The 72,089-nt window shown below is 39.7% G+C and overlaps 1 protein-coding gene across 2 annotated transcripts; it reads left to right on the forward strand.

The window, feature by feature from the left end:
- Positions 1-12,401: 12,401 nt before the first annotated feature.
- On the forward strand, positions 12,402-19,603 carry NOV (nephroblastoma overexpressed). 2 transcript variants are annotated; one of them, XM_023530791.1, is made up of 5 exons: positions 12,402-12,659; positions 12,795-13,020; positions 14,204-14,458; positions 15,646-15,860; positions 16,246-16,395. In XM_023530791.1, exons 1-5 carry the CDS (start codon positions 12,576-12,578, stop codon positions 16,339-16,341), a joined length of 876 nt encoding a protein of 291 aa, XP_023386559.1. In that variant the 5' UTR covers positions 12,402-12,575; the 3' UTR covers positions 16,342-16,395. The 2 variants fall into 2 exon arrangements, with proteins under 2 accessions (XP_023386559.1, XP_011358682.1); XM_011360380.2 differs by lacking the exon at positions 16,246-16,395 and adding an exon at positions 18,034-19,603 and having other exon boundaries at positions 12,414-12,659.
- Positions 19,604-72,089: the final 52,486 nt, after the last annotated feature.

The following is a 72,089-nucleotide window of genomic DNA, read 5'->3' on the forward strand; positions in this document are numbered from 1 at the left end:
ATAATGTTGATTAAATATATACATATGTAATATAATCATAGAAAATAAATTTTTTAAAATTCAATGAAACATTTACAAAAATTATGGTGACTTCTTTCAAATTCTAAAGAAACAAATGATCCCCAGGAAAATAAATTCTTCCAATACAAGTGAAATAAAGAGAGCTTTCAAATTCATTTTTACAAGCTAACATCAAATTCTAACAGAGACTACAAAAAAATATAAAATCATTTCATTTATGAATATGAACACACAAATCCTGAATGAAAACTAATAAATCAACTTAGCAATAAATACTAGAGCCAATATGTCCTTTTCTGAAACACAAGTGTGATTTAATATTAAGAATTCTATTCATATAAAATACAATATAAATAATTCAATGAAAAAAATCTACATAACATCTACATATCTACACAATAGAGTGACAAAATGTGTTCCTTGAAACTCGATAAACTGTACTGATTTTAAAAGTTTTCTTTAAAGCAACAGTTATTAGTACCCTTATTGATAAAATGCTAGAATTATCATAGAAGTCAGGAAGAAAACAAAGATATCTACTATTATCTCAACAATTAACATTATTTTGGAGTTGGTAGCAGTGCAATAAAACAAGAGAAATGATAAATAAAACATCTAAAAAATATCATACAAATTATTAGCATTCGTAGTTAGTATGATTGTCTGACTAAAGCTGCAAGATAATTAAATGTATGAATGAAATTGGACTGATGATAAATTGCAGTAAAATCATCGTGTACAATACATAACAAATCACATTTTAGACAATATCATCAAAGCAGTAGCCTCAACAAAATACTTTAGAACAAATTTAATAATCTAAAATAGTATTTGTGTAAGAAAAATATTAACTGCATAAAGGGGCTATTAAAAATTAAATAATATTGTGTTCTTGGTTAGAGAAAAAACAACTACAATAAAAGTAGTTAACATTTTTTGAGTGCTTCCCAAAAGCCAGAGTCTCCTAAATACTTATAAATATTACCTTATTTAATCCTCATAAAAATCCCTGAGGCAGTTCAATAATTATTTCCATTTTGAAAATGAGTAAACATTTCTTTTTCAAGTGCACACAAAACATTCACCAAGATAGATCACACTGGACAAATTCCTTGAGCCATAAAACAAACACCAATTTCAAAAGAATTGAAATATACAAAGTATATTCTGTGATGATAACAGAATTAACCAACAAATAAATAACAGAGTTGTCCCCAAACATTTCAAAATTAAATGGTACACTTCTAAATAACATTTAGGTCAAAGCAGGAGTCACAAGAAAAATTAGAAGATATTTTGAATTGAATAAAAATGATATTGCAACCTACCAAAATGTGTAGGATTTAGGTAAACCAGTGCATAGAGAAAAACATGTAACATTAAATGTTTATGTTAGAAACAAGAAAGTTCTTAAATAAAAAAATGTAATTTTCCTTAAGAAACTAGGAATTAATTGCAAATTAAACCCAAAGCAAGCAGATGGAATAATAAAGAGCAGAAATCAAAGAAATTGAAAAATAAATAGAGAAAAATCAATGAATCTAAAAGCTAGTTCTTTGAAATCACCAGTAAAATTGATAAACTTCTAGCCATAATAATTAATAAATAAATAGAAAAGGAACAAACTACCTATATCAGAAATGAAAGAAGAAGCATCACTACAGATCCTAGAGTCATTAAAAGGATAGTAAGGAAATACCATAAACTTTGTGCCTACAAATATAACAACTTAGTTGAAGTGGACAAATTTCTTGAGCTACACAAACTACCAAAACTCACTGAAGAAAAATGAATAACTTAAGTATTCTTACATCTAATTTTAAAAATTAAATTTGTAGTTTAAAAGCTTCCACAAAGAAAACTCCAAGGCCAGAAAGCTTTACTGGTGAATTTCACCAAACACTTACAAAAGAAATAATAAGAATTCTACACAAACTCATCCAGAAAATAGAGGAGGAGGAAACACCTCTCAAATCATTTTCTAAAGTCAGACTGTCATGATACCAAAACCATAAAAAATAAGTAAACTAGAAATAAGAAAAATAAGACCAATATTTCTTGTGAATACAGTTGTGAAAATCCTCAACAAATACTGGCAAATTAAATATGGCAAAATATAATATAACATAACTAGATGAGGTTTATCTCAAAATTCAAGGCTGATTCAACACTGGAAAATCACTATAACTCACCATATCACAAGAAGAAAAATTATATAATCACTTTAATAAGTTCAGAAACAAACAAAAAAGCCAACATATCTCTCCCAACAAAAATTATATAATCACTTTAATAAGTGCAGAAACAAAAAAGCCAACATATCTCTGCAGCTAAAAATTTTGTGCAGAATGCAAAAAGCAGCTACCTGAAGATTTTGAAAAGTAAAACATTTACATGATATTCAGGAAAAGGCAAAACTATAGGGACACAAAACGGATGAGAGATTGGAACATCAGAATCTGATTTTCAGAGACTAGGAGTGGAAGAGAGAGGCTTATTATAAAGGAGCATGATGGAATAATTCTATGTCTTCATTACAGTAATGATTATATAACTTTTGTCAAAAGGTGCAGAATTATGCCCTAAAAGGGGTAACGTTTACTGCATATAAATTATACCCCAATAGATCTGACTTTTAAAAATATTCAATAAAAGATTTATTATATGAAATCATGGTATAGACTTCTAGAAATGTAAAAAAATACCAAGATGAAAAATAAGCTTATAAGTACTTAACAATTGGATCATTAATCTAAGAGATCTCATGTTTAGCTTGAAAGTTTTCAAGGAAAATAAAACAGGGAAGATGAAAGAAATGAAATTATTATCAAGTAATACAAGAAAATATTCCTAAGTTGAAGGTACACCAAATTGCCCAAAGTACAACAAACATAACAATAGATAGATGATAGATGATAGGTAGATGAATAGATGATATAGATAGATGATAGATTATAGATAGATAGATAGATGATAGATAGATAGATAGATAGATAGATAGATAGATAGATAGATAGATAGATAGATAGAGATGATAGATAGATAGACAGATTGATAGATAGGTGATAGATGTTAGAAAGATAGAGCAAGCAAAGAAATCATTGCCTCATAAAATGTTAGAAATTGAAGGATTAAGACAAGTTTCCAAAAGCTTTGAGAGAGAAAAGATAATACATACAGAAGACTGGCAATCAAAATGTCACTGAATTTCTCAAGAGCAACACTAGAACCTGGAAGACAACAGAGAAATATCTTTAAAATGCAGACATAGCGTCTTATGCCCAGCAAATTACCAATCAAGAATAAAAGTAAAATAATGACTTGTAAGATTCATAGTCACATAAAGTTTACTTTGTATGCATTCTTTATAAGAAATGTTCTGTAAGAGATATTCTGGGAAAAGCGACACTATACAGAGCTTTAGCAAGGAAGAGAACTAAGAAAAAGTAATGCCTGGGATTTACAAAATAGAAGATCCAGTATAACAATATCATAAAGAAAAGTCTGGGTGTAGGGAGATCTCAGCAAAACTAATAAGCAGATTTGGAAAGTATCATTCCAATTTGTAATAACAGTTTGCTGTGCTCCAGGTAAGATGTAATCAAGAGGAAAAAAAAGGAAATCGGTAGTTTATCTGAAGTTCTTGGATGTGTTTTGAGGAATTTTATAATTTGATCATAAAATTTGAAGCTTAAGTGCCAATGAGCACAAAGAAAAAGAAACAAATTTAAAAAGATGAAGCAATTAGTAACTCCAGGAAAAAAACTATGTTTTATCAGAAAAGACATGTAATTGTAGTACATTGTCAATTGTAACTCATATTAACATAGTAAAATAGTGTAAATAGTATTTACTTGAACAGAAATTCTGATGGAAATGTAGAAAATTGGGAAAGAGAAAGTCTATGGGTGAGAAGGAAGCATAGAATATGTGTGATTATGATTTTAAAAAGCTAATTTCTCATCTTTCAAAGAAGAAAGTCAATGGATAAAATGCAAAATTGAAAAAGCAAAAAATAAAGGTATAAACTAGATATAGGGGTATAGCATTGAAAGGTATATTGGCAAATAAGATTTTTAAATGTTTGAATATAAAGAATAAAAAATAATGCTGAGGATGAGTAGGGCAGAAGACTATTTTTCCTTACAATTATATAGCACTTGACATTTTTAGACTAAGTATAATTTACTTCATAATTAAATTCAAAAAGTCATAACATTTTCCATTGAGAAATTTACATTCTCCAAAAAAAATCTAAATAACAGCCCGGATGAAAATGAAACACACAAAAGGAATGGTTATGAATTTGTTGACATTTTTAAAATATCCTATACATCAAAAATTGCCAAAATTAAATTCAAAGGTAAATGACAAACTAAAAAATTATTCAACATATATAGATAAGAAGTATTTGTCTATTTCAATATTAAACCTTCTTATGTAACTGGGCAGAACATCCCTACTCTGTGTAGTATTGAAGGGTTAGCAGAGGATGAAGGGGGCAACCTCTTAACAGAGCTAAAAAATCTCACCTCTATTAGCTGCAAGATTGATAATCAAGACAAAACCTTTTTTTTTTTTTCAATGAAGAAATATCGGAGCCTTAAGAGAATCCTGGAGATTCGGAAAGGGCTGGATGCTCATAAATGGGATTAGAGATAGGAAGACCTAGGAGCTTAGAGTCTCTGAGAATACCTCAGCAACTGAAGGAACGTCTCTTCCTTGTCTAATAAAGGTATTTTCTCTCCTTCTTAAAGGCATGCTTCCTCTTTCATCTCAGATGCTAACCTTGCCAGAGTGTCTAGTTCTCTTCCTGCCCCAACCCCCATTCTTCTGAGTCAGATCCCACCATATTTGGGGTGAGAAGTCAAATCCAGAAGAAAGAGGCATAAATTTACAATTAGTAAAATAATTGCCAAGCTTTGGGCAAAAATATGGGATCGTATTTATGAGAACGAATGCTGATGGTATCGAATTAAGGAGGAAGAAAGCATCATTTTACATCAGGCTGAATTAATGGTTATGGTTGAATTTACCAGAGATTCTGAACTCAATATTATAGCTTAGGCAGCTGGGAGAGAGTAATGAATACCTGGAGTCAGGGCTGGGCTGCACCAAACTAGTTCAAACTTCTTCGTACAAAACAAAAGGGAAGAAATTCTAAGACGGAGAACACAGGAATGCAGGAATGAACAGACCATGTGCTAGCATTCACTGACTCTTATCCAAGGAGACACTTGTCTATCACTAAATTAAAACATTGATTTAGGGGGTCGTGACAAACCTTTTTAAAATGAAAGAGAAAGTAACAGCAAATATCTAAATACAAGACATATAATAAAGACGTTTGTTTTGTGAAACTTTGGTTCCAGTTATACAGTTATATGTGTGTCTCATATCTATTTATATACATGGGGGCTCTGGTATGTGTATATGTAAACACGCATTTAAACATAAACTTGTTCATGATGTAAAATTTTGATATTTCTTACTGAACATCATGATCAAAAACATTTGAGAGCCACTGTTCTAGTTGGTCTGCAGTTGGCCTGGTACATACAGGCCAGCACCAGCAAGAAGGGAATTCTTCTGAAAGTTTAGCTCCACATTGGAGAGTCCTAAAAGACAATGGAAAAGAGAAATTTGATTAGTCACATCTTGTGATCCATTTAACCTGGGGGAAAGAAGACTTGAAGGAAGGAACTATACCAATCCATGGTTAGTGACCTGAAGAGGATAACATAGCCAGGTCTGGGTAACAAGAAAAAAAGTGGGTCCCAGTGTTGCTGAAGCTATTGATCCTAATCAATAAGAAGGGGAGAGGTCTGCTCCTGGGGAAAGAAGGGAAGGAAAGCGGGAAGAGAAAAATATGAATGACCCCTCCTCATATGACCATTCAGCAGTAAAACCTCATGAAAGGGAACCAGGTAGGTATAATCATTAAAAGCCTAGAGGGTTTGGGTCACCCTTTAACAAATCACCCCAACTATTGAAGGTATGGGCTTTCTGCAAATTGCCCAACCTTTATCCTACTATCATATACTGCTAGCAAAAGAGTAAATTCATATACACTTCTGAAAAGCAAATTGGAAATTTGTATCCACGCCCATAAATTACACAGAACTTTGCTTTTATAATTCTAATTCTAATCTAAAAGAAAGAATCACAATTATTTAAGGGATACCGTAAAGGGGGAAAAAAAGCCTGACTACTGATACCTGTTCCCACCAGCGAGGTCGTGAGTTTCTTCTGCTATGAATTTCACAGAATATCAGCATCCGATGAGGACTATCCATGACAAGACCACTTTATAACTATGCGTGACAGAAATAAAAATAAAATACTGTGTAACCACAAAAATGACCAAGCTCCCTCCTGGCTTACTTTACATGAGCAACTATCATTTATTCTCTGAAAACGATTTTATCTGTGCTTTTTTTCATCCCATCTCTACAGTAAAGATTATTAAGATGCCCATGGATGGGACTGCGTCTGCTTTCTGTCGGCACCCAATCCAGAACAGAACCCTCCTTCCTTATATTGTTTCAAGATCACCTAACCCAAGCCCAAATCTTATAATAAACCTCTTCTAACTTCTTTCTGAGGTGCCCCGTGGCTCCTCATGGTGTATGTTACATGCTAGGGCCATTTGAGATACAGAAAAGAGAAGTTAATTCATTGAAATGAATGCCTCAGGGTGGGTAGGGCTTAAGTCTCTCAGAACCCCATTGAGAAAGGATGCAGGGAAAGCCATGCGTCATCATCTTATTTATCATAACAACCATCCTAGAAAGGAAGGACATATTATTATTCCTATCTTACAGAAAGAGAAAGAAACTGAGGTAGTGACTGGTCAGGTAAATATTCTAAGATCTAAGGATTTGAACGCAGGAAGTCTGTTGGCAGAGACGTTTCACCACAAAAGCTATCTAGTCTCCACAAGGATGGGGAGCACGGCACAGGGAATGCAGTTAGCATTAATATGATGGTGAAGCGGAAGGTCAGAGAAGGGAGGGAGAAATTGGGGGAATCATTTTATGAACAATATAGATGTCTAACCAATGTACTATATACTTGAAACTAACTTAAATAAATAAATTTATTTTTTTAAATGCTATTACAAGCTACTTAGTTATCTGGTATCAAATCAAGCATAAATTCTTGAAGAATAATGTTCCAAATATAACCCTGATCATGCAATTCCTTGCTGATAGGTAGATAGGTAGGTAGATAGAGACAGATGGATAGATAGATACATTAGATAGAGAAACGGATAGATGATAGATGATAGATAGATAGATAGATAGATAGATAGATAGATAGATAGATAGATAGACAGACAGACAGACAGACAGACAGACAGATGATAGATAGATAATAGAGAGATAATTAGAAGCAAAATGTTACAGTTTGGCGTTTAGAATCTGAGAGTTGGTAGTTACAGCCCCTTTTTCCAACCTCATTTCCCATTCCCTTACTTTGTTCCAGATAAATTAAACCACTCTGTTTCTTGAATAAGTCTTGAATTTTCCCACCCATATGACCTTGTTCCACTGTCTCTATTCAGCCCACATCTCCAGGTTTCAAAATCCTATACGTGCTTAATCCAACTCAATGTTGTTTAGCCTTAAGGCAACATGGTTTCGTGCAAAGACAAACAATGAACATCTTTCCCTCCCCAGCAAAGAAATTCATGGCACCCTCTCTTATGCACCTGTGTTACCTTGCTTATGTTTATTTATAGGAATTATCCCATTCTGCCTTATGCAATGGTTATTTTGTACTTCATTTTCCTACTAGGCTATAAAATCCTTGAGGACAGAAAACATCTTATTTTTCTTTGATTCATGCCATGAAGTGCAAAATAGTTATCAATAAATGACTTGGCCATTACGAATATTTACATTGTCAAATGCAATGCAGTTCTGTGGTTATGCCTCTCCTAAAAGTCTAAGTTATTTGCTGTTGAGAATTCAGAAATTAGGTGGGAAAGGCTGTATAAGCTTTCTTAGGCTCTGAGGTGTCTCATTTGGAAATAGAGGTGCTCAAAAAGAATCCCAATTTTTTCTTTCTCCAGGAACAATCATTTGAAATTATTCGGGACCCAGTCTGCATTTAAGCGACATCACTTCCCTTGTCTCTGTTACACTAGCACGTACAGCCACCAGCACTCATGAGTTGGGTCCACCATCATCCAATATGGAGCACTCCTGAGAAGCTATTGGCTAGTCCGATGTCCAGTCCATATGCATGTACCTTTCTCTCTGATACCAGTTCCTGCTCTAAAGGATTCTGGTCGGTGAAGCTAGACTGGTTCTACTGCACTCAACTGTTACCAGCCATAGAGAATTCACATAAGAAGAACTCCTCAGGGCCACTTTCTTCAGCTGGATATTGGAATAGATAGTGCTGTTACCTGGTGGCTGGGAATGTGGAATGTATATAAGCTTCATAGATGCTATTGTAATTCAAAAAACTTTAAAAAAAAAAAAAGTTATTTGACTTCCAAAGAGCCCATTTCCCTATAAGAAAGTCATAGCAAAGGAGAAATTAACTTATTTTTTACATCTTTAGCTAATTTCTAGCTCAAATTTCCTTTTTACTTCATCTCCTAGATTTTTGTTTTCTTTAAAAAAGTACCAAAAATAAATTTTTAAAAGGTGGGCAATAGGAAGATGTTTCCAAAGTGGATAACACTAAACAATATATATTTAAAGTTTTAGCCCTTGTTACTGTTTCTTCTCTGCCCATCACTGTTTCTGAAAAAGCAAGAGGTCAAAGGATCCGTCAGAAAAACAAGAAGGTGTAATTGAAATTAGCCGTGTAACTGGATACCACGTAAGGTTGGCCTGCCTACCATATAATGGGAATTACCTTGTCTTCAACCAATTCCCTAGGGCCCCAGAAAAGGGACGTATGAAGGAAATTCAGAAAAGGGTAACAAAACTATTACGGAGCTATGAGACTGATTTACGAGACACATTATGAGAGCTAAGTACATGTGCCTTGGCTGAACAATAACCAAAGACGCAGAGAATGTCTCTGAGTTTACAGAGAACGTACGTAATCATGGAGGGGAGGAGAGGGATGGAGTTGTCTTACAGGTGATAACATCGTAGTCCCTGCTTTTTATTTGTTTCATTTTTAATGCGGGTCTCTGTGCTTTATATTTCTCTTGCTTGCTACAGAAGTAAGCGCCGATATATTTTTAAAATCTTTTCTATAATGAAAAAGATAAAACACTTGGAAACCTACATGAAAGCTGACTTTTATAAAATGTAGGAATTTCTCTCAATGTGTTCTGGGTAGGAGTATTGACTGAGAAGTATAAGAATATAAGTCGATTAACAGCCTATCTGAGACACAGAGGCAGAAATGAGTCTCTGGTACCACATCTGGGGTGAGGAAGAAATGAAAAGGAAAAAGTGAACCGATCAAAGTACTTGCATTTCACAACCCAGGGGAGCTGCCATCTTGGGTGGCAACCTAGCCCAGTCATTCGTGAGTAGTCTCTGAGAGGGTGTCCCCTGACTCCCAGAGACCTCGAATGACACACGGTTTATTCCAAACAGGAGAAGATCACCAGCCTGTATGCTCTCTTTAGACTCTTTGTACCAGGAAAGACAGAGAGAAGGTGCATGTCAGAGGCAGCTGGGTGCTGGCTGATAGGACCAGTTTAGCCTCTATTGCTGCTGAGAAACAAACAGCTTCCAATTCTTTCTTACCTCCTCTTATGCAGAGCAGTGACAAGTGACGAAACTTAACGTGAAGTGTGCAGTACCTCAGAAGGTCCAAGAACAACTGTCCATCTGTCCATCCCTGAAGTAGGTGCTGGGGGTGTCACGGAGAGTGTGACATGCTCCCTGTCCTTCAGCGCTTCCAGCCAGAGACGGAGACAGACATAGAACCAGACACATCATTATTCAGTGAGTCAAGAGATTTAAGACAAAAGCAATGGACACCAGGCCTCCAGAGAGAACAAAATCTATCCCAGTAAGAGAGGATATCCTGGAGGTATCAAAGCATGACCCACTAACAGAGCTACCATTAGGTGGCTTCACTTTCAATCTCCAATTGTTTTATCATGGAAATCGTTACCCAAGAGCATTTACAGCAGACGGAAGTGTATATAAGTATTGTTTTGCCCCATCAAGTTGCTCCCTTTTTAAAAAATAATTCCTTCTTTACTGGGGAACTATACTTCCTCCCCACCCCATCTATGCGGTGTAGCCAATCTCTGAACTTGTCTTGTCTTCTCACTTGTCTTGAGACTCCTTTCCTGGAATTTTCGAAATTGAGCCTAAGGGAGAGGGGCATTCCTTCTGTGGTGATAAGGCTGTACTCGAAGAGGTTGTGGAGAATTTAAGGATGATACTTCCTTTATCTAGAAGAAGCTGGTCTGTGATGGGACACACTAAAGCTGATCCACAGAGAAGCACTGAAGATAGATAGAAAAATGGAGTCCTGACACCACCAAACCCCTGGTCCTACTTGCCCCTGAGGCCTAGCAGCACCATTTCCATTCTGTTATTATGTGAAACACCTCAGCATCTTTCCAGGAAAGTCTTCTTGCTGACACTAGTTCTGGTTTGGTTTCTCCACTGGCAATCAAGAAGCTCACATTAACAGTGACTTCGGACATTTTTATCCTTATCTTGAAGTAACATTTCCCCTTTCCTGGCAGAGTCAGCCCAACCTCAGGGCTACCAATTTCTCCTTATTCTGTCTATTCATACTTTAAAAACTTGGTCGATATTCTTTCCTCCCCATTAGCTGTGTATCTACTTGTTTCAGATCTAGGTTTCCCAAAGCTGGCTCCCATTTCAAAGTACATTAAAATGCTGTCAAGAGCCCTCACCAGAGAATCCAACTGATTGGATCAAGGGCGGGGCCCAGGGATCTACATTTTAAAAAAAAAACGTACTGTGGTTGATTCTCATGGGCAGCCAGGTAAAAGCATCACTAGGCCAGATGACCCATGAAGCCCACCAACTTGAAGAATATACAAGTGTCCTGGACATGGCACAAATTAACCGCTGGCTCTCTTGTCAAGCTTTGAGCATGATCAGTCTGGCTTACCTCAAAGAAAGCAGAATTTCTGGAGACCTGGAAGCATGTAAAAGCAGTTCCAAGCCGCTCAGAGAACTATCCTGAAGGGGCTCGAAGGTGACTTCATCGTCAAGGGGGCAGGCATTGCAGGGGCAGGCCTGGCCCCTTACACAAGCTGCTTTTGATTTAACTTCATACTGGAGAGGTATGATGTAGAGGCAATTTGTTTCTTTTTAAGGTCTAGCGTTACATCACAAGCCTGTATAATTTTGCTTATAAAGTGCCTTTCCAACGTGGGTATCACCAAAGGAGCTGGCATAGTTACCCCAGGGGTAGCAACAAAGTTGAAGTACAGGGGAGAAGAATTTTTTTTTAAAATCCAACAAGTCACGTCACCTTCAGAGCAGTAAAACTGCTCTCCTTCTCATGAGAGATGACATAGCCATTTTTTGAAAGTTGATGCCAGGTGGAAGAGGGTTTGGTCTGCTAAATAAAACAAATACCTTTCTCATTCCCTTCCCTGATTCACTGAGGTTTTGACAGTGGCTGAGCGGAACCTACTTCATAAACCCTCGAAACCTCTTGTATTTTGAGATGTGCTGCTTTACATCAGCCACAATACAGCAGGTGTTTCAAGCTTTTTATCTACCAGAAAGAAAGTTTTTATTACCTCTGGCTCTAATAGTTTTATTTTACTATGTTTTACTTTCGTTTGCACGAAACCTGCAGAATTGGGAGGTTAAGAATCAGTGGGGCTTGGGATGATGAGAGTCAAAAGAACTTTTTCATTGGGCCAGCAGCATCCCCCATCCTCACTTTCAATTCTTTTATTTTCTGGGTTAATCCGCCCCCGCCCCCACTTTCTCTTTCTTCTTTCTTTCTTTCCTCCCTCCCTCCCTCCCCTCTCTCAACACATTCAAAGAGTGCCCTCAACGGTGACAAACTTGCATGTGCTTCCCTTATGACTAAACCCCTGGGCCTCTCGCCAACCCCCCACAGATGGCCCCAAACTTCAGGAGAGCCCCGCGTCTGCGGCCCCGCTGGGGACCGCCAGGGCGGAGATGTGTGGTGGGGAGTGGCCGCGTCTTAGTCCTGGGGGAAGGCAAAGCAGCTTCCAGGAGGAAACGGGCGTTTTCTTCCCACACGCTCCAGCGAGCCCTGGGTCCTGGCCTGGGGACTCCACCCAGCCCCTCCCGGAGCTCTGGGACAAGCCAGTCGCCACACACAGGCACTCGCAGGCCCCGGGGCCGCGCCCTAAGGAGAGCAGCACCCACGGCCAATTACCATGGCAACCCCGGGGTTCATTCCATTCCCCACCCAGCCGATCCCCCCTCCTCCCTGCACCGCAGCCAACCGGCTTGTGCGCGTCCCTGGAGCGAGCTATAAAACCTGCGCTGGTGGCGCTGGGAAGAGGAGGCGACCGCCAGACCTGGAGGGAGGCAAGCGGAGCCAATCCACAGCTAAGACAGTCTCGTTCTGTGAAAGCGGGACGGAAAAGCCTGAGCATGCAGAGTGTGCAGGGGATGAGTCTCTGTTTGCCCAAGCAGTGCCTTTGCCTGGCTGTCCTGCTCCTCCGACTCCTGGGACAGGTAAGTGGCGCACCGCTATGGTGCCCCTGGTTGCTTTGCCTTCCTGGGCGACCCCTGCTGGATCCCCGGGTCACTCCGCCTTCGATTGTCCCTGCTGAGGGGTTTCTTTTTCCTTCTCATTTCGCCCGCCCCCAGGTCTCTGCGACCGAGCCCTGTCCCACCCCGTGCCCGGCGCAGTGCCCCGAGACGCCGCCGACCTGCGCCCCCGGAGTGAGAGCGGTGCTGGATGACCGCTCGCGCTGCCTGGTGTGCGCCCGCCAGCGCGGCGACAGCTGCTCCGAGACGGAGCCCTGCGAGGAGGGCCGTGGCCTTTTCTGCGACCGCAGAGCGGACCCCAGCGCCCGAAGTGGCATCTGCATGGGTAATGCGGCCCCTCGGCCTCTTGACTGCTTGCTTCTCCCGCGGCTAGCGGCAGCTGCCACCTCCTGTCTCTCAGCTCTTCCTCCCCCTTCCCAAAAGGTGATGCGCAGATTACAGTAATGAGGATGCCGTAGGTGATGTTCCTGGAGCGCTTCCTGTGCGCCTGGCACGGTCTAGGGCGGGGTGCTTGGGGCTTGGGGGAGCGCCCGAAGCCAGAGAGGAAACCTTCCTGCGGAGGTGAGAAGCATTCATCACTTGCCTCCCTAGAGAAGAATCTAGATAGATGCGGAGCAGAGCAGAGTTAAGGGCCAGTGAAGTCATTTCCTTTGGACATTTCCAGGGGGACCCTTGGAGTGGATGGAAGCTTAGGCTCACTCACTGGCTCACAGTTCCCCCAACTGCAGCCCAGCAGGTTTGTTTTTACACCTGTAATTGTCCTATTTGAGCCAAAGCCGCCCCTGGTCTCCTGAGACAACTATGTAACCCCTGTCTGGGCTGTGAATAAAATAAAATGCAGGCAATCAGCCAGTCCAGGCTGGTGAAACTTAATTAATTGGGCATCAATTTCCCACGTGGTCTACCATTTAGTTGGAGGCCGTCCCTGCCTCCCTGGATTAGAGACTTGGAATAGCCTTTTACTTTCTTCTCAAAGCTAGTGATGATAATGGGTGTGTGTGTGTGTGTGTGTGTGCGTGTGCGTGTGCGTGTGCGTGTGCGTGTGTGTGTGTGTGTGTGTGTGTGTGTGTGTTGAAATATCAAGGAATCCTAATGCTCTTCCTAATCTGACCAGTTAACCTATTTGTAGAATGCATTTTTTTTTTCCTTTTCATTCTAAGCTGCTGGAGTAGGAGATTCTAAGGAGGTCCTTGCAAAATTGACTTTATTGTTGGGAACAACAGCTGTGGGACTTGGGGAGTGTCGCTTCTCAGTCCATCTCCTCTTTCCTCATCCGTGAGTGAGTTGGCAGGACTGGATGGTCTTGGAGGCTGCTTCCTACTCTAGGAGGCCTCGGCGAGGACATCTTTCTGCTGGAGATGGATAAAAAACCAGGTTGTCTCGACTAGACAAAGAATGACTTAGGGTTTGGAACATGTGCCACAAATCTCATGCAGCTTATCCAAAGCATTATGTTCTTGTTTTTTTCTCTCCCTTTCCCTCTCTGCCCTTCTTCCCCAATATTCTAGCGATAGAAGGAGATAACTGTGTGTTCGATGGGGTCATTTATCAAAGCGGAGAGACCTTCCAACCGAGCTGCAAATACCAGTGCACCTGCCAAGATGGGCAGATTGGCTGTGTGCCCCGCTGTGATGAAGACCTACTGCTGCCACAGCCTGACTGCCCCGCTCCACGAAAAGTTGAAGTGCCTGGAGAGTGCTGTGAAAAGTGGATCTGTGACTCAAATGAGACAGAGGCGTTAGGGGACCTGCACGCCCTGCCAGGTGAGGAACCCAGGATACATGAAAGCGATTACAGCACAAGATACAGACAGGCAGGAAGTGTGTGTGCTCTTTTGGATTTGCAATGAGAAACTGGCCTCAGCTTCCGGTCATCTGACCATGGATTCCAGATTGCCCACTGAGATCAGACCCATCACAGATCTGAGTCCTAGCCAAGGGACCGAAGTACCTGCACAGTTTCTCAAAAGTTCAGCAGTTCTTTTCAGCAATGGGACTGATTGTCTTATTGCCCAAATACTATTTATATTTTAGTGCATCCCACTTGACCCTTATTAACATTATAAAGATAAAAGTTTAAAAAAAAATCACTTTCTTTATGGATTCTGTACACCATCTGTATGGTCTCAAGACCAGCCTCCCTAAAGAATGCTACTACTCATCACTGGACAGGTGTCACTGAGAAATGTCATCTTTCTAGATGCTGTAGGAAGGGTCAAGTGACTCTTGAGGATCTGTGTTTTGCTTTTCTTTTTGTGTCACCTTATAAAGGAAATCATTTTGGGGGAAAAAAACTCAAGAACTAGCAGAGAATATTTTAGAAGCTGTTAATCAGCCAGATTATATACACTGGCACTATTCAGAGCTTTACAGATTCTCTGAGGTCAAAAATTATTAGCCATGCCTTACAGCTCGGAAAACTGCCACGTAGCAGAGGAGATGTGCCCCAAACCGTGATACTAAGTGTCGAGACGGAACTTTTTGTGATCAAAGTCCAGGTGCCTATATCCCATAACCCAATCAACCAGTTCCACCTTTCTGAGGCATGGTATCGCTTTCATCACTATTTTGACTTGGTTGGTCCTACTTACTCATCCAATCAGAATTTTATCATGATCCTTCTTCTGTATGAAATCACATATTGAAAACATTATCATTTATGCAATGGTCGTTGATGCTATGCTGTTCTACATCCTTAAAATTACTAAGCTTCTTAAAGACAGGTTCTCCTAAGCTTAAGGACAAGCCAGATAGTCATTCCACAGAGATTTCTTGAAAACCTACAATGTGCCAGGCATTGTGCATCTTGCTAGAGATTTATAAATACAGAGATCCAGCTCCATCCCCGAGAACACTTGGCTGAGACCCTCTTTCTAACGATGACAGGAAAGACCATTTGGTGATCCCCATGTTTTACTCAACATAACTATCTTTATTTATATATCTCATAGCTTACAGGACAGAAGCCACTCTAGGAGTTTCAGTCTCTGACTCAAGTAGCAACTGCATTGAACAGACCACGGAGTGGAGCGCGTGTTCCAAGAGCTGTGGCATGGGCTTGTCTACCAGAGTCACCAACAGGAATCCACAGTGCGAAATGGTGAAGCAGACTCGCCTCTGCATGGTGCGGCCCTGTGAACAAGAGCACAAGCAACCAGCAGAAAAGGTAGGAGCCTGGAAGAAGCCTCCATCACAGAGGATGTGGCCTGGCCTCTCTGGGGCCTGGGCTTTAGGAAGTCACTGTGACGCTAGTTGACTCGAGGTCAGTTCTACCTGAGAGTTAACCATAGGTTCCTGAAATGAGTGAATTTACCTTCCTTTTTTTTTCTCTCTCTCTCTCTTCAATGTATAACAATATCCCAATCAACTCACAGCAGGTCCACAGGTAAAGAGAAGTCAGACAATTATCAAAGCATCCCCAACTGAGAAGGGTATGGCAAATCTCACTCCATTTCCGGAAAGAACAAACAAACAAAAACTGGCTACTCACTTGTCAAGCGTAGTTGATTTCAGAGAGGTCATTTCTGACCTTAATCTCCTTTACCCCTTAGGGTCAATCTGTACCAAGCAACAGAGGAGGGATTACATTTGCCTTACTCACCCTCAGTCCCCAACATCCTACCTGGGATAAAGTGTGTGCTCGATAAAAAAATTGTCGATGAAGAAATGAATGAGTGTCTGGGAATTATTTTCAGCATTTTAAAAAGCCAAGTAGGACTAGTACATTTGCCAGGGTAAGGCGATATATGCCAAACAAAATAGCACATTTCTTTCCTTTTTTGCTGGTATTATATCAACTCAGTGTGTTAACGCTGAGTGTAAGACATGTGGATCAGAAGCTTGGATTTGTTCCTGATGACATCACAGGCCTTGTTACCAGAACCCTAGATAAACGCAATGCCCAAATTGAACTATTATATGGACTCTTGTACAAACCAAGGCCAACATCAAACCGTCTCTAGCAATGAAAGATTTACATATCTCTACACTGAGGCAATATAATCAAATGCGTAAGGAGGCGGCCAGCCTGGCTTTGAATCTCAGCTTCCCACATGAACTAGCTGTGGGATTTTGGGCAACTTTCTTAAACTCTAAACCCCAGTTCCTTCCCCCATATAATGGGGTCATTGACAGACAGTACGTATCTCAAAAGGTGTCAGGAGGTATATAGAATGAACTGGCAAAGTACTAAGTATAGATTACTCTTTTAACATCAGACATCATTACTCAAAAATTCTATTTATTGCTAAAATAAAAGAGCTTCTAGTGGTTGCATTCGTTATATGGCATCCTAACTTTATGTTTCTTTCACTAGTTTAGAAAGAACATCTAGGAGCACCTTGTCTCTAAAATTATATACACCTCCCTACACGTAGGGGAATTCTAACATATATGTAACATAGTGCAGGTGTAGGCCCACCCACAAAGCAGTCTGTCTGTCTGTCTGTCTCTCTCTCTCTCTCACATATACTCACATACTCACACACACAAACAGAGGGATACTGCTGACCTTATACTTTTTTGTGTGGGTTTTGGCAAGAATATACATTAAACAATAAATATGAAAAAAGAAGAAACAAGAAGCCCTTACATACCATCGAGGACACAGTAACTTCTTAAAATAAAGTTTTTCCGTGTCACGGAAATGGCATGGAATGGGCATTGCATCAGACAAGTTCGATTAATAGAGGTTTTCTGATCACTTTAGCCCTTTGAGACTCCATTTATTTATCTATAAAACTTGAGCCATTGTTCTTTATGTTAATAGTTGTTCCTTGTATGAGTGAACGTTGCTGGTAAGGTTAAGCAAGTTAATGTTTGAAAAATATTTGAAATATTAGTAAGATTGCAATGATGCCATTTATTTCCCTTCTCTTTATAACACCTAAGAATGTGTTTGGCTAAAAACAACACCCAATCCTGCTGCAGTGGCTTGAAGATATAGGTTTCTTTATTGTAGATAGACTTTCACCCTCGTATATTTCGCTGCGAGATCAAAAGATGGTTGTGCATGATTAGGCAAGGTCTTCACATTCCAGGCAAGAAGGAAAATGAAGGCAGAAAACAATAAAGAAGGGCAAAGGATTATCTAGAATCCTTTGGATAATGTATCACTAGCCAGAACTTTGTCAAAAGGCCATCCTAAGCTCCCAGACATTCTGGGGAAGCAAATGCCTTTAGCTGACCACATTGCCCGAACAAAACTGACGTTCTGTTAGCAAAGAAGAAAGAGCAATGGATATTGGGTAGGCCACTAGCAAGTTATTCTACACCCCTAAAATGGTCCCTTGGAGGAATGGTAGCCATCTCGTACCTCATCCCTCTTTCTTTTTTCTTAGAAAGGAAAAAAGTGTCTCCGCACCACGAAGTCACTCAAAGCCATCCACCTGCAGTTCAAGAACTGCACGAGCCTGCATGCCTACAAGCCCAGGTACTGCGGGGTCTGCAGCGATGGCCGATGCTGCACCCCACACAACACCAAAACCATCCAGGTGGAGTTCCAGTGCTCCCCAGGGCAGGTCATCAAGAAACCAGTGATGGTCATCGGGACCTGCACCTGTCACAACAACTGTCCTCATAACAACGAGGCCTTCCTCCAAGAGTTAAAGCCAAACACTGGCAGAGGGAACATGTAACCTGGGTCCGCAGAGAAGCATACCTACAGAGGCAAACTGTAGCTACTGCATGGCCTACCATCGAAAGAATATATGAGAAACTACGAGAATTATTATTTCACCCCTGAGTCCTATGTATTTTCTGTGGTCATATGAGGTCGGTTATATCTGTTTGTTTGTTTGTTTGTTTGTTTTTAATGAAAGATATGATTAACTGTAAACTTGGAATCAAGGTAAGCTCAGGATAGTGCTTAGGGATGACTTACTATTCTATAGTGTTTACTATAAATGAAAATTTCTATAAATTTAAGAAATCAAATATAGGTTTTGCTGTATAGATTATCACATTACACTCATCTTATTTTGTTATGTGCTAGTACCATTTCAAGAAAATGTCACTGTAATGAATGACACAGTGAAGTCCAGAATCATACTGACCATATCATCATACAAATAGTTCACCATATATTGAGGTTTGACTTCTGGGGTTTCTGTTGAGCTTTTTTTGAGTAGCTCAAGCTCTGATCTTCCAAGTCCAAGGTCTGTGGAAACATAGCTCTTCAACTTGAAACCTAGAGACTGTTAGTTCTTTGTTTAATTGTACACTAGGAAACAAGTTGTATCTACAGTAATGAAAGGTTTGTTAATCAAGTGGGCTGGTGTCATAAACTTGCTCCATTTCAGACAAACTGACTCCTTTCTAATGGAAAGAAGCCAAACAGAAAACTCCCCCTAATACAGAGATGATGATGAGCAGCCCCCACCAGCCCTCACACGTTTGTATGTGCTGGAGGCTGCTGAGGCTCGCTGGTTTTTTTGGGGTTTTTTTTTTGCTTTTTTAATTCAGAAGAAGCAGAGCATATCAGCGAAGATCCTCTCATCTCACTGATGAGTGAACCGTGGCCCAAAGCACCTGATTACAACCCTTGATGACTTTCAGATTTGCTGGTAGTGAAATTTTGAAAAAGAAGGACAAAACCAACATAGTGTGATGGCATACTGACACAGGTTTTATGGGGGTTTACAATTTATTATAGACCTACTCATAACTAATCCTCGGGCCCTAATTATGCACATTCACAAACGAGATATGTGTGTATACATACGTGCATCTAATTTGTCAGGCTATGAGGTAGGGTGCAAATGTAAATGTATACATTCTTCTAATGTCACCATATGTGTTCAACCTTTCTCCCTTAAAGTATTTATATAAATGTAAATTATGCATTTTTAAAAGATCTTTTTACTTTCTCTACTTGTCAGACATCACTAAATAAACACGATCTTATCCATGTTTGAGTCTACCATTACTTTGTGCTCACAAGTAGTTTACTGAAAAATATATATATAATTACAAGTTACAATTAAATCAGACACCAAGAACAGCACCCATTGAAAGCAAAGTGGATAATTACAACGAATCGGAAGACAAACAAAAGACAGCTCTTCCTGAGTCAGGTAGGCGGCCTCTACCACCAAGGCCTCAGATATTCTCCACACTGTTTACTCAACCCAACCTCTCGAGCCCTGATATTTTTTCTGGACAATCCGGTAGACACTTCTATATATTAAAAATTGAACTTCTTGGACCAAGCAAAGCGTGCCTCTCAGGCTGCCTTATCCAGTTAAAGGCTCTCCAGTCTCCCAATTACCCAGCGTAAAGCACCAGCATCGTTTTGATCAGCCTGCTCCTGCTACATGCTCAGAAAGGGATATTTCCAGTGGCGAGGCAGAGCACTGAGCACGGCTGTGCCTGAGCAGTGTGACCGTCAGAGTTAATAGAAGCTTTGTGGGAACATTCAAAAGTCCAACAATAAAGATTGGCTAGATGAATCCTAGTACAATCCATCATGATGAAGAACAAAGCAACCTTTAAAATGAAAATGTAAGAAAATAGTTACACCCAGAAAGGTATAGAACTATGAAAAGAGTGATTTGGTTTTTTTCCAAACTATCCGTTTACATGAATGAAAAGAACTAGGAGAGAACTTGCAACAAAATATTATCAGTGAGTACGTCAAGTTGGTCTTATTTTTTCCCATTTTTGTGATTTCTTTACTAACTTTATTTTGACTGAGAATATATTACCTTTATAACCAGAAGTGGGGAAAAAGGCTGAATTCAGATATCCCTTCAACACTTTTCCCCTCATACGTTTACTGATTCATGCTGAGCCAGCTGCTCCTTTCAGCATCCAAAACAGTTATTAGCTCACTCATTTCATTCATTCAAAAAATGCACACTGATTGCTCCTGTGTGCCTAGCATTGTGTTAGGTCCTGGAAAGACAGCTATGAAAAACACAAATGATAAACCATAAAATAAACGAGTTACCATTTCTTCCTGGAATTAACACTCTCTATTGGCAAAGACAGGCAAAAAGCAATAAACAAACAATCAAAGAAGATAAATATCAAATAGTGATAAATAAACTCTAAGAAGATCATTAAAGCAGAGCAATCTAATAGAAAATTTCTGGGTGGCTAATTGAGCTGGAGGTGGTCAAGGAAGTTCTTTCTGAAGAGCTAACATTTCATCTTAAAGCTGAAGAATCCAGATTAGGAAAAAGAATCTTCCAGGCAAAGGTAAGTGTGCAAAAAACAAACAAACAAACAAAAATCAGTGTCAGGAATAATCTTGGAACATCATTAAAGATTTGCGTGGCTGGAGCCATCCTTGAGGGGAGGTGAGAGGTAGTGCGATTTCAAGGGCTCAAACACGTAGGGCTTGGCTCTATATCATAGTTCTCACTTTATTTTACAACTGATTTTTTAAATAACATCACACTAAGCATCTTGAGACCAGAATCTTAGTCTTCCTTGTATCTGTTACCTGGCACACAGTACAACCTCACTATATACCTGTTGGATAAATGAATGAATAAGTGAATGGACCTTACATTGATAAAAGATAGAATGTTCTTTGAAATAAATGTTAGGCTTTTAAACTATTCATTTTCATGATCGCTATCACTATGATTTGCATTTTCACTTGGAAAGCAATCCCCTCTCTGTAACGTACATGAACATACACACGGATGCATGCATTCCTGAAATTGTAATGAAAGTCAGTTGAAAAAATATGACCTGATCTACAAATATTTGCTAAGTCCAGAACATTCTAGTAATATAGCAAGGAAAGCAACATTTACCAAGCAGGACTTTAGGGCTGCAGAAAGAGTGCAGGCTTGGGAGTTGTTCCAGCCTGGTTTTGAATACTGGGCCTCTTCTTTCCCAGCTCTGGGCTATCAGACATTTCACACACACCCTCTGAGCCTCAGTTTCCACTCCTGTAAGATGATATTATAATATTGATAGAGCAACCAACTGCCTTAGTTTGTCCTGGACTGAGAAGGTCCCTGGGACTCAGAAATTTCAGTTATAAAATCAGGACAGTCCTAGGCAAACCAGGATGAATTGGTCGCCCTAAGTATCAACCACATGTAGTTGTAAGATAATATGTGCCATTCATACGCAGTTGACTGTGCCAGGCACATAGTAGGTCTGCAAATAACAGCTATTAATATAGTAAGAAGTCCATCGAGCCAAGCACTGCCCCTTCTTCTGTACATGTCATGGCCAGAGGTGGACATGATTGACCTCGTATTTATAGGAAAAGGCAAAGAGTCTCAAAAACTCTAATGACCTATTAAGGACACAGTAAATGAAGGAGCCGGGATTCAAACTTAGGGTCTGCCTGAGCTCAGAGCCAAAGCTCTTTCCTTTTTACAGGGCTGCAGCTGTGGAGGCCAAGTATATTTTCAGCAACCAAAACAATTCCAACAGTTTTCATTTTTGTGCTATTTTCCCAAAGTATAAATGTTCTCTTTTAGAAACAGCATTGCAAAGTCGTGAGATTGTTGAGATCATTCTGTGAATGTGAAATTTTGAAAGCACTTACTTAATTGTGGTTTAGGGAGAAGGCATACTTCATTGAAAATTATTTGGGAATTTTTCTTTTTTTTTCACCAGACAAGGTTTCAATTCAACAATGTGGCAAGGACATCTTTAACTATGCAAGGAAATAATTCGCCACATACTTGTTCGTGTTTGATGAGATTCTCAATAAAGCTTTTGATGGAGATTTCTGGGATTAGATTTCTCCCCCAGCATTTCCTTGCAGGTACACATTGTCATACTTTTGAATGGGTTTCACTCCAAAATGCTCAATATCATAAGTCAAATCATCAAAAGAGTAAGTCCTTTGGATTGCGTGCTCTTAGGCTTAGTCTGAAGATTCATAATTGTTGGAACTGTATTCATGGTAACCACCTGCATGGTCCTCACCTACAGTGCGATGCTGTCTGGACCACGGAGGGATCACCAAGTTCAATTACCACCTCGATAGCACTGCTGGCACTTGCTGAACTCTGAATAATGAAGAATTCTCTGCAGCCATCCAGCTGAGGACTGTGAATTACTGTTACATTAAGCCATCTGTTCTGGGGATAATCTGGCATTGCAAAGTGTAAGAATAGCAACGCTGTATCATTCTTCCTAAGGATATATATCTATCTTTCTCCTTAGAACAAGAAAATGAAGGTCTGAATTTCAGCCCAGGGAGCTCAACAAAAGAATATATAATTCCATTCAAATGGCAGAGTTTCACAGAACAAACAGCCCATCAGTTCTATTGGAAGGAGCCTTGAAATAAATGTTTTATAACCCAAGAAGAGGATGTTGCTTGGACTTATATTTTATTAGTAAAATCTGAGAAGCCAGTTTTGCTTGTAGGATAGATTCTGAAGTCTGGAAGAGGCTTCAAAGTTCTTAGAGTGGGTTAGATGAGGGTCAAAGGCTCCAAGCTGACCTAGATTCATCTTGCTGAAGCAAGGCCACCCGCAAGATCCTTGGAGGACCTTGGCAGAGGAGAGCCTAGGAAACCTGAGTTCTATTTCCTCTGAAAGTTCAGCATTGAGGATATTCTCTGATACTTCGAAGAGTATCTCGGGCGCCATATAGGATCCTATCGAGTGTGCCCTGCCGTCTCCCCAAACTCCGTGTCCTTATCCAAGAATCTACTTTCAGTTCACCTAAGATGACTTCTTGACTGGCATCATTTTCACTCCCAACAGAACTGGCTTCTCCCCACTTTGTGCCCAGCTGCTCCTTGTCACATTTACCATCATAGCCACTAAAACACACAGCCACTATCTCAGCTTTTAGTTTTCATGTCTGTCTCCCACTAAACTCTGAGCTCTACAAGGGCAAGGATATTGTCTGATTTTCTCACCATTGCTCACCCTGCGTTTCTTGAGCATTGCTATCATATTTCTCCAAACATCTGAGCACAATGAACACATACAGCAGAAATCCAGCATTTCAGGCCAAAGTTTCCACGGCATGCCACACTTTTCTCTCAAAAAATTCGGGTAAATCTTGACGTCTCTTTAATATATCCATGTATTTTTTTAATAGAAAAGTAAAATCTAACATTTCTAATTGGCCGTAAGGAATATAGTCAATAATACGGTAATAACTATGTATAGTGCCAGGAGGGTGCCAGACTAATCAGGGGAATCACCTCGTAAATTATAATAAATAAATAAATAATTTCGAATTGGTTGACTTATTCATTTTTTCCCACCCAAATTTCAAGTAGAATCGATGCTCCAGAATGATTACAACATTTACACCGAAGCCTCTTGTATCTCCCTCCATTCTTCACACAGTCAAATGAGCAGTAATAATAACAATAATTCCGAATTTTATCTCGTTTTAGGTGCCATCGGTTGTCAGAAAGCAAAGCCATGTCCTAGTTGCTTGGCTTCTGGATTTCCGCGTCCACAAAATGAGGATGTCGAATTCAGCAACTTCATAGTGACACTTAGAGGATACTACCATGTGCCGCGCTCCTATAAATATCATCTTTATAATCTTATTTCTCCTGACAATGACCTTGTGAGACGAGTATCACTGCCCTGTTTTACAGAGGAGACTGAGAAGGATTCGAACCAGGGGTGGCTGGCTGTAGAGGTGGTTGCAGCGTCGCTTACCACCAGCCCCCAAGAGCTTGCTGGGCTCTTCCTCCTCCTCTTCTGTTATAATGAGCATTCTAAAGGCTGAACTCGTTTCAGTGGAAGCCCTTCTATTTTTTTGGATTAGAAAATAACCACTGTAGCTTTCAGATTTATTCTGGTCTCTCTAGGCACTGAGATGATGAAATAATCACGGCAGGTGTTAATTAAAACTCTATGTACACAACATCGTCTATACTGGCAGAGATGTGAAAAGGTCGACCAAGAAACCGGCTATTAAAACTATATCCCAGCAATCAATAAATCTGACTTGTTGTGGTTGTTGTTGTTGTGTTGTTTTGTTTCATTTGAGACCACTTGCTTTGTCAGGCTGCGCGAATAAGATATAAGGGCATCTATAAAAACAAAGCTTTGTAGACAGATTCATTGAATTGTTTGGATCATTTTTTGAAGTAGGTCATCTCACCGAAACAGCCTGTTTATAACCCGAGTTACTAACTAGTTAATGCCCACTCGATATGTTTAGAATAACTCATCCATTTCGTAGGGCCTCATTGACCTTTTTAAATCAGCCTGTACTATATATCCAAGAAAAAAGTATTAATTAGTTAATACTTTTACTCGATCGAAGCTTGAGATCGTCAAAGGTCTGTCTGCATCTTTGATAATATGATAAGAGTATCATATTAGGTGGGTCATCACAGATGAATTGTTACAGTGTTGAACAGAGATTCTTTAAAAGAGTCGACCTTCGTACCACGCGAGGAGGGTTAATGGAATACAGATTGCTCAACTTACAACAAAAGTAAAGTCCAAGTATTATTTTCTATGACCCTCCTTAACAACACAAAACCCTGCCTTTTTCCCCAAAACTTTGTATTGATTTACAAATTACTTTAATTCTATATAAGTTAACGGTGGATTTACAAAACTCTCAAATCTCATAAGTTACACACATCTTTTTTGTCCCCCACTGATTTTCTACTACTCTTTTAGTTCTTTGTCTTTCCCTTCTTTGATGAATAGCTTGAAATATCCAGAGAAGGTATTTTATTGTATTCTGGGGTGGGGGTGGGAGGGTGGGGAATAGCATTATTTGACTTGGGTGTTCCCTGAGCCCTATAGTCTCACTCTGAAAAATACAGCAACAGCCAAGACCCCCTGATTTTTGTGACGGGCCCTCATCCCCACCCTGGCTGGCTAGCTAGGTGTATATAGCATTTTGAACATGGGCAGTAAGCCCAGAGGCAAATGTGCTATTGTTGGTTATCTAGAGCTTTTACAGGCACTTGACCAAATTTTAAGTTACTCAAGATTTGTGTCTTCTACAGAATAAAAGCCTATTTACATGTCCTTGGCTATTTCAGATTCCCCTGCTGGTTACATGATTTGGTTTCAAAGGGTAGTTGATATATCACAACTCACAAGGAACCACTTAAAGGAATATGAAAAGAGCATTGCTTTGTTTCCAGGCTTTCATGTTTGCCTTCCTCTCTTCTCTCTCTCTAAATTCTCAATATTTTGCTTTCTTTTCTTCTCAAGATTTTTGGAAAGTGCAGTCACTTTCCACTTCATTGGTCCACTGGGATGACATTAAGTTGTAACATTTGCTCTGTGTGCCCACTGACGGCCTCTTTTCTAGGCTAAACGATCCAACTCCCCTTATCAAGTTCAGGAAACTATCTTTGGCATCACCTCTAAACTGAGGAGGTAGAAAGCAAACATAGGAGAAATCTCAGGGTAAGCACGAGAGCTTTATCCATCAATAATAGAGTTCACCGAGCAGCCTCGTGCTCAATTTGAAATTATTATAGCCATTATTATAGGTCATAGATAACATCTTATGGGCCTTGTTTAACTCTCCTCACTCCAAAAAATGTCAAACAATAATTCTGCACAAAATAAAGACTCAGTAAATATTGGTTAAAAAAAATAAAAGGATAAATTGATGAAAGAATAAAAGGATCATTAGACGGAGAGATTAGATGAGCAGATAAAAGTATTAATTGATGAGTGGATGAACAAACAAATAAGAACGGGCAGTTTATGACATTCCCTGACCCTTTAAATAAAACAATTTTACCCCCTGAAAATGGATGCTAGCAGTCTGGAAATTCCCATCAACAATTATCTCAGAAATTTGCCCACAGCTCACATGTGTCCACTCCTACTGCTCCTGGCTTCTTTCCCTGGTTCTCAGCATCCCTCCTTTCAGTTTTACGCCTCTGTTTGCATTGTTTCTATTGATTCTTGTCCTTAGCTTTAACTTGGCCCTATGCCCTCCAACCATGCTACCCATAAATTTGCCCTTTCCATCTTTTTGGCCAGCTAGGTTGGCCCACTGTCTCCTAACCTATCCATCAAAATACAGGAATTAGTTTACTTGAGCTGTTAGAATTAAAACCAGCACATTTTTAATTGATATTTTTTATTCCCTTTGTCCTTGCTTGAATAACGAAGGATTCTAATACCACTGTGGATTAAAGGTCCTTCTTTGCCACCAGGTCCCTGATTAAGGCCGCCGTGGCTTAAGGAAAGTAGCTCTCCCTTCAACTCTAGGGGAAAACATGTGTAAAAGTAATTTTCAAATTCTAAATTTCCATTTGGAATAAGTTACTATTAGGGGTCATTAGCTGTCCACACAATTCCAAGACATTTGAATATAAATTCAAATTTTTCATCATTCAGATGCTTGATATTTGAAAAAGCCTATTTGGCATTCCAGTCCCAACCCTGTAATTGATTAATGGAGCAATAAACAGGAAAAGTCAATGTTTGTCATCTTATAGACATTTTTCCTATAAAGCTTAAATACCTTAACTATGCTGCAAACAGAGAAGGAAATATTATAGCTAAGTTTTTACATTTTTGACCATATGCAAAAATTCACAAGCAATGTGAATTCACTTAGCAAAAGAATAAATGACCACTGGCAGACAAGACAATTATCTTGGTTTTGGATATGTTTTAGGCGGTTTGTAAAAATCATATCAAATGTTGTAGAATGTAATTCCTGTTATAAGTATTCTTTATGGTAGTAAGAAGGTGAAGTCTTCCATGGACAATGCCTTTCTCTATCCCGATTCAATGTAATCAAACAATATTTACTAAGCAACCAGTGTGTGTAAGGTTAGTTATTCTCATGAAGGTGATGTGAAAAACACCCCATTATTTTGATGTTTTGAATCCCCAAACTTAATTCCATGAAGACATGGTATACTATTAAGTGAGAATTAATGAACCTGACATTTACTGAGCACATAATGAAACTCAGATATAGCAAGATCCTCCTTTTCTATTGCAAAAGATATTTGTTGCTACCCCATGAAGGGTGTACTCAAAGAATTCAATTCTACTTTCTCTCCAACCTGGAAAGAACTTCTTTGCTATTATTACCAAATTCTGGGGCTCTGACCTGTGCCATCATCCCAATATTTATAACAGCTTCATTTGGAAATCTACAGTGCAGTAAAGGATAAAATAGAGGATATTTGCTGTCTCAATTTTATTACTACAAGTGTTCACAAGAAACCTGGGAGACTAATACTGTCTCTTCCCTGAGAACTATTTTACTTTCCTTCCTCATGCCAAATATCCACTGGACTGTGATGGGAACATATAAAGGGACAGGTACGGTAAATCTCAAAACAGCAGTATGGGGTAATAGGAGGAGAGGTAAACTTAGTCAAATTTTTGACCATATGCAAAAATGTTCAAGCAATGTGAGTCACTTTGTCCCACAAGTGAAGGAAATTTTTGAAGAAATGAATTCTCTACATTTTCCTAATATTCTTTTTTTTCTTTTTTCACACAACCTTCTTTCAAGTTCACCACTCTAATGTCTAATCCGGTCTCTCAGATAACTCTACCCCTTCCCAATAAAGTCCCTCCATCTCTACTTAACTTTTACAATCTCAAGTGCCTGAGGCATTAGCCTGAGGTTCGTGGAGGTTCTACTCAACTCAGTCCAGGATGACTTGTGAGGACTGGGCTGGATCAGAGTCCTGTGGATGAGGCAGAGAATGAATGTTCTGAGTTACATCTTCTGTCATCAAGAGGTTCAGATGATACCCTCATGAGCTTACCTAAAAAGGGTGGGTACCTCAGTGCAAAGACTGATTTTTCCACAAAAACAAAAAAAAAAAAAAAAAAACCAAAAACCACAGTCTATTTTGATATCATGAAAAATAATATGTTCTCCTTTCAGCTTGACTTTGACCTCGCCCTTTGTGGAAACAATGACCCTAGAATTATTGAGGGAGAAGCCTTTGACTCTTTCTTAGGTCTGGTTTATTCTCTGCCATCCTAAATGGGCAACTCCACCTCTAATTAGGTTAATTTCCATAACAAATATCTTCACACACATTATCTCATTCAATGCTAGTAACTACCCACTGAGATACTGACTCTCCTGCCCTTTTAACTCGTTCAGATCTCTTAGAGGCCTAGCACTCTCACATTTCAGTTAATTATTCTGGCATTTGAGAGAAAAACATACAACCTATATGCTCAAAAGAATAAGTCATAATAAGTTTATTTGAACCGTGAGTCATGTTTCCCACAAACTATTTAAACATTTAATTGCCTGACTTTTCCAAAGAATAGTAAAGCATCTTGTTGTTTTACGACCTTCAGCCTTGTCTAGGAATTCTTAAGTAGTACCCATTTAGAGAGCTTGAAGAAGACAATTTTCATTAAATGGATATCACCCCATCATCATAGACTAGGAGTATGCCTGTATCTCTGTATTGCAAGGCATAGCAAAATATGTTAAACAACAAACTCTTATAGACTTTATAAATCATGACCCATTTTTCAGATGACAGATCTAGTCAAGAAAAATGAGGAAATGAGGGTGACATTTTTGTTCTTTCTAAGTCATACTTCGTTCCAATTTATCCTCTATATCAGAGAAGGATAACTGATGCGATTTGAATGAGCTCATTTAAATATGTCAAAATCTTTTCATTAAGATTAATTAGAGTATGTCAGCTATACTGGTGGCAATGCCATTTTGTTTTAAACCTTCAAGAAGTAATATACCAAGTGAGAGGACAACTGCTTGATCTTTCGCATGACATGCATAAAATCAATATTCCAAGCTCCTTTGGGAGTTACAGCCCGGCTTGTTGCTTATGACTCTCATGATGACCTCAGGCAGCCCCTCCTGTCCAGTGGGGAAAATGGGATTACTCAGCCTTCAAGAAGGAGCTCGAAGACGAGGCAGTTCACAAGGACTGTGGACGGGCTGATGGTTTTCTAGAAGACAAATGTCAGATGTAGAAGTTTCCTAGATGCCATGCCATAATCAATCCCAGCTGCTCTAAATTCAGCGAGCCAAACTCAGTCATCGGAAAGGCGTTGGGAAGAGCAAAGCAGGGGCATGTCCAGAGACCATGCTGACTTGTTATCCGAGAGGTCACTATAGCAGGACTCCTAAATATTCCATGCAGAAAGGACCTCAGATTTTCCTTTGATCTTACAGGATCTTATCTTGTATCTCATTAGACAAAAGCTGTTCCTGTTGGCTGATGTTTCTGAATTTATTGATGTTTTAATTTCTGGATTTCTTAACTTTGTGAAAAATTGAGGTTCTACTTTGCAATTTGGACAATCTAAGATTTCCACCATTCCTCCTATGGGTGTTTTTTGAAATTCCAGCACTATTCAAACATTCTTTAAGAATAATCTGAGGAAGATATGGTTTACGGTTTACTTAGCACAATGTTTTCAGCTGAAGATAATTTTCCTCCCCACGGAACATTTGATAAGATGTGAAGACATTTTTAATTCTAACAACTATGGGGGCTATTACTGACATCTAGTGGGTAGAGGCCAGAGATGCTGCTAAATATCCTAAAAGGCACAGGACAACCCCCACAACAAGGAATTACGAGGCCCAAAAGTCAATAATGTCGCTGTTAAGAAGTTTTGCACTAACATAATGGCAAAAGCCTTGGTTTAATCAATGGCAAAAGCTCAAGTTTAACCACAGATTAAAAATTCCCTCATATCATGATGCAGGAGGCAAAGAAAAAAGCAGGCTAATTATTTCAATGTTGACTAATAAGAAATCTCTGGAAAGAAGTGTTGAAGAAACCACTTTTGTGACAAGATTAGGCAAGCCAAAAAATACATGTGGCCTTACAGTTGGCCATTAACATAATTTGGAACAGCAAATTCCAGGGATAACTCGGGAAAAAAAATTAATACTCAGATTTTCCCCTCGTGACATATTTTAGCTGATTTAAGGACCCCCAAGTCCCCAACGTGTTAATTTCCAGAAAACCTGAAGGAGTTAAGAGAAACATCAGCTGTGAGTTGCTCTTAAGCCATAGTTGAAAGGAGATCTTGAAACATATTTTTCATTCATTTTCTCTCTGTCTCTCTCCTATGTGGGAAACATGGCATGCACAATTGGCGCCTATATTATCCTTTGGCCAATACTTTATCCCAGTTGCCTTAGCAACTGTCAATATTTGTCTGGTACATCGCAGCCCCAATTGGCTGATGTCTGGTTCAGCATCTACTGGTAAAGTTTAGGGAAGAGAGACACCTAGTGGCCTAAATTAACTGAGCACTGAAAACCTGCTGCTGCTGCATTTTATTTTCACTTGAAAAACGTTTATTAATTTTAAATCCTATCCTCTTTCAAAGATCAACAATCCCCACAATTACAGTTATAAAAGCAGAAAAGAACAGGTATTGGAATACTCACTTCACTTTTCTGTAAAGTAAGCCAACGTTCTGTAAATTTATCAAACGGTAAATATTTTAGGCTTTGTGGGCCATATGGTCTCTGTTGCAACTACTCAACTCTGCCATTATAGCATGAAAGCAGCATTAGGCTATGTATAAACAAGTGAGTATAGCTGTATTACAATAAAATTTTATTTACAGATGCTGGCAGAAGACCAGATTTGGCCCACAGTTTGCCAACCCCTGCAAAAGAAAAGAGAATCTATATGCTCTTTCAGTCTACTCATGTAACTGCCCCCTCCATTCCACCAAATTTCAGGAGGCTTCAAAGAATCAATGCAAAAAAAGAAACAACATCAACATTTGGTCAATAACATTTGTACCATGAATTAGTGTCTGTGTACTATGTTCCAGGCATTGTTCTAAATACCAGAGTAACAACAAGGTACAAGACAAGTAAAAAATCTCTGTCATTGTAGAGCTTGTATTTACAGTCAGAAATATAATATGTAAATAAAATATTCTATTAGCCAAATGAGAGCAAGTACTACGCAAAAATTTCAATGGGAGAATCAGGACAGGAAATACTGAATTGAGGAAGTGTTATAGGTTGAACTGTGTCCCCCAGAAAGTTACGTTGAAATCCTAACCCTTAGTACCTGTGAATGTGAGCGTATTTGGAGATAATCTTCGCAGATGTAATTAAGTTAAGATAAGGCCATTAGGGTGGGCTCTACTCCAATATGACCAGTGTCCGAAATGCCATGTGAAGACAGAGATACACCGGGAGAACCCCAAGTTATGACAGAAAAATAGTTTGAAGTGATACAGCTGCAAGCTAAGGAATGCTAAGGATTGCTGGTCACCACCAGCACTAGGACCCAAAGTCTCACAGGAAGCGCGACCCTCATGACAGCTTGGTTTAGACATCTAGCCTCTAGAACTGTGAAGGAATATATTTCTGTTCTTTTAAGACACACAGTTTGCAGCAGCCCTGTGTACTCATACAGGAAGAAAGAGAACTGCCATTGGGGAAAGGGTGATAAGGAAAAGCTTCGCTGTAAAAGCGAAGGAGCTACTCACAGGGCTAACTGTGTGAAAGTAACCCCAGAACAAGAAACAGCAAGTGGTAAGGCCCTGAGGCAGAGGAGATCACAGGAGTGCCCTTGTGCCTGGGGCAGAGTCGCAATGGGAAGAAAAGGAGCTGACAACATCAGAGAGGGAGAAGGAACAGGAAGATAATGGGGCTGTGGGTCGCCACATGGAATCTGCTTTGTATACTGAGTGAGATAGGATGTTAAAGGATTTTCAGCAGAAGAGTGACATATAATATGGCTTATTTGTGAAAAGGGGTTGCTCTGGCTGCTCAATTGAGAATCTGTCCTGTGGAAGTAGGGAGGCTTATTAGGAGGGTACTGTAATAATCCCAGTGAGAGATACATGTAGAAGTAGTGGAGGTGGTGAGAAGTACAGGATTTGCTGTTAGAACAGATAGGATCTGATGACAGAGAAAGCAAGCAAAGGTCAAAGATGATTTCAAGGTTTTTGCAAAATGTAGTCCATACAAATGATGGGAAAAAACTGGAGTAAGAGCAAATTTTTTGTTGTGGGGAGTATGCTAAGAGTTCACTTTCGAATTGTGACTGCTATTAGATCAATAGATAGTTGACAAGTCTAGAGTTCAGGGGGAAATGCTAGGATAAAAATTTAAATGTAGGTGAAATTAATACATAAATGGTGTTTAAAGCCATGAGACCAGATGAGATTAACAAGACAAAGAGTAGAGATGGGTAGAGGAGAAGAGAGTTCAAATGATGGAACCCTAGTTCACTTCAACCCTCACTAACTAGGGAGATGAGGAAGAACTAGTTAAGGAGACTCAGAAGAAGCTGCTAGAAGGATAAGAGCAGTACCAACATGTGAGATCCTGGGAAAGAAGTGAAAACGACGGATGTGAGAAGATGTGTCAAATACCAGTAGCTTCAGCACGATGAGCAAGGAGAACTGCTGGATTTAGCTGCATTCATCAGTGTGGAGATCATAAACAGGGCAAGCATATGATTTATCATCCAAATCAAGACACTCTGAGAGTGAAAAATTGCTCCTGGAGAATGGGCAGAGGCCAGGACTCCGTCCATATGCACTGAGATGTGCAGTCACCCGAGTTGTGTTGACAAAAGCATTCGATGGATGCGATGGGGCGAACCCCTCGATGGACTGAGTTCAACAGAGAATGGGTGCAGGTTAAATTAGAGACAGCGGTTCCAGACCACATCTCAAGGCGTTTGTCATAAAAGGAAGGAAATAGAATTATACAGGGTAAAAAGGTGGGTTTTTAAAAACTTTTAATACAAAGGACACTGTAAAACTTTGGTGTGCTGATGAAAATGATCTAAGCAGAGGGGGAAGAATGCCTGAAACAGGGACAGGAAGGAAGAGAATTGCTGGAGCCATGGGATCTAAGGCACAGACAGGAGATTGCTCTTAAATATATTCATATAGACGTTTTATCCATAATAACGAAAGGCAAGGCAGAGAAATAGGACTAATTTCAGGTACATGGATATATAGTGTGGTGGGAACTTATAGAACTTGTCCTATTGCTGCTTAAAATTTTTGACCCTGATGAGAGTGAGCTGGAAGAAAGGAGGAGGAGCTGGACGTGCAGTTGGTAGACTAGGGTAATACGATAGGACTTGTGGGCAGCACTGAGCTGGTTGGGTTGGAAAATGTAGTCCATATGAATGATGGGAAAAAACTGGAGTAAGAGCAATCTTACTCCATAATCTATTGGCATTGGAGGCATGGTCGGCCCAACTGAAGGCCACCCATCAACTGTATGTGAAAAAGCACTGATTTCCCAAGGAATATCCGAAATCGAAGTAATATTAAATAAAAGCGGAATGAATGTTGAGAGAAGCCCAACAGGCCACAGGTTCCTCCATTTATTATCAGTGTGACTTTGAATGAATTGATTAACCTCTTTGAGGCTCTGTACCCTCACACTTGAAAATGTGTAGACCATAATACCTACCTCATCAATGAATGAGATAGTGTATGTACAAACATCAACACTGTTTGCAATAACATCTTTTGAATTTGAAAGATTCTGAATTCTATAGAATTAGGCAATCTTTCAAATTCAAAAGACCTTATTGAAAACAATATCTGATGTTATGATAACAACATCAAATTATGATTAATTCATAGTCAAATTATAAAATCATGTTATGATAATAGTTATGATCATTATCATTATTATTATTATTAGGCCAAAACATTAGACCACTCTCTATAGGCTGAGTCTTTGACCTCAAATTTATTAATGTCAGAGAAACGTGTGAGAAACATTCATAAAACATTTGCATTCTGTGAGAAAGCTGAATTTTTAAGTAAACATAGAATATAATTCTTTTATTAATCCGAGGCCGGTGTGAGGGAAATGACTGCCATTTCTACTAAGAGAAGTGTTCACATTTAAAATAGAGGGCTAAAGTATACGACCTCCAAGAGTCTTTCCAACTCTAAGCTTCTATATTCAAGTCTACTCAGGTTTATTCAGATCAATGGCTTATCAGTTCTACGCAAATTACTCTCTGGATCCAGCACTGCTGTAACTCAAAGTCACCAGACTCTTCTTGTCTGCAGATGCAAATAAAGTGACCATTATGTCTTCAATCAGAGTTTTTGTTCTTGACCTCTAGCTACTTCTGTGGAACCCCACAACACACCCTGCCTATCACTCCCTTGAGCATTTTGAGAATACTCCAAAATAAACATTCACATGTCCTCACATTCAATCTGTTAGCTACTGATATCATTTGAAAGTCGTCTCTATTTTTTTTTTCTGGCCCTGATTTCTGAAGTCAGTAATCATCCATAAAATTTGTTAAGATAGGTTTTCCATCGTCATTGTCAACGACCCATGCTGAGAATGCCAATATCCAAGAGAGCTGTCTCTGGAAGCTTCCAGCGCTGACCAGGTTTGAAGTGTCAGATAGGTGCTGGGCTCTGAGCAGAGGTGGGGAGAAATGCTGAAATTGAAATCCCTTCATTTATTCATTCATTCATTCAAAATTAATTGAGTGCCTGCTGTATACAGTCTTGGGGTTTAGTGCTTAAGAGTAAGGACTTTGGTGTCTGACAGCTGGGTTCAATTCCTACTCTTCCACTTACAAGCTATGTGATTTTGGTCAAGTCCCTTACCCTCTCTGAACCTCAGTTTACTTTCCTGTAGAATGAGGATCATAATAGACCTGTCTCATAGAGCTGCTATGAGAATTATATGAGATAACATATGTAATGTAGAAACCTGGATAAAATATAGCAGTTTTCATCCTCACCTAGGGTTCCAGACTTTAGTGTAGCTCTAGAGACACAGATTTGCATCACATCTGCTGCATTTGGTTGCTTTGAATGGCCAGCGTGCCATTCAAGGACCAGAATGAAAACAATCATAGGTGTCTATTGCAGATTTGAGAGTTAACTCTGGACCAGTGTCCTTTCCATTCACTTCAAACCGTTTCACACACTGGCTTCAGAAAGTCTATGCGTTGTTTGGCTTTATACTCTGGCCCCTTTGCCTAAACACATTTTGGGGAATGATGAAATGGTTAATTTTTTCTTTAGTTCTCTTATCTTTACCAGTTCCAAAATATAGTTTGAGTGGTCGCTTAACTGTCTCCCCACGGCCTCCACCCTGGTTCATGGCACAAGCAACTCTTGCCTAGACAACTTCAAAAGCTTTCTCGTTCATCTTCCCATTTCCTCTCTAACCCCACTCTCTTGTTTTCACAGCAAAGCAAGTGAATAGCGCATTCAGCAGCTCATCCTTGTATTTCTTGAAAATCCAAATTCATTACCCTAGGGTGGAGAAGATAAATAATCTCTTTATCTACTGAAGTCTGTTCTCCTCTTCTATAGTAACAGAGTTGTAGCACAGAAGCGGCTAACTAGTCTTGCACCTGCTTGTAGTCCTGTGTGTTAGTTATCTATTGCAGGATAACAAATTATCCCCAAACACAGTGGCTTAAAGCAATACATATTCCTTATTGCACTATTTCTGTGGATTAGAAATTAAGGGACAGCTCGACAGGGGGTTCTGTCTAAGGGTCCTTCATGAGTTTACAGTCAAAATGTTGGACAGGGTTGCAGTCACCTCAAGGTTTGATTGGGACTGAAAAAATTCTCTTCCAGTCTCACTAACGGGGCTGTTGGCAGACCTCAGTTCCTTGCCGCCTGATGACCAAGGGATTTATTTCTTTGCCAAGTAGATCTCTTTATAGGTGAGTGTCCTCATGACAATGACAACCAGCTTCACCCAGAATGAATGATCTAAGAGAGGTACTGCAGGAATCCACAGTACCTTTTATGACCCAGTCTTTGAAGTCACAAAATAATTTCCATTCTTTTTATTCATTAGACATGAATCACTAAATCAACCACATTAAAGAATGGGAAGTTCCTCCACATATATAGAACCACTATAGACCTCAATCTCTCTTGAGCTCATACTTCCAAATGCCTAGTAAAATCTCTCTCAACCCGTGTCGTAGATGTTTCACATTGAACTTATGTGCAAACGAACTCGCTATCTTTATTATCATCGACCCTTACCGCAGTCTGCTTCTCTCCTTATGTTTTTTCTCTTCGTTAATAGTGTTTTATCCAGGCAAACAGGCAATATTTTTCAACCTCTCATTCTTCTCATTTCCTACATCTAGTTGATCATCAAGTTTGTTTAAGTGTATCACAAAGTCTCGAGAGTTTTTCCTGCTCTTTATTTCTATTGCAACGTTCTGGATAGGCACCTCACAATTTTTCTCCTGTGCAGCTTTCTTTATTATAATAGTCTTGTACTACTAATGCCCCCTCCAGTCTTTCTGCCACTAATAGCAGAGATCTCTTTTAAAACCAAAATCTAATCACTGTCCAGATTAGAATATCTCTCTGAACACCCATTTCCAACACACGAACCCAAATTCCTTATATTACACCCACATCTTTGCATTGTCTGAATCTTATACTCATGTCCTTCTAATTTTTTTCTGCCAAAGCCCCACATGGAGCCCATGCTCAAGCTATTACCAGAAAGTGCCTGAGCAGACCACATGTCTTTCACTCCTCCAAGCTTTGGGACCATGCCCTTCACCCCCCTCCTACCATCTTACCTAACAGTTGCATATTCACCCTTCACAGTATAAATTGAAGACTACTTCCTCTTTACCCCATCCTTGACCTATTCTCTCTCCTCTCTTTAGATTTTGCACAAACCCATATCATTGCATTTATCCTCGTGAGTAATCATTTTTTGTTTATATGTCTGTATCCCCAGAATATTCTGAACTCTTTGGGAGCAGAGATCATGAGTAAGTCAATTTTCTGCCTGTCAGACAGTGATGTCAATACCTTGGCAGGAAAATAAAAGATTTTAGTATGTATAAATGTTTTTTAAAAGGGAAAGGTGTTTCTTTTTTTTCTTCAGCCAATATTATATTCTTTTATGAGGGATTTTGGAATGTTTCATGAGGAAAGTGAAACTTTCTTGGATTTCTGCATGGGCAACTTTCACTTAAAAAATATCGCCGTCTCTGTATTTTGGAATACCCAGCACACTCATGTGTTGAATACCAACCACCTCCATTCTGTTCTTTGCTCTGGCAGAAAATGACCACTAGGGAGCATCATAGTTAAATATACTCTGTACAATTTCAAGAGATTGACTTAAAGGCAAAAGTAAATTTTGAAAGGAAAACGCTCTCTTAGGTCTCATATCTGTTTAGCTATTTAGGATCTTTCAAAGAAAATTACAGCGTAAACTTCCTAACCCTCATCTCCATTCTTCATATCTCTCAGAAACCCTTCCACAAATAGTTATATTTGAAATATTTGCAAAGAAGAAACCTTAACTTTTCATTTTCCCTCTAACATTAGCCAATTCCTCATTAAACAAACATTATCTCCAAATCGTTAACTATATGTAAACCAGTTTGATAAAAAGTATGGAAGACAGAAAATTTTCAACCAACATTTGTTAGAAGTTGGGCATTGTATTGATGTGTAATGATATAGGAAAAGGTGGTATATATCTACCTTTAATCTGTTTATAACTTAAGGTAATAAAAGATAGGTAACTTCTTACATTTTAAATAGGTCATATTACAAAAAAATATATGCACAAATAAAACAGCAAAAAAGGAATTTAGAAATAACTGAGTCGAATCCATTAGCCGGGCTTAGGGGAAGAAAAACCCAATTTAGGAAGAGCATATACAAAGAAATTTAAAAGAACATGAAATGAATTTCTGAGAAAAAAAAGTCCTACATAAAAATGGAAGAAGAAAAGGAAATCTCCAAACTCTCCTTTGAAAAAATTTTTTAAACAGAAATGAGGGATAACTTCAAGTGGTTGAGGTACAAGCAAGCAAAGGTAAAAGTACAGGTTGCCTTAAGGATATGCCTTCAAAGAAAATCAGACCCTGGGAATTCCCACAAATTAAATAAACCACTATGAGCTCATAATCAAAGGTCACCAAATACACAAGATAAGCCGCCATGAATGAAAGTCACTGGAAACAACAAACGATTTAGATCCCCTAAGACCAGATCTCAGAACTATCAATCAGACCCAGAATATAAAACACTAGATATAAACCATTTGAATAAATTAAAGCTGGGATAAAAATTAAGCAAGGAAAAAAATAGTAAACAGATATTTTAAGGTTCATTCATCGAGAAAACATACTTCAAAATGCATGTGCCCTTAGTATTAAAGCTTCAAGTACTCATGAAGCAAAAATTGAAAAAATTAAACTGAGAAACAGACAGATTCACAATCACAGTTGGAGGGTTTAACATACCTCTCTCAATATTTGAAATGAGTATCTGAAAAAATATCAATGAAGATATAGAAGATTTGAACAATTTGCTAACTTAATCTTATTTTCATTTACAGAGGAACACAGCAAATAGCTGTAGAATCCACGTTCTTTCAAGGGTACATGGGACATTAAGCAGAATTTCCTGTGTGGTAGATCGTGAAACAAGTCTTGATAAATATCAAAGAATTGTCATCTTATAGAGTGTATTTTATGACTAGATCACTCTTTGAACTCAAATCAACAACAACAAATATCTAAGAAATCCCAATATATTTGAAAATTTAGCAAAATGACTCTATATAACCCATAGAACAAATCCCAAAGGAAATTAGAAAAACTGCAAACCTGATCATAAAAACACAGCATATTAAAACTGTGGGATACAGCTAAAGCATTTCTTAAAGGGAAATGCATAGAATTACTTGAAAAGTAGTGTGGCACCTACACTTCAAACATTCATGCCTCCCAATAGTTATGTTTTTTATGTAATCCTCTCTAACACCAAATTAGAGCTGACTCTGTGTGACCAACTGCAAACAACAGAAGTGACAATAAATGACTTCCCAAGATAGGTAATAAAAGGCATGTAGCTTCCAGTTTGGCCACCTGGATTATTTACTCTTGGGAAAACCAGTCCCATGGTCTTGGAGACATTCCAATAGTCACTTGGAAAGGCACACACGCAGAGAACCCAGAGCCGGTTGCCAGCAGGTAGCACTAACTGGCCAGCCATGTAAGTAGCAAGTTGGAAGTGAATCCTTCTGCCCCGGTCAAGCCTTCTACAGTTCAGCCGATGTCTCACTGCAACCACATAAGAAACTCCAATTTAGGGCTTCCTAGCTGAGCCCTTCCTAAATTCCTTACCCACAGACTCCATGAGCATAATAAATGGTTGTTTTATTCCATTAAGTTTTGAAGGTAGACTATTTTTTATACAGACTTACCAAAACTCTGATATTCAGTGAAACTTTCTTTGAAAATGAAGGCAAAATAAAAATAGTCCCAGATGAACAAAAACTAAAAGACTGCATTACTAGTCAACTGACAAGAAACATTAATGGCAGTTTTTCAGACCAAAAACAAATGACCCCAGACAGTAATTCAAATTCACATGAAAAACAGATTGCTAATAAGAGTAATTGTGTAATTACCAAAGATAGTATGAGTGCACATTTCTTCTCTTTACTGGTTTATATAACAATTGAATAAAACCATATGTATGTAATTGCTTTGTTGGGCCTATAATATGTAGAAATGTAATATATTTGACAATAACAGGACAAAGGAGGAAGGTGGGATCAAAACTGTATTGGAGAAAGAAGACAATACTAGATGAAAACACGAAATCACAAGAACAAGTGAAAAGAATAGAAAATGGTAAATAAGAAGGTTAATATAACAAACTCTATAAACATTTAATTGCTCTTTCTTTCCTATTTCTTTAATAGACACAAATTATAAAGTAATCATTATAACAATGTACTCTAGGTTTGTAACATATAGATGTAATCTCTATAACACTAACAGCAAAAAAAAAGAAGAAGAAATAGAACTATAGAGGACTAACAATTTTATATCTCATTGGAATTAAGTCAGTATAAAACTAAAGCAGCTTCTGACAGGTTAAGACATATATGGTAACTCTTAGAGCAACAACAAAAACAATAACTCAAAAAATACATAGTAAAAAAAAGTGTTTGACTACATACTGTAAAGATAAAAACTATACATAAACACAATATTCCAGTTGAAAAATTTGTTTTTTACAGGGATATAGATAACCATTCTCTAACTACTTTACATGTTCACCATATTGGAAAATTTAGTACATAAATTGCAGATAATGAGAGCCAGGTTTCTCACTGTCAGAGAAAGAAGCTACAAATAAGCAAAAAGAAGTTGCTGGAATGAAGCCTGTGGTGCTGCTGGATTGGAGTCAGAGTCATCAGTGTGACCTCATGTTTATTCTAATGTGTGTGTTTATATTAGAATTTGTTTGTCTAACTATATTTATTCACATACGGACAGATAGATACAGAACTAAATACAGATACAGGTTAGTAAAAATACATGTACTCCCGAGATATTAATATAAGGAAAAGCTGGGTGTAAGGTTTATTATAACTCTCTATAATATTTTGCCACTTTTCTGTAAGTCTAAATTATTTCAAAATAAAAAATCTAAAAGAACAAATTATGTAAACTTACAATAAGTTACATTAAAATAAGAAAAGAAAAATAATGAACCACTGACAGATGCAAAAACATGACGAATCTTTAAAAATATATATATGCTAAACAAAAGAAGCTAGACCTAACTATACATATTGTATAATTCTATGTATTCGAACTTGAAGAACAGGCAAAAGTAATGGTGACAGAAATCTGATCGGTGAGTGCTCCTGGATAGGGAGAAAATGACTGCAGAAGGCTATAATGGGACTTTCTGAGTTCGTGAAAATATCCCACATCTAAACAAGGGGGGTGAGATGGTTACATGGGCACTTACTTTTGTAAAATCTCATCGAACTGCACTTTAAAAGGCTTATTTATTGTATGGGAATTATATCTTAATAAAGTTGCTTTAAAGAAAAAGATAAGCAAGTAGAAACGTGAATAGAAAAGTATTTGTAAAATATATGGGGAATAAATAAAATTACACTAACTTGGTTAAGGAAAAGACCGAAGAACAGGCTCAGGTCTGTTTCAAGCTTTGAAACTATTCTTAACCCCCAGGCTGACCCTAAATTTCTGAGCACTGAAATATTCTAAATTTCCAGGAAACAAGGGTGAAAGCAGGCTGTTCCTACACCCCCAGCCAGTTCTGGACTTCATGTGGATTGAGATGAATTAACAACTATTAAAGAGCTAATAAATGGTCGGTACTCATGGCACCAGCAACATGCAAAGCTCACTTTGAAGTTTGTGCCATTTCCTTCCTTTGCTTGGAAGCAACCAGGGCCAAATCCTGCCGTGTTGTCCAAAGAGCCTGTTAAGCTGACCTGCAATGGAACTGGGCAGTACATCCAAAGAGTTAATCCAAGCACAGCCTGGCGTCGCCATCACCCACACCTCCAGCCCCAAACGAGCATCCCCGGGGGAGCTGCCTGGTCCCCTAAGCCTCTGACAGGAAAAATCTAGCTGTGAAAACAAAACAAACAAACAAAAAAATGGAGAGAAGATATGGAAAAAGTTGACTCTGAGACCTTTTACCGGGGCCATTAGCATTGCAGGAGTAGAATGGGGAAGAGGTGAATCTGAGAAAGAGAAAGAAACCTGGGTTTAGATGCTCAGAGGGGCCAGAAATCTGGAAAAGGCATTCTTGGGAAGCTTATTTAAACCATCTGGGATTTATTTTCCTCATCATAAAATGAACTCACATCATGTTAGTAGCTCTGCCTGGAGGTCAAAGGGCATAATGAAGTAAAAGGCTAGATTTTCCCTGCCTCCTAATCCAGGGGTTGGATTTAATTGAGTTTGATCCATACATCTATCTTGGATCGATAATTTCATTTTCTGTTTGCATTATTGATATCATTGTTTCTCAAAGTACTCCACCCTCGCTTGCATCAAACTTTCCCAAGAACTTATTAAAATAGACAATTCCTAGAATCCCCCACAGACTCCCTAAAGAATCTCGGAGGGTGACACAGAGAAATGTTTCTTTTAAAAATATATTGTTTTAACAACAAGATACTACTACGCACTCACTAGAATGGCCAAAATCCAGGACACTGAAAACTCCAAATGCTGGCGAGTATGCGGCGTAACCACAATTCCCATGCATTGTGGGTAAGAATGCAAAATGGTACAGTCACTTTGGAAGAATGTGGGGATTGTTTTTACAAAATTAAAAATATTCTTGCCATAGCTTACCATATGATCCAGCAATCATACTCACTGGTATTTACCTAAAGAAGTCTGAAATTTATATCCACACAAAAACCTGCACATGAATGTTTATAGCAGTTTTATTAGTAATTGCCCAACTGTGGAAGCAACCAAGATGTCATTTAGTAGGTGAATGGATCAGAGATGTGGTACAGCCAGACAATGGGACATGATTGGCATATTATTCAGTACTAAAAACAGAATAAAATTAATTAAGTTAAATTAATGGGCTATCAAGCCATGTAAAGACACAGAGGAAACTTAAATGCATATTACTAATTGAAAGAGACCAGTCTGAAAAGGCTACATACTATATGATTTCAACTGTATGACATTCTGGAAACTGCAAAACTATGGAGACAGTAAAAGATCACTGGTTGCCAGGGGTAAAAAGAGAGAAAGAAGTGAATAGGCAGAGCATAGAGGATGTTTAGGGCAGCGCGACAATACTGTGTATGATACCATAAGGATGGACATTTTATTATACACTTGTCCAAATCCATAGAATGTACAACACCAAGATTGAACCCTAACGTAAACTACCAATGTTAAGTGATTATGATGTGTTGATGTAGGTTCATCTATTGTAACAAAGGTACCACTCTGGTGGGGGATGTTGATAATGGAAGAAATTGTGCATATGTGTAAATTTCTGTACCTTTCCCTTAATTTAAACAGCTCAAAAAATTGTTAATAAATATATCCATTGTGTCTTTATTTTGGAATGATCACAAACTTATAGAAAAATAGCAAATATAGCACAAAGACCTTTTTAATGAACCATATAAGACTCAGTTGCAAATATGATGCTCCAACCTCCTAGTATGTATATCTACAAACAGAAATATCTCCTACATAACCGCTATGCAAACATCGCAATCAGAAAGTTAACACGGACACATTTCTATCATCAGTCTTCAGGTCTCATTTAACTTTTACAGTTGTCCCAGTAACATCCTCTGCACAGAATGGAATCGCATATTGCATTTAGTTATCTAGTCTCTCGAGACCCCTTCTTTACAGTTTCTCCGCTTTTCTCTTGGCTTTCACGACCTCAATTTTTTGGAGGATTACAGATAAGTTATTTTGTATAATACCCCTCAATTTAGGTCTGTCCAATAAGGTATCCTCACGATGAGATTCAAGTTATCCACCTTGGGCAAGGATATCAACAGATGTGACGCTGAGATTTTTTTCATCGCATCTCATTGAGTAGTGTATGATTTCAATTCGCCCCATACTGATCATATTCTCTTTATCACCTATTTGTGATGGTGTCTCCTAGGCTTCTCTACTGTTAAGTAATTCTTTTTCCTTTGAAATTAATAAATGTTTGGGGGAAAGTGGCTTGAAACTATGTAAATATCCCATTCCTCATCAAACTTCCAATTTCTTCATATATTTATTTATATCTAGTTTTTTTAACCCAAATTTATACGTTATCACCTATTTATACCAATGTATTCACTGCATCCTTATTTCCCAGTAGGAAGCACTTCAAACTGGCTGCTTCATCTCTTTGACAAGACTCCATCCTTGATTAAGTATTTCCTTGCTGCCTTGCAGAGAATGTTCTAATTCATGTTCCATTTTCCCTGCACCAGACTTGGAATCAGCCAATTTTTCAAGGATCCTTGGTTCTTTTTAGTGCAGAACAATATTTAGAAACCAAGATATGGGTGTTAGGTATGCTTCCTGCTCGAGGAATCTCTCTGTTTCCGGGAACTTCGCGGTGGACCGAGATGGGGGATATCTGTGCATCCACATGCATTTACAACCATATTACAATGTTATTTCTGTAAACCTATACATTGAAAACTATGAGATCATAGTTATACTTCCAATTCCAGATCAACACCATCACATTTATTTGGATATTTTTCTTTTCCGTATTAATAAGTTCCTTTTCTGACAGAGAGAAATTTTGCTCCCATTCTCTTTAATATATTTACTGACACGATCAATCCCAGTTTATATAACAAATCTCCCATCTTTTCAGCCACCCTCCCTCCCATAAAGATGCCCTCCTATCCACTTAGGCATAGACACTAACCCCAGGCCACACACCCATTCAGACACCTTCTTCATCCCATTGAGTTCTGATTTCCAATTAGGCTGCCCTCATCCAAGTGGGTTCCCCTCTCACCCTGAGTTCCCATTGGTCACTCAACCTTCATATGACCTCCATTCTCTGCCCCATTTGTGGACACCCTCCTTGACTCACTCAGCCTTCAATACTGTATCTCTCTGCACAGATGATGTCCCTTTATCTTGCTTGGCCTCTGGGAACCACATTTTGATAAAAACTTCATTAAGATTTCAGTTTCCAGCCTCAGTTAGGCAAGGGCCAGGATGGGGAGAAGGTAAAAGAGGGGTTTTGGAATTTGCAGCAGTTGAAACCTTTTAGCATAAAATCAACCCAAACAAAGTTCTAGCTTATGCGAATGCCAGCTATAAAAAATCATGATGGAGATTCATAAATCGGCTCTCCATCCCTGAGCAAGTCCCGAGCTTCCCCACTTTCTTCTTTCTTTAGACAAACCTGGTCACTTAGAAAAATGGGATGTAAAATTGCATTTCAATTTTCAGTTTAACTAAAATGATCATGGCAGCCAAGGGTACATTTACTGCTGCCCTTATCAAGTTGTCAGTAGCTTGGGCCCAAGCTTCCCACTGCATTCATTGACTTTATGCCTTTGAGAAAAAAAGAAAATTCTTGGTATTCTTATAATTAACTTTACATAGGTCCTGTTCGTTTTCGGTTCATAGGTAGCAATCCTGTGTGTGGAAGTGTTAGAGTGGAGTCCGCCTGCCCCTGGTCCTCATAAGCCACTCCTGGCCAGTACCGCAACCAGAGAAATTGCCTAATGATGCCAGTAAATATGTCAAAAGAACCAAAGAGGGTAAGAAGCAGGAGCTGAGAGAAAAGCAAAAGCAAGATGACCAAAACACTAGAAGGACAATAGACTGCGGATGGAGCCTGTAGCTAGAACATCTGGTCACCCATCTTGGGCCATTCACTGTATCCGTCATGCTCCCCTCAGCAGCTGAGGCACCCCATCCATACTCTCTCTCTTTTGTGTCAATATACAAGCATTTCTAAGCCTCTTCCAGGTTCAAAAAATCCCTCTCTTCAGCATTATGGTCCTTTCATTATCATCCTTTATCTCCTAGCCCCTTCACAGCCAGACTACTTTCAAAAACAGTATTCAATACTTACTTTTTCCACTTTCTTCACCTCCATTCACTTTTCTGAGTGTTCAGCCAGCTTCTTCCCCCACCGTTCCCGAAGCTGCAGCTGCCAAGATCAACGATGACCATCCTGTTACTAAATCCAATAGACAAATATTTATCAATCTCTACATATTAGCCTTTTCAACAGCATTTGGCTCTGCCTACCACTTCCTTCTTCCTAAGTCTCTCGGCAACCGGTTAGCAGAGCATCTCTCCCTCCCGGCTTTCCTGCTGCCTCTACGGCCACTTCTCTTTCATTGCCTTCACTTTTAACTCCCATGCCCTGGTGGGTTCAACCTCACCAGGGTTCAATCTTCCCTCCTCTCTACACACACTCACTCCCCTGTCTTTATTAAATGCAGCCAAGGAACCCAATCTAGATCTCATCCTTGGAGATTGGCGTCTCACTCCCGAAACCCGATTCTCTGTCTAAAACTGTCAGTGACACCTCTGCCTTTCCTTCCAAACTCATCACATTCAAAACAGAACACCTTAGCTTCGAACTCAAAACCTACTCCTCCAGCACCCCTTTCCTTCTTTTTGGGCACCATCAACTCAGTCCCCCAAGTCAAAAATCTGTACTCATCACTCTCCCTCACCCTTCTCATCAAGTCCCACTGAGGCACCTCCTAAGTAGCACTTTAATCTCTCTTCTGTATTTCTGCTGCCACTTGTATAATTCAAACATCATCTCTCAAATCACTGAAAGAACCTCTGAGCAAACACCACACTTGCCCTGTTTGGGGCCTTTTTCCGTTAGCATGGCCTTTCTAAACCTGAAATCTGACTATGTTAATCCTCTGCTAAAGCTTACTCAAAAACATCCTACCTGAAGAATAAAGTATGAGACTTTAGTGGGACTGAAGGCCTTATGTGATCTGGCATCTACTTACTTCTCAGGCTTCATTCCTCAAGACTCCCAAACTTTTATGCAAGTGCCTTGCCCAGCACCCAAACCTCCTTCATCGTAATATTCATCAAAATGCTTCACAAGCTCTGTCCTTCCCATCTCTCTCTCCTTGAAGGCCACGAAATGATTTTCCACTGTCTGTATTAGACTCATATATGTCTTTTATTTTTTACTAAAACAATACTTTTAAAATGACACTTCAACTTAGTTGCCAACATCAAAAATCCAGAGATTTTCCTTAGTAAAAAATAATTCTGGATTTCTAACATCTCTTGAAAGATCAGGCTACACTGTTCCATCCTCCTGAATAGCAAGAATTTTTCTGGAGTCGATGCCTCTACTTAGAGGAGTCGATCTCCAAAATACTGCAGTCCTCACATAACCTGCTTCCTTCACTGACCTTACCTGCCCGGTCCCCTTGTAGTCATCTGACTTTGCAATCTCCCCCATGACCTGTGTGCTCCCTAGGAACAGGGGGTGGTATTTTGTTTTTCTATCCGTAGTGTGGCTTACTAATCTCACCTTGTTTTCTCCAGCTTGCCATGGTGAGCCCAGCAGAGCTCTCTGCATTTGATGGATACTAACTAAACAAATGCTGTTGATCATTTCCACCACCACTCTGTGAAAGTAACAGAGGCGACTTGCCTGGGGCTCTGTACGGGCTGGCCCAGTGGGAAATAGGGTGGAGCTGGGACCAGTTCAGAGAACTGTAAAGAAGAAAGGTGGCAAGCTAATGCATTCCTGCTACTGTGGCTCTGGGCATCCTGCTCCATTAACACGGAATTTGGTGAATGAAAAGTTGGCTCCCAGTTTCTAAACACAATCTGGAGAAGTGAAATATATATAACATTCCCCATTCCAAGGAGATGACATTTTTCTTTCTCTTTCTCTTTGGAGAACAGACCAAGTTTGAAGATCAGTTTCCTCAGAAAGCTGAATAAATATATATATATATATATATATATATATATATATATATTCGTTCCCTTTCAACTGGTGTGTGTGTGTGTATGTATGTATATATATATATATATATATATATATATATATATATATATATATATATATATATATCTGTTTCATATTGAATCTGGAACTGTGGCCTGTCTTATTTCATTGCCAACTTAGTCTCTATTATTAAAGGATAATACTCAGGCTGTGGCTTTCCGGAGCAGGGGAAAAAACTCTTGAGAATAACAGAATGCCAGTTGAAAGGGAACGAATGTTATTTCAGAGGTGTTCCACATCACTGACCATACAACCCAGGTGAGCACATGGTGCTCTGGGCCAGTCCCGTTGTGAATGAGCCAGCATTCCCCATATTTGTCTAAGGGGAGGCTCCCTCAGCCTTGAGGTACTGCTGCAATGGAGCCTTGATTCCCAAATGAGGACCACTCCTTGTCCATTTATCCCTGGTCAAACGGTCCAGGCAGAACTTATTTTTATACTTTTTATTATTTACCACACCCAACAAACACACAAAAACACACATTTTCTTTCTTTCCTTAGCTGAGAACATTGACAGTTTTAGATTTATGCTCTATCCTTGCAGAGTTACTTTTTGTTCTTTATTTTCCTTATGGTTCAGAGATAGAGATTTTGGATAACTATGGCACAGTTATTTCCATTTCAGGGCAATATTGTGTGAATGACATAAGCTTTGAGGTCAAAGAGAATTGTGTTCATATTCTGGTGCCAACACTTCCTGGGTGACCTAAGTCAAACCACTTACCCCTACATTCTGCCTGACTTATGATACATCAACTTCAAAGAAGATTATGCATTAGAAAGAATATCTATGTAATTATGGAATATGAAAAATATTTACAAGGCTATGTGAACATAAAATTTCCTTCATCCACAAAAGTAGCATTCACGAAATGGTTTTCAGTTTCCAAAGGTCCTTTACACAGATGTTACCTAAGTAAGATGATAGAGAATACCTCATAATGACCTTGTGAGGCTGATACGATCATGTCTTATTGTACAGATCAGGAACCCCAGACTGCCAACAGTTAGGTAACTTGCCGAGGGTCATAACACTTAGTAAATAACAGAATTAAGACGACATCTGGAACCCATGTGATAGTTTTCCTTTTAAAGATAGTTTTAAATGTCAAAAATAATATAACACCATTAGAGACAGTTTAGAAGATTCAGAGGAATTATCTCAAGCCCTGCACTGTTAAAAACAATAAATGGCAGTTTCCCCCACTTCCCGCCCACCCCATCTTACTCTGTGGAGTGGAAAACGATTCTGCTCTTCTCCCGCCATTGCCTAACAATGCCATCGTCCCAAGCCATTCTCTTCCTGTTGGACATCTACAAGATTTTATCTCGTTGTTATTAAGGAACCAATATTTACTTGAGTAAGTGATAATCACATAATAGGAGATGGATAAAGGCTCTATAAGTATGGCTTAGATTCCTTCATTACTCCTTAATTGTCAATTTATCACCCTCTACGCATCTGCGGGCTTAACATTTGTCCAGTTTTCTGACTTCGATGTGCTGCCTCTTACTCCATTGTAGTCGCACACATACAAGGCTATCATTCCTTGAAACAAGTTCTCATTTGGCGCCGTTCCATTTTTAGGTAGCAAAAAACTCAGAGCCTGTGGAGTCTAAGAAATGTGAGTTCAACCTTGAGTCTGTCACTTACTGATATTGTGACATTAGCAAGTCAGTTAATAGCTGCAATTCTCAGTTTGCATATGCAAATTGAGAGAGGATGATAATTAAAATTTGATCCTCAATGGATCAATTAGAAATTGTATTCAATGATATAACTTCTGTATCCTGAGTAAATCTCAAGGTTTGCTATTGCTCAGTCTCAACTAAATGTGGCCAAAAAAAAAAAAAAAAAGAGTTCAGTTATAAAAATCACTAAAATAATCTAATGTATAACTTTTATCACTTAGAGAAAATTTAGTAAATAATGCACGGTAAAACTTTTTTAAATCCCCTTTCTTTTCTACTATTCTCCCATCCTATAGTTGTTCCGAAACGTATGTTCTCTCTCGTTCTCTCTCGCTCTCTCTTTCTCTGCCATTTTGCTAGATTTTCTTTTCTTCATGTATGTTTCCCTTAGCACTTCATACGTAGGTTGGCCTAGCTTCACTGGTATTTTGAGTTTCACTTTCTGCCTGACCTATTCCTCAGATTCTCCACAACAAAGAAGAGCCTAAAAAATGACTCCTTTCCATTTCCTCCCACCCCTCCTGTCCAGTCTCTCTCTCTTCTTATTTTCCTAATTCTGTTTTTTAAAAAAATACAGAATCACTAGGATAGAGTGCAGTCTTCACTGGGCAGGGGATGTGGTGAAATTCATGAGTGCATATAAAATTCTGTACCTGAAGGGATAGATGGGGGAAAAGTTTGGAAAAAACTGGGGGACTTCCTAAACTTTAATGATCCACATTCTGAGTAGCAAATTGCGAACTCACCAACTCTGTCCCCGACTGCCTATCTTACGCAATTCGCTGCTCTGAGTGCTGTGTGACCCACAGCCCTCAGCTTCTTCCTGTTATCATCATATTTTAACTTTCTCCCTTCTTCACTGATCTCCTAATCTAGCCTCTCCCTAGAAGCCTAGAATCTCTCTTCCCTCAATTTTTCATTTCTCTTTCTTGTGAAACCCAAGGCCAAGATGCTCCTGGGTTTCATTTTTTTTTTCTTTCTTTTCTTTTCAATTGTGGTAACGTGTAACATGAGATCGCCCTCTTAACAAAATTTCAAGTGCATAGTTCGGTATTATTATCCACAAGCACAACATTGTACGGCAGATGCTAGGGCTTATTCATCTTCTATAATTGAAACGTTATTACCCATTGAGCAAAGACTCCCCATTTTCCCCTGCCCCAAACCCCGGCAAACAAAATCCCCTTTCCAACTCCAAGAAGGTGAACAATTTTGAAAACCGCCAACAACAAAAAAAAACCAAAAGGAAAACCAAAAAAGAAAGGGGAAAGAAAAAGGAAAAAAAAAAAAAAAGGAAAAACAATCAACCAAAAAAAAAAAAAAGGAGGAAGTCTCGCTATGTTCATCAACATGGTGAAACATTGAGGACATTATGCTGAGTGAAATAAGCCTGATTCCATTCTTATGGTTGGCCTTTGAGTGTGGAAACCTCCCTGAAAGGTCTTACTCATCTTCGTGTACCCAGTACATAGAAGGGGCTTAACACTGCGGGATGCGTATGTGACAGTGTGAATACATTTGGCTCTACTAAAATTCCTGCCACCATGTCTCTACTAGCTGCTGCCTGCTTGTTGACAATCCCTGTATCTATCCATAGCCAATTCCTCATTAAATCTCCACAGCAACGATTTCAAATCTTTGACACACCCCTCACACCCTATGCCATTTTCCCACCACTGTCACCCCTCTTTTAGTCAACACGGTGGCTCCTCTGAAGCTCCCTGGGGAAAACTACCTTTGCACATAATCACTTAAGTTATGTCTCACAATCCCCAGCTACTCCCAGGAGTAGCTGGGGATTTCTGCTGACAGGAACCTTTTCTGAATCATGCTATCATGATTAAGTCCATGCTTTTTCTTTTCAAATGTCTGAAACCTATTTTGAACTACATGAAATTGTTTTTAAACCCAGTGTTTTCTCACAGAAGTCTTTATTCCCTTTTCATATTACCAGCCTTCCAGAACTTCCTTATAAGAAATCAAAGAAAAGAAAAAAAAAAGAAAGAAAGATCCATGCAAATGTATCAACCAGTTTTAGTCTGAAAGTATTTGCTTCTAGAAGCCTATCAATTTCAAAACCAAGCTATTCTACATCAAGAAATCTCACACATTCTTTCTGGGCTATAGATAACCTGTACTTTCCCAACAAATTGTAGAAAGGTAGAGGTATGATGACATTCACAGAGGGGCACAGAGCTCAGTCTTTTAAACAAACACAAGACTGCCTTTTTTGGTGGTGAAAAGTACTTGCTAATAAAGCAAGTTTTCTGGGGCCATGTCAAAATGGAGGAGTTCTGAGGTGATTCAAGATAGGAAAAGGTATTTAGCCAATTTCTATAGGAATTACTGTCAAAAGACTCTAAGGAGAATTATTTTAGCTTGGGCCCTTTGTTAATTATCTGGGGTCTGGTTCTCTAAAAGGGAACTGGGGTAGCCAGTAAATGTGATTTATTGAAGGAGCACTCTTCAGAAGGAATCTGTAAAAAAAATAAAATAAAATAAAGCAAAGGAAGAAGGAAGAGGCCAAGAGAGAATTTCGAGGTAAGGTCTACTCTTGTCCTAACCCACAGAGGCCCTATGGGACATCAAAATAATTCCACATTAAAGCCAAGGTCAGTCTTTTGTACTCCCGTATCAATCAGTCATTGGCTCTAGTGGTACATACCCTCCTGGGCCAGGAGGCTCTCCCTGACTGAGAAGGGGCAAGCAGCTGTGAGCTGTTACCAGTGGAAACTCACAGAAACTGGGGATGGATGTGCAGAACAGAACCTAAGGTGTACTGATCACCTTTTGCCAACCACTGCACAAGGTGCTTTGCACATGTGGTCTTCTGTAATCTTCCTAACCCTCTTGTATCCCTATTCTGTAAATAAGGGAGCTGAGTGAGGCTCAGTAGGTTTAGGTAAATAGTCTAAGATAATTTAAGCAGCAGGAATAGCTAAGCTGACCTTCTGGAGAGTTTCAGAATCAATCTCTTCTCTAGATTTTAGGTTCCAACCCAGTTATTGGCAGTTCTCTGAGCAGGCAAAGATGAAACGATCCCTTAGGAATCAATTTTATCCTAACGCACATCTCAGAAGTAACTGAAATTTCCTGAGTTGAAGAGATGGGAGTGCCACAATCTCGAAGACGGGTGGGAATACTCCTGAATGAATATTTTGAGGCTGAAACCCTTTAAACCAGAAGTTTACAAAATTAGCCTGACTGCCCCCAGATGGACAGAAACTTAATGCCCATCAACAATAATTATATTAATGCTATCGACTAGTATCTGCATTCATTAGGGCTGCTATAATAAAATATCCTACACTGGGTGGCTTAAACACAACAGAAATTTTATCTCTCGCAATTCTGGAGGCTGGGAAGTCCAAGACGCAGGCATCAGCGGCTTCGGTGTCTAATGAGAGCCGCCTCCTAGTTCATAGACAGCTCTCTCCTTACTGTGTCCTCACAGTGAGCAAGAGAGCTCTCTGGGTTCTCTTTCATAAGGGCACTAATCTCATTCAGAAAGGCTTCCCCTCATGACCTAATCACCTCCCAAAGTCCCATCTGCAAATATCTCTATCACATTGGGGATTAAGTTTCAACATGTGGATTTTGGGGGAACACAAACATTGTCTATAGCAATTGACAAACCTTTATTGAGTGATTTCTATCAATCATCACTGCGCTAAGCCACCACATACAATATTTCCAGAATTCTCAGAGTCATCCTATAAGGTAGGTGCTACCATCATCCAAATTTTACCACCGAAGAAATTAGAGCCCAGAAAGTTTATGAGTTGTCCAAATTAGGTAACAAAAATAGTGGAAATGTCAACTAGCAACAGGAGAAACAAATCTATTGAAATTGCAAACACCTGAGAACTTCTTTAATTGTCTGCCAATCTCAAGGGCTGAGCAGAAATGTAGGTTTAATTTGCATTTTCCTTTAAGTGTTTAGAAGCTAGCAACTTTGTTCCCTACTCTGGGAGGTGTAATGGCAGAAGTAATTATCTCGAACCATCAAATCCTTAAATTCTTCTGTTCTTATGCTTCTACATTTCTGCTTTCTATTTCAGCCTTGTCTAACTTTAGGTTTTTTTAAAATCTAGACTCTGCTGAGTTTAGACAAATGGTTAACATGAACTCTGTGAAATGGAGTAATATTCATCATGGACCGTAATTGTACACGGTACAAATTTTCACATTTATTCTATGCTCTGTAGTTGATGTCCAGGACCCAAATTCACATTCTGTTTTCTTTTACTGGGTTCAAAGTCAAGAAACATCGTTGATAGATTGAGAAAAATGTCCCAAACATATCGTTAAAATTACATCTGTATTTGAAAATCTAAAATTTAAAGACGTGACTACTTCAGTTTTCAAAGGATTCTTCCCCTAGCTCCTCCACAGGAGTCTTCCTTCAAACAAATGAACCTGCCAGCATGATGACACTGCCTGCTATATGTCATGTCCTGCAAAAATAGCCCAGAGTTTACAAAAAGAAAAGCAACGTAATCCCTACTCCAGAGGCACTCAGTCTCTCGCAGCAGGTGATAGTTTATCCCGAAGTCATGATGATTTTTTTAGAACCCCAAGAAGTACTATTGCTATATCACAGTTAAAATGAGGAACTACATTCTTTGGCACAAAGTCTGAATTTGACTTTTAGATTTCAGTATAGATAAGTGAAGCCATGACTTAGAAAAATTTTATGAGAGAAAAAAACTAAAAGACAAAAAATTCTATCCATTAATTTTATCTTTTCTGGGGTTTCGGGGACAACCATCGTTTTGAATTATAGTGGTGGAAGCACATCCATCCAGAGAAGGGGATCCCATTGCTCTTAGGAAAATGCTTTTACAATCTTTGCTAATGTGGGAGATAAAAAATCAGGAATATTTTTCCATTGCGCAGCATCCAGAGTACCTAGGCATGACTCTCCCTGTGACTTGGGCTTCTCACGGCACAGTGGCTGGATTTGAAAAGGGAGCATCCTAAGAGCTAGCCTTGTAAAAGGCAAGATGTGAAATCTGCCAGAACAGATGAACCGAAGCCGAATCTAGACCTGGCAGTGTTCCTCCCACTCTGTTCAGCTGGTCAGAACATGCTCAGATTCAAGGGGGTAGAAAACTTAATTCCACCCTTGATGGGAGACGGGGAGACAGAGTCACAAACCCCGTGGGATGGGGGTTATTATTGTGGCCATTCTTGGAAATGATAATCTGCCACAGTCATTATACAAATGAGGTGAAGTGACTTGCTTAAGGCCCCAGAGTAAGTCGGTGAAGGAACCAGATCTTAAACACAAGCATATAAACCTACACTCTACTGCTCATTTCTGCCTCTAGCACCAATTTGCATATCAAACTGTAATCACCTGCATCCCTGCCTGTTTCTTCCAGGAAATGATGGGCTCCTTGAGAGCTGAGTCTAATTCTTTTTCTGTATTTTTTTTTACCAGTGTCTGGTACAAGTCTTGTCATAGTTACTCAACACATAGATCTCAATAAAAAGCGAATCATACGATGGAATCCACCATCGGTTCCATCAAGCTAGGATGGAGTCTTTTACTGGGATGACTTGTTGTTTAGCCCATCTGGATATAAATGATGCTAATGAGAACGAAATTCCCGAAACAGATCAATCAGCCCTGGGCTAGCCACTGTGCAACACAGACACGACCCTGTCCGGAGGAGTTTATAACTTTTTGTTCATTCTTATTGCAAATGTCGACGGTAAGAGTAACATGATAAGAAAGGGGTGCTTGTGCTGGAAGTCAGCAAAAGCTGACGACTGCAAACTACTCTAGTCCCATGTGCATAAAATTATACCTGAAAGTACTACTTACATTTTTTTCACTCGGAATTCCTGAACGCAAAGATGCAAACCTAGGCTACAGTAGTGTGCCGAGTGTCGTCCGCTCTCTCATCTTTTCCATCCTGATCAGGCGCCAAACAGCACCGCTGAGCTCCCGCCCCTTCAGCTGGTTTTAGCCAATGGGAAGCAAGAACAAGAACTGAAAGGACAGGAGGAGAAGGAGATTGGGGCGTTTACCCTTCTAGAATTTCCCCATGACAGGCCATGGGTAGGGAGTGGCCAGGGTCCCCTACTGAAGTCACTTACTGTTTGAGGCGAGCAGCCTTCTCCTTCAGGGGCAGCTTCTTCTCTGGATTCCACGGTCGAAGTCCACTCCTTTGCCTTTAGGCCTATGGTAGCGTAAGGGCTCCTGGCAGCCCCGGGCTGTGTCACTATTCTGGGTGGGTTTCCCTTAAATCAGCCCTTGCCCTCGTAATCAGTCCATTCGTGAAACTCACCTGTCACCTTGTTTGAATCTATTTCCTGTCGGAACCTGACAGTAAAAGTGGTAAGAATTTGAAGATTTGGAAATGCCTTGGAATGTACCCCTCATGAATCACTCGTCCTGTTGGTTAATGTTCTAAATTCATGTTACAAAGCAATACTAATTGAATAAATATTTATTTAGTTGATATTATGTGCCAAGCACAGGAGCATGCTCTGAGGATGGATTCATTGCTAAAGAATACACACACGTGTACATGCTCACACACACACATAACAAATTTATTGAAATATGGCCCACATACCATACAATTCACTCATTTAAAGTATATAATTCAATGGCTAAAAAATAAAAGAAAAAGAAATACACCAGCGTTTACTAAGAAAAACTATGCTGGGTTAAATAAAATGAAATAGCATTGTTTTCTGTAGTAAAGGAATGCAAATAATTTGAATGTCCATCAATAATCATATAGAATAATACAATAGTTGGAAAAATTTCATAGTACATTCATAATCAGGATCTATTGAAAAGTAAGTTATATCTGCAGCCATTGATAAGGAGTATATCAGCGACATACTGTTAAATGAGAAAAGACATTTATAGTATAATGTGCATGACACAATCTCATTTTTTCTAAAAAGGCACGGCCAAAACAACTCTATACATGTGTTTGTACCCTTTGTCTACAAACGTGAAAATAAGCGTGGAAAACCTATATTAAAGTGTTAACATTAATTATCTCTGGGTTCACTGGGATAGAGAAAAAAATTAATATTCACTTTCTATGACTTTGCATTTATACAGTGGAGATGGTATGAATATTTTTGTAGTTGTGTGTGTGTGTGTGTGTGTGTGTGTGTGTGTGTGTGATTCTACAGAGAAATGTAGTAAGGAAAATTTAAAGAATAAACAAGACGCATCCTCAAACCTAGAGCTGCTCCTGAAGTTTTTGACTGGAAATAATGAGTCTAGCAACTTACGTCACCTGCCTCTACACTGCGTGGAACACAAACTAAGAAATTTTAATCTAGTTTGGTAAATAGGGGCAAAATCAGCATGCAAATTGGATTAGATTTGTTTAAAATAGGGTAACCAATTTTCTCATGAATAAACATTTCTTTCAATGTTCAAAAAATGAAATAGTATTGACTAGATGACTATATTTGGGGTTTGCTCCCCGAAGTCAACATGGTTGCAGGCCCAGCATCCACTGGTCCTGTCCCGATCCACCAAGAAATAACTACTGTTGCCAAGAACGCCATCTCCAGCTTGGCGTAGGCACCAGCTACGAGCCCAATCCTGAGCCAGTTACTATGGGAAGGGAGATGGATTTAAGTCTGTACCCACTGGTGAAGTCAATCTCCTCTCATTTACATGGCAGCAATGGTTGATTCGTAGATGTACTCCTGTCCAAGTTGATCGTATGGCCTGAAGTTGCTGCCAGCAGCCATCTTAAACCATGAGAGGGCTTTATAACGCTGTTAAGCCCTCACAGAGCATAATAATAAGAAACAACAACAACAAAAAAAAACGATGCTTTGGTTCCATCAGTGAGCCACAGGATCAAACCTAGCCTGAAGTGCACGCTAACACTCAACTTTGCAGGTATGTAAATCAACACATTTTATTTACCAGCTTGAGTTTAGTTTTCTGCCATGCGCAACCAAAAACGTCCTAAAAGTTACTGCCCCAACACTATCTGTATGGCCTAGGCCTTTAAAAAAATGTCAAAGATGTATTTCTCTATGTATGTTTGGTTACTAAGAAAACTCTGGCATTTTCTAAAGCACGTTAATGAAAGTGCCCCACTCAGAGGAAGCAAAGAAAGACCAAAATCCAGACCATCGAAAGACCATGCTGGTTTTTCTTGGTGATGACACCCGCAGAGGGCATTAGACTAGCTGGAACGGGATCTGGACCAGGCTTTATATTTTATCACTCAAATCCTGTTGCTTGGCATTTGCTTTTCTCTGAAGCAGGAAAAGTCACAGACATAGCTCTTTGTATGTCATAAAACTCTTCAGCACGGCAGAGCGTCGTCTCCACCGCTAATAAACATAACCGCCTTAGCCAGCAACACCATCCAGAGAGAGAGAAATTCTATGTTTGTTAAACTCATCTTCTCTCTGGCTGCCCGGTTCACTAAGTTTCGCCCTGTGTTTGGTCTGAAAAGCACAAGACACCGACCAAGCTTTCCCGGAAGGCATGGAGGCCGTGGCTGGATGGCTGGAACCCAGATACAGTTTGGAAAGCTCTCAGCAAGCAAGCTCATTCAGCAGCTTCTTGGTGCAGACAGTTTGGTTTCACGATGATGAGTTCACTCTCCGGAGTTGGAGACTCCTGGGTGTGAATACGCCCTTTGCTTCTTACTAGTTCTGGGACACTTAGACAAGTTTTTTAACCCACACATATTTTAGCATCCTCCTGTAAAATGGACACCGTAATTAATAGCCACCTCTTGTGGTTGTAAGGCTTTGGCAAAGCAATCTCCATAAAGTATTTAACACAGTCTATCAGGTAGTGAGCGCTCAAGAGATAAAAGCTATAAAGATGTAGGGGAAGTGGAAACCATAATAACAGTCTAGGTAGCTCCACTGAAATGGCTGAATATCTGGGTAAGGATAATTTTCAGATGATGGACAAGGTAGCAACGGAGTACAGATGTTTCAGAAGAATTATCCAGACCTCTTCATAAGGAATCTACACTGACTATTGCATTTTCTTGCCTAATACTTTGCCAATTCTTCCATATTATCAATAGTGACTTTGCCTATTGCATCTGTGAATAATCAGACCAAGGCAAAACCTTCTGGGCATTTTCCTCTCCTATCAGTAAGTTGAAATTGCTTTTCCAATCCCTAAACACCCACCCCCCACCCACCCTCATGCACATGCATTTAGCAGCCCATCGAGGTATATTTTGTGCATGACAGTGGGTGAAAAAAAAAAAAAAAGGAAACTAGTACTTAAGATCAAACATTGTTTTCAAGTCTGAGTTAGCATTCCTGGAAAATTCATCCACGATATTTTTCAGGCAGGTTAAGATCTCTGCACTGCGATCAAATACTGTGCCAAGAACATGGTTAGACAGAGAAGCTTGGAAAACTGGAAAGGAAGACTTGTTTCCAAACGAAAAGCATAGCCCAGTCACAGCTGGCATTCCAGCATGAAGGCTCTGTGGGCAAGACCACGCTCTAGAGAGAAATAAACTGGTTTCGAGCATGGGGCCAGATCACTATCAAGGCATGACTTGGGTCTTCTCTCCAGAAAAACTCTCTCTTCTATCCTTCCTCCATTTTAGAGAAATAGCTTCATTATGGCACTTTTGCCCCATAGAAGTTGGATAAAAATTTTCAGATTTGAATCGGTAGAGGGGGCACATCTACACCCTGTGTTAATTGGCTTTGCTTTCTCTATCTTGATTGACACTTTAACTCCCATGACAAATGTTATCCCTAAAGCTTATGAATTGGATGTACCCTCTACATGAAAATTGGCTTCTATTTTATCCAAGAGTCCTTTTGGAAGAGGCTAGACAGCTGGACAGTGGGACTAGGGAGCCTTTCTCTTCTGAGAGCCATCACAGAAAGGAACTAGATTTGGTAGCAGGGCAGGTCTCACTGAGAAGTGGCATAAGCTAAGATCTGACCAACCCTCCTGTACCTGGCCTGCCAAAGGTGCCTAAAATTCTAGGTTTTAGCTTCAACAACATGGTATAAAAATAGAGTATGAAATTTAGAATTAAACAGACAAGAATTTCCATTTCAATTCTATGAAACTGGGGTGAGAAGGTTAAATTCCCTACGTTTTATTTTCATCAACTATGAAATGGAAATAGTAAGAATGGCCTTGTTGTGAATATCCAATGAGATGGTATAAGTAGTTCTTTGCAAAGCCAAGCAAAACCAACATGGTTAATATTAAAATGGTTATAATGATTATGCATTACACCTCTAATTTGCATTACTGGTACCTGTTAAAACAGTTTTTTCCTTTGAGAATAGTACTTTAGCACACCAATTTTTTTAAACTTTAATATGAATGAATAGAAGTAAGGCAGAAAGAAATGACTGAGAAAGGGCTCTGAGAAGAAAAATAACATTAGACTTATAGACAAAGGGAAAAAAAGATCACTTAGGAGGCTTAACATAAACTTTTTCCTCTTCAAAACTTCTCCCATGCTGCTACCAGGTTCACTTTCTTTTTCCCCAACAGAGAAATGCAGGGGATATGGACTTTCAGCCAATAAATTAATTATTTATTGAGTGACTACTAAGTGTCAAGCTGTGATAGATGCTGGAAATATAACAAACAAATAGACTTATCAAATGCCCTTTGGAGCCTCCGATTCGTATTGATGGTTGACACCACCTAAGAGAGGAAGGTCCAAGACAAGAGCTTGTGAGCCTCCTATATTTAAGGATTGCAGATACACAAGAAACTTGAGCAAGAGGGTGGAGAGAGGTCTGTAAAGAAGCGAGAGGAGGTGAGAAGAGATGGGATCCAAAGTAGGAGTGAAGATCGGTCTCAGGCAAGAGAAGGGTGGCCTTCCCATCTGTAATAGGATTCGCTCATTTACTCAGCAAATATATCTTTGCACTGACCCTGTTAGAAATTCGGCTAGGTCGTGCCAATTCGTTTATCAAAAGATGGTTACAGATTGTTTCCCAGGAAGCTTACTCTGAAATGGAGACCAGTTTTTTAAGAAGTTTATTAAGGTCAACTCCTGAGTAAGGGAGATGATGCATGCGGAATTGGGCATAGGGAGGAGACAGCTGCAGTGCGCAACCACAGGCAGCCTCCGTAAACCTCGCAGGGACATCTGGAGCTACAGTGACCCTTCGCAGTTGTCACCAGTTGGGCTGACATGGCCTCATACACCAGTCATGGGGTGGGAACCACGCTTGGGATGTGACCTTGGGCAAGGTGGCTCTCTGCCGATGAGGCCATCACTGAAGGGGTTGACAGCTAAAGGTCATGCCCTAACAGCACTCCCAGCGTCTGGAGAAACAAGTCCTTCACTGATGGGAGGTTTGGGGGGCACATACAGTGCTCACCCCAAAGAAGAATACAGTTTCTGCTCCCTGGGCGTCATGGTCTAGCCTGAGGTACAGACAGGAAACTAGTCCAGCAGGTGGCAGCATTACGATTCAGCTCAGCCGGCCTGGATTAAAGGATTTGTTGTGGAGTCAGGGTTCTAAGATGCAAAACGACTGAAACAAACTTCCAGTTACCTAAAGCACAAAATAATTTATTGGAAGGGCATGAATTGGCTCAGGAAATTGATGGGAAGGCCCAAGAGATTCCAGAAGGGGCAGGAATAGCAAAGAGAAGGTGGGCATCCAGGATCTCCGCCAAGGTCCTGCCACAGGAGCAGCCTGGCTTGGGTGCCTCTTCAGACCCCATTGCACAGTGGATGCCACCACTTCTACCTCTGGAAGGAATTCTGACCTGTTCCATGCTACTTAGCATCACTGGGTCCAAAATTCAGAGACCCAGGCAGACCTCGGTTTGACCAAGTGTAGGAGGGAGCACACATTCTAGCTTTCAGGGCCGTGGGTGACAAAGCATCAGGCATCCTTAGCAGGAGGTGAGGACCTGCTCTCACCTCGACTCATGAAAAAAAGTATCCTCAAGCATCAGAGGGGTTCAGACACTGAATTGATTTTTTCTCTTTAATACACATACAAATATATGAAGAACAAAGCCCTGACCATCAACTTGGATCCACGCTCATGAGAAGGAGTAAGTAAGAATTAGGTAGATGTCAAGGCCCACAAACAGATGAAGGGGTGCGGCGACGAACCGATAAAACAAAACAAATAAACACCAAAGACAAGACCATCGCTTGGGCCCAGCACTGGTGAGAAGGGGTTAATGAGAGTTACACAGATGCTGGGTCCAGCTGGATAGATGTGGTGTTGACAGAAGGCTCCAGTCTCCGCAAATTAACAGAAATGCACTCAGAAAACCAAGGCCTAGTCTCAGTCAGAAGATGGAGATTAGAGAGAACTGAAGCTCACAGAATGGGCAGATGCCCATAGCTCACCCCCAGCACAATATTGGTAACAAGGCTAATTCCAGGTTATGGCCAGTGGTAAGGGGAGGCCCCTTCTTAGCTGTGTTTGGCCGGGACTGGCTCGGGCATCAACCAAGGACTGAGTCTGATTAGAAAGTTTTCTGTTCCAGCAAATGAGTCGGGCTGGAGAGGGCAATGTGAGGAAAATAAATGACCCAGAGAGGCTTGCGTAGCTTTCTTCTCTTTACCTCCTTCTCCTCCATGGCCCACCCCAAATTAAAAGAAAGGAAAGTAATGTTTATTTCCTGCCAAGTATACTAAATGAGTACTAAGTCTTTTCACAAACATTCCCTCTTTAAAACTTCACAAAGACGTCTGTTATCTTCATTTTTTTTTTCCAGTGCAAAAGCTGAATATCATAGGCATCAAATAACTTGTCCTGACTCTCACAGATTTAGGATTCAAACTCAAGTCTACCCCCAAACAGAGCACACCCACTTACTATGATTTATACTCTCTCGCGTCCCTTACTTTATTCTAGAGTCTTCACTCCTCACCCTACTTCAGTAGGCACTTCTCAGAGTCATGCTTCTCAGACTAGAATTGGTATTGTCACTGTAATGTCTAGAGGTATTTGAGGTCACAGACTTAGCATAAAGCACATTCCTACAATGACAATTTTACTTAAGGATTGTGTAGGACTAGGTTTGCTGGGTGGGGAAGGTTGGAGGGTGGAATATTTTAATTGGTTAGTGCTTAATATGTTTTTTTTTTTTTCCATTAAAAACAAGCAGATGCCTTTAAGATATGAATAGTTAAGATAAAAATAGATGATGTCAAAGAAATTTCAAGCCACTTTGGGCTTCCTGCAGATCCCTCTGAGCTATGTGTTCATTCTTCTCTTTCATTAAGGACATATTTAAAAAAAAAAAAAAAACTTTTAAGAAACTAGTTATGAGGAGATCTGGAGGAAACTCGGTCCAACTCACCACCACCTCCCAAGCTCACTCATGTGTGCCAGTCTCTGGGTTTCATCCTGGAGTTCCCCCATCTTGGGAGAAGGTGAGGTGCTGATGAGAATTCAGAGAAGCTAGGGCACTGGGGAAACCTCTTGAGACTTCCAGCCTTTGGAAGGAGTGAAAACCTCTACAGACAAAGGGATGAGTCAGAGGCCTGAGAATATAAAGGAGGAGTAATGAGATAAAATGCAGCAAAGGAAAAAGTTAGCTTGGGGTTGGGAGAATTTCCAAGCAGAAAGAACTGTGAGGTGGCCGACTCGTGGAGGAGGGAAACGGGGAGCCATCTGCACTGCCTCCGGAAGGGCAAGACAGCCGAGCAGGTCGTTTTCAAATCCTATTTCTGTTCCTCTATGGAACACGGGTGATTCAAACCGTATGTCTTTCAAACCACTCTTCATTTCGGTGGTTTGTTTGGGTTCCTTTAAAGTACCACGTGGCAAAGGCCCTTATGACAAAACAAAGTTGCTCTCACAAACAACGTTTCTTTCAAACCTCACTCCTTTATCTTCTCTTCCCCATGCATGTAAAGTAATGTGCTTTCTTTTAGAACTCATTCCAGGGTAAACTGGCTTGATGTTGTGCTTTCTGTAAACCGTGAGGCCAAAGAACAGAGGAATATGAAAGATCCCACACTGGGTAGGATCAAGTTTCAGGGCAGCCTGGGGTTCTGAATCTGGTGGTACCCAAGGACATGTGGTAAAGAAAAAAAAAAAAAAAAAAAAACACTGGTTGTTGTTAACCTCAAAAGAACAGGCATGAGCCCCGAGCAGACAAACACGCCTATCTTGTGGGCAGATGTTTTATGGATGTCTTGCTCCATTTCTAGTGAAAACAGCCTGGGCTTCGGAATCAGAAAAACCTGAGTTCTGACTTATTCTGTCACACACAAAGAGACTTTGATGAGTGACTTTATCTTTTCTGAACCTTGTCTGTAAAATGGATACAATAAAACCTACTGCAGAGCATGGATGAGAGAATGAAATGAGAAAGTATATGTGCAGTACCGAGCACAGCACTAGGCATATAGCAGATGCTCAGGAAATTTGGACAGGTGATATGATGGAGGTTCTGTCTAAAACTCTCTACAGGCTCTACATGTTTTCTTAGTTCCTGATGCATTGGTACTATACTTCAGCTGTATATGAGATCTAAGCCATTATTATCATTTCATCCCTCTAATGAATGACTCCCCACCTCACCAAGAGATACCCACTACCTTTCTAGAGGAAGTGTCTTAGTCTGCTCAGGCTACTGTAACAGAATACCACAGACTGGGTGGCTTAATCAATAAACAATTATTTCTTAGAGTTTTAGAGGTTAGGAAGCCCAAGAAAAAGATGTGGGCTAATTTGATTTCTGGTGACAGCAGTTTTCCTGGTGTGCAGATGACCATCTTCTGGCTGTGTCTTTTCATGGCAGAGAGTGAGCTCTCTCATATCACTTCTTAAAAGGGCGCTAATCTCATTCATGAAGGCTCCACCCTTGTGACCTAATTACTTCCCGGGTGTCCCACCTCCAAATCCCATCACATTGGGCATTAGGGTTTCAACATATAAATCGGGGGTATGACAGAGAATACAAACATTCACTCCACCACAGAGGGGAGTGTTAGTATTTTGCTAACAGAGCCCCAACTTCAGACTGCAAGGGAAGGTCTGCTCTGTTCATTCTGGGCCCTGGGCGTGGTCTGTAGAGTTCAAACTTCCTTGCTCAATCCCTTCCAGACGCCTAAGGGATTAACCTACTCCCTACCTTCAAGATGCTATGAGTTAACTTTCCCCTTTTATGGGTTTACCTAAACAAGCATAATACTCTCTAACATCTGCCACTTAAATAAGAGGAGATTTCTTATTCACTTGTTGCAGTGAGAATGTCGTAAGAGTCGAGAAGAAATGTGTAACAGCTTGCGGTTGCCTCTGCAGCCTGTCGGAGTTTGCCAAGCAACCTCGTTTCTAGCCATTGCTATGGTATTCACAAGTCTGGCATAGAGCTTTGAGAATGAATCTAAGTGAATGAATTAGGAAATTGCTCTGATGGGAGAAAGCCTACAGCTCTAAATGTCTTGACCGGAAGACCCAAAACACTTCTTTGTTTCTGCTGCTGTTACAGCTGCTGCAGAACTGGAAAGGGTGTCTTTGAGATGACCCTGGGCCCCTTACTCAGTAATTGGTCCGAGTCTATAATACAGCTGCTCCTCAATTCACTGGTAATTGCTCACAAAGAAAATTGGGTTTCTGATTATTTTTAGGCAGCAGGGGTACTGGGAGGTATTCTCGCCAACACAAAGGGTCCCGGTGTCATAGATAAGTGTGGAAAACAGAGAGTAAAGAATACAACGAACAGAGTCAGGGCCCCAGAAGAACAGTAGGTCCCTGTTGCTTATATCTGTTGCTTATATTGTGACTCTGTGGCCACCACAGAGTTATTTCCCTTAACTGCAAAGACCCAGACTTCTTAGGACAAAGAACGGGGAAGTTATTTCATCCAAGAGTTTCAGTAGTGGAGGGGTGCTCACCCCGCTCTATCTCCCTCCACCTTGCACTGATTTGCCCTGAAGTTCAAGTGCCTGAACTCAACCCCATTATGTATCTGTACTCCTTGAACTTAATAGAGTCCTGGGATATTTATATACTAGTGAGAGCTTGGGATGCAAATGACAGAGACAAACTCTGGGTAACTTTAGCAGGAAAAGAACTGACTGCACAGGTTTTGGATACCTTAGAGAACTGGCAAGAAGATGAGACAACCAAGTGTGGCAGGAACTGAGGGAAGACCATCCAAGGCCCTGCCCAGAGATAGTCTGCCTAGAATGCCACCATTCCAAGCAGAATTTTCTTCGGGCACCAAATTCTTAATCTAATGACACTGGACTTATGAATCTGCCACAGTCTCCACTATGAATTTTTAACTGACCATGCTACTTGCATTCAAAGTGTGATGCTGGAGAACTCGATTAGCTATATACATGGTTCACACGACAATGCCCCAGCTACGAGGTGGCAGAGCTAAAGAGAGAATGGCACACCTCTTTCAGTTTCGTAGAAAGAACGGCCTTCCAACTCTCTTAGGGCTTTCTCAAAATACGAAAGACATTTTTAGATTCAGAGCAGCCCAAATGGCTAATGTTCATCACGGCTCCACTAGGCTAACACCTTCCCAGATCCTTTTTCCCTTCTTATCATTTCCGAAAACATCATTCCTGTCCAACGACAAGACTATCCCCAGGACAACTAAACTCTCACTGTGTCCTGACCAGTGGCAAAACCAGTTGCAGGATCTCGGGGTGATGTCCATTCTCCTTCCTGATGTTCCGCCACTTTGACCAAACTAAAAGTCAGCCCCCAACAACACATGATATCTATATACAAATAAAAGCAGAAGAAAGTAAGAGAGCAGAAACGGAAGGGAAGGAAACACTCACTCACTCCCTCACACACCAAGAAAAGAATATGGATTGAGGCGATGTTCCTTAATTTGTAACTGAGATGAGTCTATAAGTGGTCTTACAAGTTAGAAACCTTAGAAAGTAGACTCTGAGATGGCATTTATTTTTCAGGATATTTATGTAGGAAAGCTCTTGGGATTAACGCCTGTGGAAAAGTGAAGAAGGAAGCAGCGCAGGCAAAAGGAAGAGCCAAGTTGCAATGTGGGCCTTTGGAAGACCATGGTCAGGCAATGAGCGGGTGAGTCATACATAATTAAACCATTGCAACATTCCTATCTCTAAAATTCTTTGGATTCCATCTCTACAATGAAATAGGCATCTTTTTCATGTAGGTCCAGATTTCAGTCAACCACGTGAACAATTAGAACCACTTCCAGCTGTTCAGTTCTGTACGCTGAGCCCAAAATAATCAGAAAATGGACCGATAGCGATAAGTTCAACCTGAAATAAAATTAAGCTCTTCCATCCTTAATCTAATTTCCTCAGAATCCATTCTTGCACATATATCTTCACTTTTTGTCCATATAAATTAATAAAGTCTTGTAATGCTTTTGGAGTGTAAGATTTCTCCTCTAATTTTTAATTCTTCTCTAATTTTTAAATGTCCCCACATCAGGTATTCTAGGAGCAAATTTTATTTATAGACCGAGAGTCAATGAGGTTGGTGGAGAGAAACAAAAAGGAGAATTGGCTTTCCTCTGCAAGAGTTAGGAAGTTAGTTACAAAGCCTTCCCGCCAGGTTGGAAAGAGAGAAGCTATTTCAAGTGGCCATGGAGGTTCACAGGGGTGGATGAGTTTAGACACGAAATTCTCCCACATATGCCCATTCTTATCCGTGGGTCTCATCATCTCTCACTGTCCCAGCTTTAGAAGAAGTCTGATGAGACTTTGAATTGAACTGATATTGTAATTTGTCAAAGCTTAGAACAACCATTTGTTTGGTTTTCAGCTATCCTAGCCCTAAGCCTCCAAGAGATAAGATAGTCTTTTTCTATAATCATAAAAAAATACATCTCCTTCAGGCTGTTCCTTGAGCCAAGAATGTAGGAATGTAAATTGGTCAATCTTTTTAAAGTTATCTAGCGCCATTAAAAATAGCTACCCTGTGATGGATAGTTTCCATTTGCCCATTCTGATCTAGGCTCCATTCTTTTCCACCTTGTTCTTTGTCCCAGAAGGGAGGTCTCCATGTACTTCATCAATCAAGTGACCTTAACCTTCCATCTTCAGGTTGGGTCCAGCCAACTGCATGCACGAGGTGGAGAAAGGAGGAATTTGTTTCCTGGCTCCCAACCTGCCAGGCCAGGAGTTAGCAGTAACTGAATTCTTTTACCAAAGTCGATAGTTTCTATCGGAAAACCTTCTTTTAAAGCTACAGCTTTCACTGGGTTCTTGTAATTGCTCTTTCTCCTCACTCCTTCAGGCATGTGGGGGCAGTAAAGGATTTTGTAGTCCAAATCTCTAAGATACTTCAACCTCCCTTGTTGACTTCCCTCAACCCTATCGACAATATTGTCAATAAGTCCTTTTTTTTAAACACTATTCAAATACCTCATTTGAGTGTACCATCTTTGCTGAGACCCCACATGATACACACCTTAACCCACAGTTTCAAATTCCTAGGGGTCTTTATTCCATTCTAGGACATTACTCAGTCTACCAAAGCCTTGCCTTTAATGTGCATTTTGCATTTCATCCCAGATCGCCAGGCATAGCTTAATTATCAGTCTCTCAACTATGTGCCATCAGCTTCCAGATCCCCATCCCTGAATCTGAGCTGAACGGGGGGCATGCCTATGTATAGTCCTGGTACTGATAACTGACAGAAAACAAATGACAGAAAGTAACACTGAATAACTTAAGCAAAAAATTAATTTATTGAAAGAAAATTGGTGGTTCATAGAATTGACAGGAAAGCAGGAAATTTTTGTTCCAGAAGGAATAAAAGAAGACAAAACATAATCAGATCACTACCACAGCTACCGCTGCTGTCACTGCCATAAAATACTCACTGCCATCATTGACGACACCAACACCACTGGACTTGAACCCCTCTGCCATTGCCAGCTCAAGTCTACTGCGGTTCTCCAAGAACCTTTCACTCCATGACATTTTCTTCTAGTCCGCTGGGCCCACCATTTTCACATCAGACGTAGACCCACCCTGAAGTTAGTGTCAACATGAAGTTCAGGCTTCTTATCCTTCTTGGACTCAGAACTCTGTTGTCCTTCCTGTCACCTCACTATTATCCATCACTTCCCCAGTTAGGCATTCACATATGAGATGGCTTGTTATGCTCCCTTTATCGGACAATAGAGTGAAACGTAGCTTGAGTAAGCATTTACAAGTCAGATGTTCATCAATTTATCATTCTTATGTAATTTGTTGATACAAGACTTCTTTCTTAGATCATTCAGTATTCAAATGTCAGGACAGAGGTCTGCTACCATACAGAAGGTTTATCCAAATATTTGTGTCACATAAAGGCTTGCAAATTTGTCAGTGGTCTGGGACACTGTTATGTCAAATTGTCTTGATAGTCAAACAGTAATTTGTTCTTGATTTTGCTGTGTAAAAAATGTTGAAGACATAAATTCTCGAATTCTTGGTTCCAGAAAGAATCATTTAAAATGCTTCTCTTAGATATGTAAAGATAAGGCAAGTGAACATTAATTGCAATCATTTGGGGGTATTTACCAAACCATTCTCCCTCTCGATACTCTTTGTGTCAAAGGCTTTGCTGTGATTAGATTTTTTAAAAAGCTTGCATACAGGTTAAGGAACTTTGGATGCCTAAATAGTAGAGGTTTCGACAACTTCCATTCTGATATTCAATATCAAATCTTCTTTGATCGAATGGGATGGTCTCAACTTATGCATATCAAAGGCTTTCGAAAGGGGGCTCACGATGAAGAAATACAGACCCTGAAGAGAAGACATAGGTTCAGAGCCAAGGTCTACTGCTCAGTGGAAGAGGACCGATTCCTGTCAAGCATGCAGCTGATGATGAAGTCCTTCCTGATCCAACAGCCATTGTGAGCATTTTGAGAATGATGTCTTTGCATGCGAATAAACCCAAATTATAAAATGGCAAGTCTTTTGGTAACAGATAACAATGGGGGCCTTAGATTATTCTTCCCTGAAGAATCACTGGGGCGGGTGCAGAATCTTGACCAGCATTGTCATTCTGCTAAAGCAACTTGAGATGCAATTAATTTGAATATCAAAAAAATTAAAGAAGCAGTTTCATTTGTACCATTAAGCTGGTGAGGCAGATCACCTTAGTTATTAAATGGAACTTCTACCCATAAAAGATTTCATTACCGTCACTCCCTATTCTTTACAGAGCCCTCTACATACATCTTGGGAGGAGATTCTTGGGATATGTATCATGAGGTGACACACATTTGGACGAGTGGATCACAAAGGCCACCATTGTACTGACAGGAAAATGCACCAAAGTTTAAGCCTTGAAGAGCAAAGCCATTGTCTTCAGTACCTTTTCTGCCTTTATTATGTCCACCTATTCTGTGGTGTGGACTGTACTTACCGCAAAGACTTGTCATTTATTCAATGACTATATTTTAGAATTTTTACCAAGTAAGACCTCATGATTAAGTATAATAAGCACTAGGCTGGGAATAAGCTGATTCCCAGACCTCATAAACATTTAATTATCTGTGCAAATATAAATACACAAGTTACACTATTTAACCTAGTCCTCATCTATAATATCCATAAAATGGACAAAGCGAGGCTATTCTTGACTACAACCCAGGGTTACTATGAAGACCACGTGGGACAATGCATGGAACATTGCATGGCAAATTGGATTAAACGATGTATAAATGTGAGAGATGACCTAACTCATCTTCGCATTTTAACTGGTAAATTTAGAATTGGCAAGTACTCATTCGAAATAACATTTCTCAGAGGAGTTCAGGGCTTTCGATCCTCAATTCCCCAAGGCTTTTAAAGCGAGTCACAAGGCTAAACCTCCACTGCCACACTCAAAGTATGAAAAGGCCATTTAGCTGTCATTCCCTGCTTTTGGCAGACTCTCAGGGAATGCCAGCAAATGTCTGAAATTGGAACGGCAACCCACGAAGTATATCCAAATCTTTCATCAAACTGTGCCTAGTTTAGAAGCAATATTATGTTAACATTACCCCCACGGTGGATTATTTCTAATGAAACCAATCTGCCAAGGTGAAATGAGAGCATGTGTCACAGAGAAGCATAATTGAATTGCCCTGAAAACTAAGTTTACAAGTAAATATCCGTTCAATTAAAGATGAGCAAAAAGATTCCAGAAAATATCAAGACTCTTTTAAATCTGAGGCCTGCCCCTTGGCCCAAAATATAATCAAATCTTTTAAAGTTTCTGAAAGCAATTAGAATAGAAATTTGTAATTCTGCTTATTGAGTCAGATTCTCCTGATGGCTAAACTCTCCTAATTGCAGGCTAGCAAACTTCAAAGGCAGGATCAGCTCTTTGAAGCTAGTGGGGCACCATACAGGATGTGGAAGATACCAAAGCAGTTTTTAAGTTCAACCCTCTGAATTGTCATCGTTTCCTTCCTCTCATTCATTGCTTCATCATTTTCTACCCCGCTTGTATCCACCTCTTGCTAGACCCCAGCATCTTACGGTCTTTCTATTCTCTGGACACCATAATGGGCTCTAGAAAAGTAGAGTAAGGCCTGGCCCTGCCATTGAATACTCAGCTTACAACCCAATCACTTGTTCGTTCTTTCAGTCTCAAATCGAATACCTCCCTTTTGATGTTCGCTCACCCAGAAAGACATGCAATTTCCTTCTTTATGATTTAACCGCTCCTAGAAAATTTATGTTGTATTTCTTATCATTGTTAATTTATACATTTCCTTGAAATCAATGATCAAGTCTTTTCATCTTTGTACTTCAACACTCTGCATAGTATCTGGCACAAAAATAGGTATTTAAAATATTTGTTGAATTAAGGATTCCCCAGTACAGTCATTCTCCATAATAGTTCTCCTCTCCAAGTCTCTTTTCTTGACTACTTTTAATGCCAAACTTTGGCCCTCTACCACCTTTTATTGTAACAGTTTCAAATAAGTTTCTCGTAAAATATTCTTAGACATCTCAGATCCATTTCTCTTCCTTCCAGAGTTATATAAACTACATGTCCAAGCATCTTCATTTATCGAGTATTCTCTCTTAATTAGACAGTAAAAAAATCTGATCAAATTTACCTTTTTAAACTCACTCTTGCCCCGTCCAGCCAAGTTTCCAGTGCTCCTAAATAATTTATGCACTTTTGATACCATATTTCTATGGGCTCGCTCATGTGTTCCCTAAGCTTAGAGGCCCCTTTGGCTCATGTCTGCCTATTAAAAACCTACCTGTCTTTAATGTGTTAGTTTAAAGATCTCACAAAAATCACAAAAGCACAGACTAATAAGCCTTTCAAATTTACTAAAGTCACTTGCTATAATTAAATCTAAAGGCGGAGCTAAATCTAAAGGCAGAACTAAAATCCAAGGTCCCTAACTTTAGACCTCTTTAACGGGCCCTCTTGCCTCACCTATAAATAGGATGACCATATCATGTATGGCCCAATGTGGAACATTTCTGAGAGTTAAAGAGAGCACTATTAATAATTACACCTAGACAACAAGTGTAAAGCAGGACATACGGTCAACCAACCTGAATCTAATCCTTCTAAAGCTATGT

The sequence above is a fragment of the Pteropus vampyrus genome, unplaced genomic scaffold, assembly GCF_000151845.1.
Source record: "Pteropus vampyrus isolate Shadow unplaced genomic scaffold, Pvam_2.0 Scaffold54, whole genome shotgun sequence".
NCBI lineage: Eukaryota > Metazoa > Chordata > Mammalia > Chiroptera > Pteropodidae > Pteropus > Pteropus vampyrus.

Excerpts from the sequence above, each read along its gene's own strand:
- NOV (XM_011360380.2), top strand. The coding sequence starts at position 12,576 with ATGCAGAGTGTGCAGGGGATGAGTCTCTGTTTGCCCAAGCAGTGCCTT. Across the intron at positions 13,021-14,203 it reads CCGAAGTGGCATCTGCATGG|CGATAGAAGGAGATAACTGT; the intron begins GTAATGCGGCCC and ends CCAATATTCTAG. Across the intron at positions 15,861-18,033 it reads ACAAGCAACCAGCAGAAAAG|AAAGGAAAAAAGTGTCTCCG; the intron begins GTAGGAGCCTGG and ends CTTTTTTCTTAG.